Source organism: Solanum dulcamara, chromosome 6 (assembly GCF_947179165.1).
Source record: "Solanum dulcamara chromosome 6, daSolDulc1.2, whole genome shotgun sequence".
Taxonomy (NCBI): Eukaryota; Viridiplantae; Streptophyta; class Magnoliopsida; order Solanales; family Solanaceae; genus Solanum; species Solanum dulcamara.
The window spans coordinates 23280289-23352377 of NC_077242.1; the positions used below are offsets into that span (position 1 = coordinate 23280289).

The 72089-nt window shown below is 38.5% G+C and overlaps 2 protein-coding genes across 2 annotated transcripts; one reads left to right on the plus strand and one right to left on the minus strand.

The window, feature by feature from the left end:
- The first annotated feature begins 11178 nt into the window (after nucleotides 1-11178).
- On the plus strand, nucleotides 11179-11688 carry LOC129892784 (uncharacterized). The gene has a single exon (XM_055968334.1). The coding sequence runs from the start codon at nucleotides 11179-11181 to the stop codon at nucleotides 11686-11688; it is 510 nt and encodes a 169-aa protein (XP_055824309.1).
- A 9507-nt stretch (nucleotides 11689-21195) lies between these two features.
- LOC129893307 (uncharacterized) lies at nucleotides 21196-55081 on the minus strand. Its single transcript, XM_055968819.1, has 8 exons — nucleotides 54844-55081; nucleotides 54288-54419; nucleotides 54061-54215; nucleotides 53873-53966; nucleotides 44281-44369; nucleotides 43696-43755; nucleotides 42385-42489; nucleotides 21196-21379 (listed from the first exon to the last, which is right to left on the minus strand). The coding sequence occupies exons 1-8, from the start codon at nucleotides 55001-55003 to the stop codon at nucleotides 21260-21262; spliced, it is 915 nt and encodes a 304-aa protein (XP_055824794.1). The 5' UTR covers nucleotides 55004-55081; the 3' UTR covers nucleotides 21196-21259.
- Nucleotides 55082-72089: the final 17008 nt, after the last annotated feature.

The window sequence follows — 72089 nt, forward strand, 5'->3', positions numbered from 1 at the left end:
TTGTATGGTATATGATTGGTCTTTGTCAAAAAATGTATTCTTACTTTAGACTTATGACACTTTGATTGAGTCTCTCTTATCTTTCTGAGTTGAGATATTTGAATCAACGTTACTCTTCCTTGAGGTATGTTTCATTCTGCCATATTACATACTCGTACATTCCATGTACTGGCATCCATTTGGACCTGCATTATTTCATGATGCAGAGACAGGTTTAAAAGATCGTCAATAGGAGTACCATTGAGGATCTATACACACTCAGTATATTGGTGAGTTCTTCCCTACATTCGGAGGACACCGCTTATGTTATTCTTGCGTCGAGTTAGCCCTTTTCATTTTGATTTGAGGTAGCCATGAACATGTCATTGGCACTAATTAGATAGTAGTGATAGAGGCTTCATAGACTAGATAGTGATGGGTCGATTGAGTATTTTTTTTCCTTGAATTATTCTTGTCAAACTATTTTTAACGACATAGATTGGAGTTTGATTTGTTGGCCCATGACCTTTCTTTCTTGAGTTAGAATAGTTGATTTGGATTGCCCATTAAATTATTTATTTATTTTAAACTTTCCGCTGATTGATTGATATGAACGGATGTGTGATTGGACCAAGTAGTTCGCTTGGGGACCAGCAATGGTCTTCGAGTGCCGGTCACGTCTAGGGTACCCTCTCGGGGCATGACATATGGTCCCTATCTTGGGAAACTTTTGTCACACCCCGATCTCAACAGGGTGTGATGGGCACCCGACCCCATGCTTGGAGCCGAGCGAACCCGCTGCTTCATAGTACATACTTAATCTCTTAGACTTTTACATCAACAAGAAATGAAAAACATAACTAAGCTTCGTGAATTATTTTTTCCAAAATCTATCATCCCATAAAACTTATAACATACGACATAATAACATATCGGCTGGTGACGTCGCTTACAAAGATGACACTCTATACCCACAACTCTGTCTGCAAAGTCTCTAACTTCGAACGAAATATCATAGCGCATAAACTCTGACTCGGCAGCACTCCAGAACAAGTGGAGTTGCCAACCCCGCTGAAACATCTTCTATAGTAGCTTTTACTTGTCTGGGTGTACCTGCGTGGCACGAAATGCAGCCCCCAAAGAAAAGGGGGTCAGTACGAGTAATGTACTGAGTATGTAAGGCATGAAAATCAGCATAATAAAGAACATAAGATATGAACAACCATATCGTAGAATCATAGACATATAGTGAGATAAGAGAGTAACCTGTACATATGAGTGTCCTTTTAGGCCGGATGCCATGCATGCTTGTCTTATCATATAAAACATATCTTTTTCATATGCATAGAAAATAGAAGTCATATCACCGAACAACGTCGGCGTGCCCACATATTTCCCGCGTCCGGGCATCCCGCGTCCAGGATGAAAATTACTCCAACTGATCAGGTGGGAATGCGTCTATAGCGCCACATATACACCTCCCCATATCCCCCATATACATATACATATACATATACATATAGACAGCATGCAGGAGAGCTCAACGAAAGTCATGTATCTATCGGAGTGACGGAAGGTCGGTAACCTCCGATTATATTATGAATTAATCACGGTCGCTTTGTCTCACCTTGAAGGAATAATTATTATAGGATGAGACTATCAACGAAAGATAATATTAAGAGAACGTAGAATAAGGTCACAATCTTATAAGGCGCCAAATCGTATACATATCCATATAGGACCAATTTCCAAGACTCGTAGAATAATCGGAATGAGCTATGATTCAAAATCAAGATAAGAGTCATGTCAAGTACCTTTCGAAAATTACCATGGATTATATCAAAATAAAACTTTTTGGAATCATATACACGTATCTAAGCACGAGAAAATATCCTTTGGAAACTCAAGAAAATTGTCCATCCTAGTGGCTCTACGAATAAGACTTCCTTGAAATTGTATAAAATGTCATATACTTATTTCATATAAACCATGCCCAAAAGAAAGAGTAGCTCTATATACATATGTCAAAACATGTCAAAAGAAAGAAGGGTAAACCTTACATACATGAAGCCGTTCTTATCATAGCCGTCATAGACATATTCTCATCCTCGACATCATCAATGTCGTTATAAAACATATCCATCGTCATTGTCATAAAAGCTTGTAATATTGTAAACCTTTGTTTTGGAAAACTATAGACATTTTGGAAACATTCACGGGTTATAGAAAAGGTAGTCATTCCCTTGGGACCATTGACACCTAACTTTTGGAAACAAAAAAAATATGGAAGAACTTATGAAACCATAACATCGGGATCATGCCTTGAAAGAAAAGGGTAAGCCTCACATACTTATGCTAAAGACATGCCAAAAGGAATTCTGGACTTTACATACTTATGTCAAAACATGAAAATCAAAAGAATATGCTTTACATACTTATGTCAAAAACATACCAAAAGAAAGAAAGGTTTTACATACTTATAACAAATACATGCCAAAAGAAGAGAAAGTATAAGCTTTACGTACTTATGACAAAGACATGCCAAAAGAAAGAAAGGTTTGCTTTACGTACTTGTGCCGCGCCTTACTAGCTACGCTTATGTCCAACTTGTTTTTCTACATTCAAGAGAGTTGACATAACCATTAGATTCATCACCATATACTTGTCTCAATCCTTCAAACAAATTAATTTCCAATCTGCCGAAATTTCGGCAGCATCTCCCCTATAAATACACCATCCCCGAGATCTCAACTCGGCCACCATGTAAACAACCATATAAACAACAACAACCAGCAGTATATATAAAATCAAATCACCTCAACGTTACACAACACAAGCTCCAAACAACTAGCATAAAACTACGATACCAAAATAGAGTTTTTAACTTTTATTTCGTAAAATCTTTAACCATACCAAACGGGGGGTCGTATGGCTGCAACCAGCAGCAACCACACCATTTTTAAAATACTTTAAAGCCCTGCAACATACAATCCAACCAGCTGCACCCGCAGCGCCTCAACGACCATACACTACGCGACTTCGATTTAGCTACTACAACTTTAATTTAGTAGTTTCCAACATCATGCCTCCTTATACATTTTCTCTGATTCCAGCCATATTTAGGATACGTAATACACCTCATAAAAACATCATAAACTCCAATTTGAAAGGAGAGACCTTACCTTTACCGAAACTCTCCAAAACTTGCCTCGGAAGCTCTCCTAGCGCGGCTAAAACTTTGGGGCTGTTTGGTAACGTTTTTGGGATGCTACAAACCATAAATTTACGTTACCAATACCTTTATAACATCTTGGTACACCTTAGATAATTAATTCACGAAGCAAAATCGGAGACTTACCTTTTTTTTTCCTTTGGCCGAACCCATTCTTCCTCTAGCTTCAAGTTTCTTCTCTTCCTTTCTCTCTAGAACTCTCTTGAATCCTCTTGTTGATAAAGAAAACTTAATGGATAAATATGACTTAAAAGTCATCAACATATATATATATATATATATATAAGCCACTTAATTAATGGGCTAAGTTCCAAGACTTGGGCCCTTTCCTTGTGTTGGGCCTCTCTTGTTTTCCTTTTTGTTTTCCAAGCCCAATCACTTAGTTCCTATTATTATTATCATTATTTGAGCCCAACAAAACCATAAGTCGTATTAGTAATTCACCAACTAGTTTCCAAAATTTCCAATTTTGCCCTCGGCCTTCCTCCGTATTTTCACACCAATTTTTCCATGAACATCACACCGGTACTAATTAAAATGAATAAAATAATTCACAACTCTACTCCTTGCAAGCCAAAAATATTTGTTTCCTCTTTCTGCATGCCCAAAAGTGCGGGATATAACATCCTTCCCCCCTTTAGAACATTCGTCCTCGAATGTTAAACCGACTTTATGGGATGTCGTAATACTTCGGAAGGGTTCCTCTTATTGTTGTCCTTTTCTTCATGCACATTCCTTATCCCTCACTTCATTCTCCTTATACTCGAACTCCTAGGTCTTACACGAGTCCTCATTCCATGTTATGGGTTTCCTTTTTTGGTACTTGAGAATATTGTGATCCCTCTTTGGCCTAATATAATATGGTCTCGCGCATTGTCGGTAATTTCTCTCGGGAGTTTCACTTATTGAGGTTTCTTTACTTTTTGCCTCCTTCTAATACTTTGATCTCTTTTCTTTCCATCTACTCACTCTCTTTATTTTCCAAATATCGTTTTACAAGAATTTCCAATCCTAACCTATGGTCAAATAATAGCAGCGTACGTTGCAACAGTTGTACCCTTTATTTTTACTGTCGCTCGATCTTCGGTACCCTTGTATGATTAATGCCCTCCTTACCATGACACCAGTTGCTGGAACTCACATGTCCACCAATACAATCATACGTGGGACATCCTACACATTCATATGTACATGTATATATTTACCATCGACTAGCCCACAAAATACTTCCAAACGCTGTTTAAGCATATCCTTATTCCAGAGCTGTGATGCACTTTTTGTCTCTTCACTAGCCTAGTCTACCTCGTCTTACGCGACCTCTTAAGGTTTCCAGCCATTCCATAAACTCTAGTTTTTCCTTAGGTTACTCTAACCTCTCATTTGTCTCTTACGTCTGGATATATAGAATTCTTGCATACTTCCCAGGGGGCCACCCATTCTAGTACCACTCTTGCCCAAGCACGCTTAACCTCATAAGTTTGATGGAATCGGGTGCATTAATGCCGATTTAATCGTGTCCACTTCCTCGCATGACCTTTATTACATCATCGGGAGCGAGTCAAGGTCTTACAGGTTCCGAGATACTTTCATAACACGTCCTTCTTTTACAATTATTGTTTTGCCCTTTTTGATTCTCAATCTTCCCCTTTTGCTTTCGTGCATGACTATCTTTCGTTCTTGACTCCCAGATTCCCGAGGGTAGTGATCGCATTTTCATCGCCATAACCTCTGTGAAACAACGCATCTCACTTATTGTTTATTTACTGTATTTCCTTCCCACGCTTCTTCCTGTTAGACGTACCCAGTCTGGCAGGATCTCCTTACCATGCCCACTATTCAAAATCTGTGAGTAGAAAATATCAACAGTACTTCACAGAACATACGACTATATGACACATTCCAGCCATCCAGTATTTCCAGTTTCAGGTAGCAACGCAGATATATCCAGACTCACCTCTATAACTCGTCATATCGTCACTCACCTCCTTCAGTCGCGTATAAAGCTCATATAGGGAATCTCTTTTCCTATGACTTGGCTCTATCGCACGAAGTAGGACGGAAAGAAGGTCGACAATTCCTAGATGCCCCGCAGCCTCCTGCTTATAAATGTGGCCGGCTTCACATCCATAAACAAGACTCTACTAGACACGACTTTGCAGACAACCCTTAGACCGACCTGCTCTGATACCACTTTGTCACACCCCGATCTCAACAGGGTGTGATGAGCACCCGACCCCATGCTTGGAGCCGAGCGAACCCGCTGCTTCATAGTACATACTTAATCTCTTAGACTTTTACATCAACAAGAAATGAAAAACATAACTAAGCTTCGTGAATTATTTTTTCCAAAATCTATCATCCCATAAAACTTATAACATACGACATAATAACATATCGGCTGGTGACGTCGCTTACAAAGATGACACTCTATACCCACAACTCTGTCTGCAAAGTCTCTAACTTCGAACGAAATATCATAGCGCATAAACTCTGACTCGGCAGCACTCCAGAACAAGTGGAGTTGCCAACCCCGCTGAAACATCTTCTATAGTAGCTTTTACTTGTCTGGGTGTACCTGCGTGGCACGAAATGCAGCCCCCAAAGAAAAGGGGGTCAGTACGAGTAATGTACTGAGTATGTAAGGCATGAAAATCAGCATAATAAAGAACATAAGGTATGAACAACCATATCGTAGAATCATAGACATATAGTGAGATAAGAGAGTAACCTGTACATATGAGTGCCCTTTTAGGCCGGATGCCATGCATGCTTGTCTTATCATATAAAACATATCTTTTTCATATGCATAGAAAATAGAAGTCATATCACCGAACAACGTCAGCGTGCCCACATATTTCCCGCGTCCGGGCATCCCGCGTCCAGGATGAAAATTACTCCAACTGATCAGGTGGGAATGCGTCTATAGCGCCACATATACACCTCCCCATATCCCCCATATACATATACATATACATATACATATAGACAGCATGCAGGAGAGCTCAACGAAAGTCATGTATCTATCGGAGTGACGGAAGGTCGGTAACCTCCGATTATATTATGAATTAATCACGGTCGCTTTGTCTCACCTTGAAGGAACAATTATTATAGGATGAGACTATCAACGAAAGATAATATTAAGAGAACGTAGAATAAGGTCACAATCTTATAAGGCGCCAAATCGTATACATATCCACATAGGACCAATTTCCAAGACTCGTAGAATAATCGGAATGAGCTATGATTCAAAATCAAGATAAGAGTCATGTCAAGTACCTTTCGAAAATTACCATGGATTATATCAAAATAAAACTTTTTGGAATCATATACACGTATCTAAGCACGAGAAAATATCCTTTGGAAACTCAAGAAAATTGTCCATCCTAGTGGCTCTACGAATAAGACTTCCTTGAAATTGTATAAAATGTCATATACTTATTTCATATAAACCATGCCAAAAAGAAAGAGTAGCTCTATATACATATGTCAAAACATGTCAAAAGAAAGAAGGGTAAACCTTACATACATGAAGCCGTTCTTATCATAGCCGTCATAGACATATTCTCATCCTCGACATCATCAATGTCGTTATAAAACATATCCATCGTCATTGTCATAAAAGCTTGTAATATTGTAAACTTTTGTTTTGGAAAACTATAGACATTTTGGAAACATTCACGGGTTATAGAAAAGGTAGTCATTCCCTTGGGACCATTGACACCTAACTTTTGGAAACAAAAAAAATATGGAAGAACTTATGAAACCATAACATCGGGATCATGCCTTGAAAGAAAAGGGTAAGCCTCACATACTTATGCTAAAGACATGCCAAAAGGAATTCTGGACTTTACATACTTATGTCAAAACATGAAAATCAAAAGAATATGCTTTACATACTTATGTCAAAAACATACCAAAAGAAAGAAAGGTTTTACATACTTATAACAAATACATGCCAAAAGAAGAGAAAGTATAAGCTTTACGTACTTATGACAAAACATGCCAAAAGAAAGAAAGGTTTGCTTTACGTACCTGTGCCGCGCCTTACTAGCTACGCTTATGTCCAACTTGTTTTTCTACATTCAAGAGAGTTGACATAACCATTAGATTCATCACCATATACTTGTCTCAATCCTTCAAACAAATTAATTTCCAATCTGCCGAAATTTCGGCAGCATCTCCCCTATAAATACACCATCCCCGAGATCTCAACTCGGCCACCATGTCAACAACCATATAAACAACAACAACCAGCAGTATATATAAAATCAAATCACCTCAACTTTACACAACACAAGCTCCAAACAACTAGCATAAAACTACGATACCAAAATAGAGTTTTTAACTTTTATTTCGTAAAATCTTTAACCATACCAAACGGGGGGTCGTATGGCTGCAACCAGAAGCAACCACACCCTTTTTAAAATACTTTAAAGCCCTGCAACATACAATCCAACCAGCTGCACCCGCAGCGCCTCAACGACCATACACTACGCGACTTCGATTTAGCTACTACAACTTTAATTTAGTAGTTTCCAACATCATGCCTCCTTATACATTTTCTCTGATTCCAGCCATATTTAGGACACGTAATACACCTCATAAAAACATCATAAACTCCAATTTGAAAGGAGAGACCTTACCTTTACCGAAACTCTCCAAAACTTGCCTCGGAAGCTCTCCTAGCGCGGCTAAAACTTTGGGGCTGTTTGGTAACGTTTTTGGGATGCTACAAACCATAAATTTACGTTACCAATACCTTCATAACATCTTGGTACACCTTAGATAATTAATTCACGAAGCAAAATCGGAGACTTACCTTTTTTTTTTCCTTTGGCCGAACCCATTCTTCCTCTAGCTTCAAGTTTCTTCTCTTCCTTTCTCTCTAGAACTCTCTTGAATCCTCTTGTTGATAAAGAAAACTTAATGGATAAATATGACTTAAAAGTCATCAACATATATATATATATATAAGCCACTTAATTAATGGGCTAAGTTCCAAGACTTGGGCCCTTTCCTTGTGTTGGGCCTCTCTTGTTATCCTTTTTGTTTTCCAAGCCCAATCACTTAGTTCCTATTATTATTATCATTATTTGATCCCAACAAAACCATAAGTCGTATTAGTAATTCACCAACTAGTTTCCAAAATTTCCAATTTTGCCCTCGGCCTTCCTCCGTATTTTCACACCAATTTTTCCATGAACATCACACCGGTACTAATTAAAATGAATAAAATAATTCACAACTCTACTCCTTGCAAGCCAAAAATATTTTTTTCCTCTTTCTGCATGCCCAAAAGTGCGGGATATAACAACTTTTCTAAGGGTTTTAGGGGAGGGGTCACCACGGAGGGTACCATGGCTCGTGGTGCTCACCATGGCCCATCATTCCTGTCGTGGACCCTTCCCTAAGGTTTTGGGTTTCAAAAGTTCTACCACGGTGGCACACCATGGATCGTGGTGCTCAATACGGCCCGTGATGGCCTTTGTGGTCATCACCTGGTACCAAAAGCACCATTTTCCTAGAATTTCATCTTTTATTCCTCATTTTTCGTCTTTTCAACTTTCGGGGTCTTACAAAATTAAACTCTTTTATTCGTGCTATAGATGCCAAAACATCATACAACTTGTTTCTCAGACGTCCTTGGGTTCATGAAAATGAAGTGGTGCCATCTACTTGGCATCAATGCATGAAGTATATGAAAGATGGTGAAGTAGTCAAAATTGATGCAGACATCAATCCTTTCACCAAGATGGAGTCATACTTTGTATATGCAAAATTATATTTAAATTCTAGAAGATCAAATATAGAGAAACCCACACAACTCGACTCAACTAATATCGAAGAGAGTGAAGTTCAAGGGGCAGCTATCAAGATGTTTGACAAGAGAACAGAAGAGGTCTCTATTAAGCTTTCACCATCTAAAGGAGACATGCAGACGAATATTGATAGAGAGCAACCATTTTTTGCTACATTCCATGTGAGCGTCGAAAAAGGGGGACAATCCCTGCTAGAGGAATGTACTCAACAAGTTCACCCTCTAAGGAAAAATTGAGTCGCACAACTTTCCAAGATTTGAAAGAGAAAATGATTGTCCCATTTGCACAAGTCCTGTTTATCAGTTTTGAGTCTTCTAAGGACGATACCCAAGTTGGTAAGATAAAAGGGAAATTTTGATCAAAAGGCCTTCACACTACTTGAAAAATCAGGTTATGACTTCTCAAATCCAATAGGACTGGGAGAGCTCCAACATGAAGTCACTGGTGAAAAGATACATGTGCTTATGAAGTCTCAAATGATATTGAGAAAGCAAGGGTATTATGTCGCCACTCCTAGGTTTGGGTTAGGATTCAACTTGCCGGAGTCTCTTCGAAATTCATACAAGAAGCAAAAGGAATCAGCTTCATCCCACCATACATCGATAGAAAAAAACTAAGGAGTCTGAGGATGGTAAAACACCACGACGAAATTCTTTTGAATGCGTAGGAAGATTGACACCCTATGTCTCTGTATTTGAAAGATTGGGCCTCAAAGATGAAAGTAACTCCTCTAAAAAAGTGGGAGGAGATACCACCAGCTCAAAAACCTTCGTATTTCGTCGCTTAGGAAAAAAAATCATTATCAGGAAAGAGCTTGTTGGAGCATGAAGAGCAAGATCTTTTTGAAATAATCGATGACAAAGAGATCCATAGTGTCTTCCCATCACGTATGAAGAGAAAGGTTGCATAATCAATTACTATAGATGGTTCATTGAAGGTAAAAAGAAGCACCATTGTTGTCACCAATCAGTTTTGTGGAGAAACAAAGAAGGAGCGGGATGAAGCCATCACAACCTTCTAAGGAAGTCAGAGGGAAGATTCAAACTTGGAACAAGAATCCTATCACATAACAGCGGAAGAAGATGTGTTTTGACTTATACACCCATTGGGAAGATGTGATTAGCATTGTTTTATGCAATAAAAAAGCAAAGGCATTATTTTGAGGCATACACCATCAAGCTAATTTCCCGAGCTAATCCCGTGAAGTTTGTAATGACTCGACCAATTCTCTCAAGACGTCTAGCAAGATGGTTTATATTGTTTAATCAATATGAGATCATATACACACCTCAAAAGGCTGTGAAGGTGAAAGCACCTACCAATTTCCTTGCTGATCACCCTCTTCCAGGAGAATGGGAAACTTCAAATGAATTTCCTGATGAAGATGCATTATTTATTAAAGAATTATCGCCATGGATGATATTATTTGATGGATTTGCACGATGAGATGTTGTAGGGGAAGGAGTTATGTTGTTATCCCCAGAAAGACTAATCTTTCCATTTTCATTTGTTCTAGGTGAAACATGTTCCAACAACGCCATAGAGTAGCAAGCTTTGATTATGTTGAAATGGCATCAGATATGAAGATTCCGCAATTGGATATCTACAATGGAAGTTGCAAGGTAAAGAAGGAAGATCTTTTGCCATATCACCAATATGTGACATTCTTTCTTAATAGATTTGATCAAGTATTCTTAAACAATGTCTTTAGAGAAGAAAATCGCATGGCGGATTCTTTGGCTAACTTGGCTACAACAATGGCACTCGGAGAAAATAAGACAACAAAGGTGCATGTATGTTATCGATGGGTTATTTCTGTTTGTCTTGATCTTTAAATCAATGAAAGCCACCATACATCCATTCGAGTGGTTGAAGAATTGAAGAAAACTATTAATTGAGTCTCTCGAACATAGAAGGCTTCCTGAGGATCTTCGAAAAAGAGCAGACATTAAGAGAAGGGCACCACGATTTATATTTTACCAGGGAACATTGTTTCGTCATTCTCATGAGGGGCTATTCTTGCGGTGTCTTAACAAAGAAGAAGCTCAACAAACAATGGAGTAAGTGCATTCTGGCATATGCGGAGCATACCAATCAGGACCTAAACTTCATTTTCGCATCAAGAGGATGGGCTAATATTGGCCAACAATGGTGATGGACTGTCTAGACCATGTCAAAAGGTGTCAAGCATGTCAATTCCATGCTAATTACATCCATCAATATCTAGAGACCCTCTATCCAACTATAGCCTCATGGCCTTTCGACGTGTGGGGACTTGATGTTGTTAGACCTCTTCTAAAGTCGTCAAAAGGGCAAATGTATATCTTGGCTGCTATTGATAATTTCTCACGATGGGCTGAAGTCATTCCATTAAAAGAAGTGAAGAAGGAAAATGTTGTTAATTTTATCAAGTCAAGCATAATTTTTAGATATGGCATACCAAGATGCATAGTTACTAATAATGGAACACCTTTCAATAATAAGCTCATGAGGAGTTTGCGCGATAAGTTCCGTTTTAAGCAACATAAATCTTCAATGTGTAATGCACCTACCAATGGTCTTACTAAAGCTTTTAACAAGACACTTGGTAACCTGTTGAAGAAAGTAGTTGCGAAGAATAAAAGGGACTGGCACGAGAGGACTGGTGAAGCTTTGTGATCATATCGTACAACCTTTAGAACTTCTACTCAAGCGACTCCGTATATTCATTGGTGTATGGCGTAGAAGCAGTCCTTCCATTGGAGAAGCAAATTCCATCATTGTGAATAGCAATCCAAGAGGGACTTACAACTGAAAATAATGCACAACTTCATCTAGCAGAGTTGGAGGCATTAGACGAGAACAGATTGGAAGCACAACAAAAGTTGGAGTGTTATCAAGATCTACAAGCTAGAGCTTTCAACAAGAAGGTGAGACCGCAGTCATTTCAACTAGGAGACTTGGTCTTAGCAGTTCGAAGACCCATAATCCTCAACAGACACATAGGTGACAAGTTTACATCAAAATGGGATGTGTCATATGTTGTGAGAGATGCATATTCAAGTGGCGGCTTATAAAATTGTCGGCCAAGACAGTGTAAGAGTTAGTCCAATCAACGGCAAGTTTCTAAAGAAATACAATCCACATCTTCTTGAACTACGATATAGCCCGATCCTCTTCACCGAGGTACGTAGATGCTTGGAGTAGTTACTCTAAGCTCAGTCACATGAGTAAAAAGAACAAAAAGCTTGTGGCATTGCTTGATCATCACAATAGCTCGTTGAAGTGACATAGATAACACGTGAATTAGATATTCCTTCGCCAAATGTGCCATAGAAGCCAAAGAGAAGAATCAAGCAAAGGGCAAAGTTTGAGCTAACTTCAAATGCATATTTTTTTTAAACCATAAAGGTTTTATCCATTATTTTTTACATGTATTGAAATCTTGGGGTTCTCTTCGCAACGAAAAAAAATGGTTCGTGATTCGGAAACTCCTAAGCCGAGTTATGAATTTTCTACCACAGCCGCTCAAAGTTGCGAAACTGACCCGAAATTTTGGAATTAATCCAAGCTGACTTCAAATACTTATCTGTACAAGTCCATGAACGTTTTGACCAAGATTTTTGTATATGTTGTAGTTCTTGAAGTCCTCTTCGCAAAAAAAGAAGCAGCTCGTGATTCAGAAACTCCTACATCGAGTTGTGAATTTCCCACTACGGCAGTTCAAAGTTACGAAGCAAACATGTCACACTTGGAAATCAACATCAAATGTTAATTTGAAAGAAATTTTGATTTGAAAGCTTGATATACAACAGGCTGTCGAATTCCATTGTTGCTGGATAAGTGACTTACAATTCAGCTTGTGTTTTGGCTTGTGGTAGAGTGAAAATTTTGTTTAATTCATTGAAGCTTCAAGGAATTACTCAAAATTAGGGTCATCTTTACCCACAACGTCAAACTGGGATATCCGTCTGATCAAAGCTTTACTTGTGTGTATTGAAATGGCGTACTTGCAAAGATCGTGACTTGAACACTACAAGCTCAAGAGACACACTTTTGTTTTGACAAGGGTGCACAAAGCTGTGAAGTCGACATTCCCGGCATGTACTCAACTTTTAAAAAAAAATTATTTTCGTCAATTTGGAATGAATTTTGCTGCAATTTCTACACATATCGTTCTTGGTGCTATCTTCGCAAGGAAATAAGAAGCTCATAGTTTCAACACTCCTATGCCGAGTTGTAGATTTCACACCTTAGACACGCAAACCTGGAATAAAAAGAGTATATAAGAAAAGAAGAGCTGAGCGATGCGGAACCTGAGCCGACGTTGAATACATATCTGTACAAATACGGAGATCCTTTCGCCGTAATTTTTATGTGGATTGTATTTCTTGGCATCCTCTTTCCAATGGAATAGGATTCTCATGCTTTTGGTGCTCCTACTCCGAGTTATTGATTTTCTACCATAAATGCTCAAAGCTGAAAAAGTTTAGCTAGACAGAATTTGAGCTAAGTTTGAAAATATATTTGTAATAACCTGGAGATCTTTTGGTCATGATTTTTATGTATTTGTATTTCTGTGATTTATGATTCCAATGGAACAATAATCGTGTAATTTCTATTCTCCTACATCGAGTTATTGATTTTCTACCACAGATGCTAAAAACTGAAAAGTTGCGCGTGACAGAAATCGAGCTAACTTTGGAAGAATATCTGTACTAATTCGGAGATATTTTGGCCATGAATTTTATATATGTTGTATTTAAGTGAGTTATCCTTCCAATTCAACAAGAATCGTGTCATTTCGATGCTTCTACACCAAGTTATTGAATTTCTACCACCGATGCTAAAAGCTGAAAAGTTACGCGAGGCAGAATTCAAGCTATCTTTGAAAATATATTTGTGCTAATCCGGAGATCTTTTGACCATGATTTTTATGAATATTGTATTTATGTGAGTTATTCTTCCAATGGTACAAGAAACTCGTCATTTCGATACTCCTACATTGAGTTATTGATTTTCTACCACGGCCGCTCAAAACTGAAAAGTTGAGCAAGGCGGAATTCAAGATAAATTTGAAAAAAACATTTGTACTGATCTGGAGCTCTTTCGGTCGTGATTTGCATATATGTGAGCCATCTTTCCAGTGAAACAAGACACTCATTATTTAAATGCGCCTACCACGAGTTATTGAATTCCTAACATAGGAACTCAAAGCTCAAGGGGTGGGAAAAGTTGACTGGCATAAAGAAGCAGTAACGAGTTGCATAACAAGCATTGAAACGGAAAGTAAAAGAAGGCATTTGAGAAGAAAAAACGTAACTTTTATTTATCCAAGGAGGATTTTCACTGCATCATGATAACGTTTGAAAATAAAAACACCAAATGAAAAAGAGGAAAAGAAGAAAACATTCATAGGCAGAAATAAAATTATGGAAAAAACTTAAAGTCAAGGATATGTTGGCGACTTGTCTCAACGTTCTCCTTTAACTTAGCTAGTTCTCCTATTTCCCTTTCAGACAATGGGCTGATTTTCTCAATGGCATGAATCTCGTCCCCAATGGTCATGATACTCGCTTGGCTTTCGGATAATTTCCTTTGGTAATTCTCGACAAGTGTTGTGGTTTTCTTCTTCTTAATAGTCCAGGCCTCTAGCTCGTTTTCGGTTCTTGCAAGGATTATTTGGAGCTCTCCGAGGTGCTTGTCCACATTTATCTTTTCCTCAGTTGCAATATGAAGGCATTGTTGCACAGTAGAGAGTAGCTCTTGATAAGAATCTGTTGTCATTTTCTGAGATGTACACAACCTCACAACATCATAATCCCCATGTTTCTTAAAAAAGTCTTCAAGCAGAACCTCCAAGGGAGAAAGGTCGATGATGTTAACTTCTCGAATTCCTTTAAGAATCAAGCAACACTCGTCCTCTTTGAGGCTTTCTGAGGATTCAACAGAGAATTGTGTAATAAACTCACATAAGGTACGCCACATTCTGGAAATATAAGATAATTTGAAGCTTGAAATAGTCTCTTGTGGTTCAAAATTTGAGGCAATCCAGTTCAAAGGGTGGACCAAGTCCTTCGAAATGTTTGAACATCCAATCCGATGTGTTCCAACCTCCAGATTATTAATTGAGACGTGTTGGGAAGTTCCAACCCTTTCAGAAAAAGGAACCGTTAACTTTCTCGATGGACTCTCATTTTTAACTTGACCCTTGACTTCAGCAAGTGGGAGGTGAGGACTCTTAGCCACATTAGCGGGGTTCAAGATTGTGATACAATCTTCAAATACATCTACATCACTAGAGATATCCCCAAGACCCAACTAAAAAAAAATTTTAAAAATGGGTTTAATATGGAATAAAGAAGTTTAGTGAAATATTAAAGAAATATTGTTTACCTGATGTGCCAATTCAATCAAGCGTATTATAGAACCAGCAGCGCCATCTTCAAAGATCGCAGTATCACTACTAATAGATATAGATAATTCTCCAATGAAGGTAGAGACCGTGTTGGTGGACGGACGCCAATTCTCGCTAAAGGCCTGGAGAACATTTTCCTTATGGTCATATGTGAACATTGAAGCAAAGATAGCGTCATAAGTGTTGATGGAGTCCAAAGTCTCCTTGCAACGGGAAGCACATCTTCTACCCAATCCCAATAGCCAGACGTATATCGAACCTCACCAAACCCGGAAGGAGGAACATGCCAACTGCAAAGACTCTCATCACAGCAAGGAGGGATGGCAACAACAACATTTTGATGAGTGGAAGACTTAAAGAGGAGAACTTTTTCGGTTGTGAATTTACCTGAGAAGTTGTCCATGAAATCCTTAGTTTCTATTGTTGACCATTCTGGGAGATGCAGAGAAGTATCCATCAGCTTTCTAACAGGTGGGAAGGCGCCAATCACCGAAAGATGAACGTTTAAGGTGAGAACTTTGGCACGCGAATTTTGCTTACTGTCCACGATCTCCAGACAAGGGTATGGCACCTCTTGGTCACTAAAATCCATTTTCATTGCTGGAAATCAAGATTGCACAACTTTGTTCTGGAAAAAAAAAGAGTTACTTTGGTGAAAACACAACTGGAGAAATCGAAAGAAGAAAACAAATCTGAAACTGAGTTCAATATTAAAAATCAAAACTGTAGCAATCCAGGAGGAATTTGGCTACGAATTTTGTCTATGTTATAGCTTCATGTTTTTAGTTTCGAAAAAATCAAATGGCTTCCGATTTTGATTTTTCTACAATGAGATATGAATTTTATACTACAGCCGCACAAACCTGGACCATAAAAAACGGTCAGCTGCTAAACAAACTTTAAAAAGAAAAACTGTAGTAATTTCGGAAGAATTTGGCTGTGAACCTTTGCTACATTATAGTTCCATGTTTCTAGTTTCGAAAAAATCAAACGGCTTGCGATTTAAATTTTTCTACAATGAGATATGGATTTTATACTACATCCGTGCAAATCTTGACCATAAAAATGGCCAGCTAATGAGATATGAATTTTATACTACAGCCGTACAATGAGATATGAATTTTACATTACAGACGCATAGATCGGGCCATCAAAAACGGGTTACTGCTAAGCAAACTTAAATGTTACCTGAGAAAGTACAAAGGGTACTGTCGCTTTAAGTTTCTGAGATACGATGGAGTCTACGTCTCATGATTTGATAAAATCAAGCAGCGTCACAGCTTAATAGTTAAACACACTCAGGCAACTTGTCTTTGCAGCTTCTGGAAAAAAAAAAACTGATGAAAAATTCTGTGTGCATTGAAGAAGATTATATAGAGATTCTTGTGAATGATTTTCAATTCTTGCACAAGGAATGTTTAGGTAAAATTTGAAGAAGAAAATCTGATTTGAGTTGATTGATTCACCACCCATTTTTGAAATCACACAAATATGGAAGGATGAACCAACAACATAAGGAAAGAAGAACACCTTAATTTAGATCATGTAAAGTGTTTATGTGAGCTCTAAATTTGGTTATGAATTAAGGTGAATCTTTGAGAAGGTTTTCTTTCATCATAATTGAATAAAATCTCTGGTAAGCTATTATTTCCAAGCATCTGGTTCATAAGTTGAAAAAAAAACTACCATATTGAAGGAGATTTCTTTGTAGAGATTCAGATCCTTGGACAACAAAGGGAAGTTAATCTTCTTTGGTTCAAAACTTCAGATCAATTATTTGATTTTATTTTTCAAATCTTTTGACGTGCCTCAATGATGCTCCAGCGTGAAGTGGACTCAAGCAAAGATGAAGTTCATATTTTTCATGTTTACCTAAGAAAAAGGCCTCAAGGTTACATCCGAATTGAAAATAAATTAAATCAAAAATAATATTAGAAGTTATCTGTTGCTTTGATGAAATATTTTCTCAAGTGAAAATGTATGGGAATTGTTTTACTTATAGACAACTCTCTAGTAGCGGCCTAATGACAATGTGACGACAAGAAACAAGTACTTTTGAAGTCTCAAAAATGAAAGCACATTCACGAATACTTCAGGTCTCGTCGTCAAGTTCGGCAAGCATACACATTGACAAATTTTAAAAAAATGAAAACACATTCATGAATTCTTCAATTCTCGTTGTCAAGTTTCAACAAGTCTACACATTGACAAGTCTCGAAGCAAGGAGCATTTGTAGACTTATAAATTTTATTGGGTTAAATTCATATAAAATATTAAATTTGATTCATGTTCATTTGGGTTGACTAATTAATTTGGACTTTACAAATTAATTAGTCCATTTTTAATAAATTCAAACCCAAGGAACATTACACCTTGAAGCCCAAACTTATGTCACATGTCACCATGACTAGGCGTCCAAGACCAACAAGATGATGTCATGTGTCCAAATGAGGTGGTAGTCCCAAACAAATGCAAGAACCAAGTGTCAAAATGACACCTTGTGGCCAATCATAAACAACCTTGTCCATCCCTTGCAACTATAAATAGGGGATAGACATGACATTCAAGGGGGCATTATGCAAACACTTCAATAAGTATTGGAGAAAGCTACAACATCTACTACATAGTTCTTCTAAGGAGCGATCAATGGAGTTCTTTCCGAAGATCAACCTGAAACGACGAAGCACTAATCAACAATCCCGGCGATTGGAATACGCCTCTAGGAGATCCAAATCATCCAACAATTCAAGAAGTACGTTACTGAAGGTCCTCGAATGTTGGAGAAGTTTAAAAGAGAAGAATCAAGAGAGTAATGGAATTGTACTCACAAATTCATCAATAAAAATTTACCCTTTTCTTTTATTTATTTTTTATTGCAGTTAATTTTCGGCACTTTGAAAATTTGTTGTGAACAATCCCAAAAGAGGACTTTTATTAAATCCAGAAATGAGTTTGTGTCCTTTATCCTGACAAGATACTAGACGACTATGGCAATGACAATAGTTCGTTGTATCATCATGTAGCTCATAAGTGATTAAGTGATGGTTGTCGATTAGAGAAACTTCCCAAGAGAAAAGTATTATATATTTATATACTGAGTTGAATTTACTTATTCATATCTTTTAAAGCATTTTTTTACACATATTGCATTTTTTATTGAGTTGAGTTATTTTCAGAGTTGAGTCCTTTGAGTTGAGTTGAGTTAAGTATCTTTGAAAAAGTTTCTTTTCAGCTATTTTACATATCTTACTGACGTCATTCGATGTTGCATTGATTCATGATCTAGATTCAGGTATTCACGATCGCAGACGCTTTAGTAAGACTTCTATCTATCAACAGTTGGTGAGACCTCCTCACTTCTGGAGGGCTCTAGTTTAGTCAGATCAGTGTATCTACTTTGAGTTATGGTTAGTTAAGTAGTCAGGTAACCATGAGTTTTATCTCGCCACCTATCACGGTTTAGTAGGGACTTCATGGACAAAGTTAGTGAGTCAGTTTAACCTATTCATTCAGATGATTTAAGCATTATTTGTTATTTATATTAAGAGCTATTTTTCAATTTTTGAGTAAAGTATGATTGAGATGTTTTGAGCTATGCATAAATGTTTTAAAGGTTCACTTATTAAAGCTTATGTATGTATGTTGAGTCTTCATTTTAGTAGTAAGCCAGGCCAAGAGTTCGATTGGAACTAGCAATGATTTTCGAGTGTCGACCACGTCCCAGGTATAGGCTCAGGGCGTGACACACTTCTAGGATCTACCTTGGATCGTGACAATCCTCTTCTACTTTGACTTGACCTTGCTTCTTACAGGGGCTAAACTTTCGACGGGGTGCATTTTACCCTCCCCTTTCTTCCTAGCTTGCCTGGTGACCTCCTGACCAAATTTTGTGCTTCCTACGAGATTTTTTCATTTTTAGCTTCATACTTAGCCAAATTTGAACCCTTTCATCGACAAAGCATAAAATATCATTCATAAGCTCAAAAACATGTAATTAAGTGAAAATAAAGAGTATCAACCTATAAATTACTGAAAATAATGCTCAAATGTGAATGAAATATAACTAAAAAGAGAGTAAATTCACCCAACATTACCACCCCACACTTGAACCTTTCATCATCATCGAATAAAAAGGTTAACAATAACTCTATCGACAATATTGTAAATCAATTTTGTGAATTGAAGCAATTTAATAAATTTTCGTATTCTATAGCATGCATTATGGTTGTTGCATCTTATTTTTGAAACCAAGAATTATATTAATGAATATTTATCCTTCTTCAATTCGAAAAATATTAAGAAATAAATATATTTTCTATTTTATTTGAGAAAAATCATCATTATCTAAATGAAAATTAATGATGATTATTGTGTTTTTATATATATGAAAATTAATGATGGGCTAAAATATTTTTATTATAAAAAGAACGTGGTGTTTTAAAAAAACAATATGTTTATTAGAAAAAAGATATCTTTAACCCAAAAATAGCAGTATAAGCCATTTTAGACCAAATTATTAACACACATCTTTGTTCAATTTCATATAGCTTTATAGTATTTTTTTACCCTTTTCTGATAGGAAAACCTACATATAGCCTGAACACGCATACACTTCCATAGGATTTGATGTTAGGCTTTTTGTTGTGCATGTTGTTTTTCAAATTACTTGGTAAGTACTATAAAAAAACTTCATTAGCACAACCATATGTGACATCGGAAGCCCATCAAAGTATAAAAGCTAAGATTTTTCAGCAAATGAATTACTATTCAAAGAATGCATAATCGTATGAATATTAAGGCCCTCGTGTCGGTGCTTATTTCATTGAAATTACCTCTAATTGCTCACCAAATCATAATCTTGTTGAATTCCCCTTCATCCGAGACTTACCTTGTAGAGACGGACATGATTTATGATACAAAAAATGAGAAAAAAGAAATGGACATAAGAAGAAACTAAAGTTAGCAGTGAAGTGAGCTGTTAAACGGCTGGAGATGGAAAAGCTACTTAGGCAAATATACTTCGAGAATTTGAAAGAACATAAGTTGAACTCTGAGAGAACATTAAGGCCACTAGAGTCGGGAAGGGTAACTTGATCCTTACTCCATAGTTCAAGCCACGAACATGAGGTTACCCTGAAACGTACTAAATTACAAATATGCTACATTCATGCTAAAATACGTTCAATACTTCTTATACATGTTTAGTTTTGCTAATCCAATTTCCACAAAAAACAATAGGGAAAGCATAGAAAGATGTCTTAACATACAACACACACCTTTATATATAGCTAAAAAGTTTAGTCTACGACTCACTGTCGCGTAAAAACATACCACTGAAAATAAGTAGCTTCTATTTTATTGCAGGATATTCATGCTTTTCAAAGCAAAATAGCTACTGAACTGTGTAAAGATAAAGATATCTGAGATTTCAAAAAAAAAACTTCTGAGTACTGCTTCATGTTACCATCTCTTTCTGCAGTGTCGGGCCCATCTATATCAAAGAGCAGCTAAAATGGAAAATTAGAGGACTTTGAACTAACTGAATCCCTCCAAACATAATTCAAAACAAAACTACCAACGTCAATTAGTGAGAATGATAATTCAATGTTTCGGATTCAGAAGAAACCTCACTCAAGCTGACTAATAATGGTGAGTTTTCTGAGTCTACCTTCAAGCCACTAAAGGTTGTTTGCAGCTGCAAAGACCGACACATTTGCCGATGCTCCGGAAGGCATTAAACCAGGAAGGCATTAAACCAAGATGCTGCTTCTCTGTAACTCAAAAATATGCAGTTAAGGGATAACATGATGTTTGATGTTTATTTACCAAAATTCAAGATAAGACGACTCCTATTCTTGTCAGATCTTCCACATTTACATTCAACTTCAAGCCCATATTTGACAAGGCACTGAGCATGGTACGAATATCATGTTCTAGTGTTGCAGCCAACTCCTGGAAATGTAACCATCGAAGACAATATTCATATGCACCATTACAGTGACCCTATATCTATCTATATTGTATATATATTATTGTAAAAGTGAGAACCTCAAAAAAAATTGAAAGATCTAAAAAGCCTTCTAAATAATCAAAAAACCTTACGAGTCCTAAATTAACCTAAAGCCCAAGCCAACGCTCCATACTACTTAATTAACAGTGACAATACATCATATTCCGCACAGTCTGTTGGGTTCCGTTGGGCTTTTTTTTTTTTTTTTTTTTTTCGGGAATAGACCCTACACGAGGCTCCCACCTCTCGTGCGCGGCCAGGGGTTAAGCCGCTCACCCCCAAGCTGTATTATACATAAAACAGAAAAAAATACAAGGAGGGGGCATAGACCTAACCTCTAATCCTATGGTGGTTCATAAGCCGGCCATCCTACTAAGGTCAGCCAACTCATTCCCGATACATGCACACGAAAAGAAAACCTAGAAACTATGCACCTAAAGGAGAGGACTCCTCTCGACACAAAGAAACTAGGAAAGCATAAATAAGGGGGGGACACTGTAATTGGGTGCTCAATTCAAGGGTGCAAGATGAAATAGTAAATCATGGAGGCTTTTTAATCCGTTTGGTCTTCCTCCGTCTGAAGCTGGGCAGGCAGACTCTATCTAGCATGTAGTATCCTCGAGTACCAGGAGGTAGCTGCTGGAGGGTGGTGTAGTGGCCTGGAGTGGTAAGAATGTGACTGTGCTTGGAGAGAGCATCCGCAGTGAAGTTTGCCTCCCTGTATACATGCCTACAAGAAAAGAAAGCAAATAATTTGGAAATAACAACAAGGTCATGAGTTACCTGGTGAAGGCTCCACGGAGGTTTCGTTTGATGATTGATCCATTTAGTGAGCAACTCCGAGTCAACTTCTAGGATAACGTGCTGAAAGCCCTTTTGAATGCACCATTTAAGCCCATAAACTGCCGTCTCTAGTTCGGCTTGATTGTTGGTTCCCTCCCCTAACGGTATGGCATAGGCGAAGATGAATTTACCCATGTGATCTCTTAAGATTCCACCCCCCCAGTTGGCCCCGGATTACCCAACGCACTGCCGTCAGTGTTCAGCTTGACGAAACCTAGTTGTGGCTTAATCCACGAGACTTGGGTGATCTTCATCTCATGAGTACACTTATCTATACAGGAGATGGTGTGGATCCAGTTCGAGGGCCAATGGATATAGGGGTACGCGACTCTAAGGAGATTTGAGATGTCCTTGAAAATTGCAAATTTCACTCTCGCCAAACTAGAACTCTTCCCCCCGTATTTGCTCGCGCACCTATTCTTCCACAAATTCCAACATATAAATATTGGGGTGGAGTGAAGGATAAGTTTGTGAGCTTCTGTGCGGTACTTGCGAAGCCACCAACTCATAACAAGAGGTTTGAGGGGTGTGGCTTCATGCCTTATGCCTAGGGAATCTGAGAAGTAGCGCCAAATATTCCTAGCGAATTGGCCAGTGCTGAAAATGTGCTCTATGGTATCCGGACCTGGAATATGGCAGCAACAACATGGAGTGGAATCATAGCCGAATGCAGTTAGCTTTTCCTCCGTTGGCAGCTTGCCTCTAAAAGCCCTCCACAACAAAAAAGAGCATTTAAAGGGGATGTTTTTGTGCCAAGTGTAATAGTCGGAAAATGTCTTGGTCCGGTGTTCCCTGACAACCTGCCATGCCGAGGAACATGTGAAGTTCCCATTGGTGTTAGGCTTCCAAATGGCCTGATCGGGTGTGTTTCCTTGCATCTGAATTGTGGAAGAAGTAATGAGAGGGACGAGTTGCACTAGTGCCAACTGATTTAGCATATCGATGTTCCATTGCCCATTTATAAGAAAATCAGCCACCCTCGCGTTGCTTGCGTTTCCCAATTCCTGCCTATAGTTGGTTAAGGGGCCGATACCTAGCCAATCGTCCCACCAAAAATAACACGAACTCGAGTGAAGCCTCCATTGAATGTGAGGTTCAGCAATGTGTTTGTTGTGCATCATGTGTTTCCATACAAGCGACTGGCCAGAATGGAATTTTTTTCTGATGGGGTTGGCTCTCTGACAGTATTTGGCTCTAAGGAACTCACCCCACAACGTTGGTTTAGCTCTAAAGATCCACCATTGCTTGAGCTGGAGAGATTTACACACATCTGTAGTTCTCCTCAACCCAATACCTCCTTCGTCATATGGATAACAAAGTTTTTTCCATGAAGCCCAATGGTATTTTTTCTTGTTATCCTTCCACCCCCAGAAAAAATCAGCGGTGACTCTCTCAATCTGTTTGAGAGTAGTACGGGAGGAGTAATGGCCGAAAGAAGGTGAATGGGGAGCGACTGAAGTACGTATTTCACGAGTGTAGCTCTACCGCCGTAGCTGAGGATTTTGGAATGCCACCCTCTAATTCTGTTGACAACCTTAGAGACCATGTTCGTGTAGTACATGACTCTTTGCCTGCCAATGTACAGAGGACATCCTAAGTAGGTGATGGGACTATGCTTCTGAGTGAAACCCATAACCTGTTTCACCGTTTCCACATTGTCTTGGAGTGCATTGGGATGCATCATGAAGTGGCTCTTATTTTTGTTTATAAGCTGCCCCGATGTCTTTTCATACAGAGTCAAGGTCTTCATGATAATTTGAAGAATTTCCCTCCTTCCGGAGGAAAAGATGATAACGTCATCCGCAAAACTCAAATGGTTAATTTGTGGGCCTCTTTTCTTCATATAAAAACCATGATAGAAGTGGTAATTATGAAGACTATTCAGCATTCTGGAAAGCACCTCCGCTCCCAAAATGAATAAAGCGGGAGCAAGAGGATCACCCTGTTTGAGCCCTCTGGTAGAATGGAAAAAACCATGTCTAGATCCATTAATAATAACAGAGTACCAATTGTTAGACATGATTCGCCAAATCATATCAATAAAGGTCTCACCGAAGCCCATCCTTCTCAGTACCAGACAAGTATAAGACCAGGAGACTCTATCATATGCTTTGGCCATGTCTAACTTGATGTAATATCCCCTAAAAACGTTGTATACGATGTTTCAATTTTTGCCTAAACATGATACAGTCTCTGTATTTTGGTCATAACTTTTCATAGAAATATCCAAATTGAGTGATTCAAATTTCTGAGTAACCACAAGATCATTACCTACAACTTTTATGAAGACCATATTTTAAGATTCGGAGGTTAAGTAGGTCAAATAAATTAATCTTTGTAAGGTAGGATGCTGTTACGGAAATGAGTGTTTATAGAAGAAAAATCATATCTCACTGTAGGTTTATCCAAATTGGTTGATTCTTGAAAGATATGAAACTAGACTTCCATATCTACAATTCTTATGAAGACACCAAATCCTAATAAGGAATTTATCTTATTCAAACGCAGCTCCCAAAAAGAGTATTCTGTCAAAGATAACTCATTTCACCTACCATAGAAAGATCTAGATACATTTGACATCACTCATGACATAAATTGTCCTCCATTTAACATCATCCATGACATCAATATATTCCACTAAATTTTCAGATTTTTATTTATAATTATTTTATTTATTGTTAGGTCATCTTTCCCACCTATAAATACCCACCTTATTTCCTCATTTTATTCATCAAGCTTTCTCAAGCAAATCTTCTCTCTATACACATTCTCAAATATAGTTTTAGTTCTTAGTAGTGAAGAAATACTATTCCGGTGATTCATATATTCCGGGTAGTACACAAAACGTTCCGGCAAGGAGAGAAGCTAGGACTCAAGAGTGTTCATTAAGTCTTCCGGTACCAACTAAAGCTTCGGTTTCCAGGTATGTAAGGTTTCAATGAGAGTATTCCTTCCACTCTCATGTCTAAATTATTTTGATTATATGATAAATTATATTTATTTTCTTTAAACTCTACTCTAAGTTATGTGTGTATTTATCCATGGGTTCTTCCACCCATGTAGTCCAAAAACTCTTTCAATTAAATATCTTGATTTCAAGTAATATTTTCTTATGTTAATTCTTATATTTACTTAATAGTATGAATCATGGTTAAACTAATGATTATTACTCTATTTTGATGCAACATAATTTCATATGTACGAATTGATGATTTACAAGTAAACCCTCTAACTATCTATTTAAAGGTTCTTGAAATTCATGGTGGGTTGTTTAAAGCATGATTTTTAATTAATGGATTTCAAAGTATTTATGTATATTTATTTACATATATGTTTGCAAGTTGAAGTTATTTGAACCCACCTAGTTTTACTATATTTTCAATAAAGTTTGACTTGAAAGCTTTGACTCCAAATAAATGTTTATGAAAGCAATATCTTTGATCAAAAGGGAGTCTTATGAAATGAAAGAATGATGAAATGATATGAATGATGGATTCTTTATGCAATAAGGACAATTCTTGCATAATTGAATTACCAAATGTTTTAATGAGCTATTCTACCGAATATGATGTTTGAATTCTCAAGTTATATGCTATGAATATTTTAAAGTATTAAATTATTCCGTGGGATTAACTTAGCACCGAATGAGGCATTGAGGTGGGATTCGGTAAGGAAATCCTAGTAGCAAACCCTTGTCTCATTAACTATGTGCCAACATAGGAGCCCTTGTAGGCTTAGGCTAATGGATCCATAAATAGCCCTTAAAGTTAAAGTTAAAGAAATGAATGAAGTTGACGGAGTTCTACCTGGCAAGTAGTCTCCCCGGCCAACGTAGGGGGTTATGTTGGATTCCATGTAATAGCTCGCATGGTCTTAAATGTCGGTTATGGTTAATTTCCCACAAAATGAATGTTTTAAAGGATATCCATATGATTTATTATGCATGTATTACATTATGTTCCATATTACATAAATGTTATAATATTTTCTCAATGTTCATGCATCCTTACATACTTAGTACATTCAAAGTACTAACGCATACTCTTTTGCCTACATGATATCACCATGTAGGGATCGCTGCTCCTCCTCGTTCTCCTCCACGTGGCTAGTTGATATTCCATTGAAGACTACTTTTGGTGAGTTCCCATGTTCCGGGAACAATACTCCTTTGTCTTTCTAGCTTATGATATGTTAAGATATTTTATTATGGCATTTCTTCTATTATGATTGAGGGTGAGCTAGGAACTTGTCTTAGCCCCATTAAATCTAATAGTTAGAGGTATTGTTGGACATATGTAAGTTGAAGATTTATTATTATGATTTCCGCTTGTCTATTTATCATTATTACCTATGAAAGGCTAAAAGAATGCTAAGAGGCTTGTTTGAGGTACTTTCGGGTTCCTCATTCGCCATGTCACGTCTAGGCCCTAGGCTTGGGTCGTGACAAACTTGGTATCAGAGCCCGAGGTTTTGAATGATCCTTGGAAGTCCAACATGCCGCGTCGAATAGGTTCTTGTTCATGGTTGTGAAGCGCGCCACAATTATGAATAAGAGACTATGAGGCGTTTAGGAAAATTTTCACTTCTTTCAAATTCATGTCGTGCCTTAGAGTGTCCTAAGCTTTCCTTTAACTAACGACCCATTTTGTGTTCTCTAGATAATGACTCGTGGAAGACCACCTCGAAGAGCAAGGGTTGACGATGAGGACCAAACTCCTCCGATTCCTAATGCCCAACATCATGAGGACGGGGTAACCCATGCCGAGTTTCGCAGTGTTATTACTTTGTTAGCTCAAGTCGTAGCTAACCAAGGGAATCTAGGTGTTCCTTCTCCCCAAATGCAAAATCCAGCCTCTAGGATTCGGGATTTCCAAAGGATGAATCCACCCGAGTTCGATGGTTCTAAACTAGATGAGGACCCTATGGAGTTCATTAATGAGGTGTACCGGATTGTGGCTATCATGGGTGTGCCACCAAATGAGAAGGCCGAGCTAGTGGCCTATCAACTCAAAGGTGTGGCTCGAGTATGGTACGAACAATGGATTGTTGAGAGGGATGAAGAAATAGGGTCGATAGGATGGGAAGAGTTCAAAGGTGCCTTCCTAGACCGCTTCTTCCCATTAGAGCTAAGGGAGGCCAAAATCCAAGAGTTCATCAACCTCCGTCAAGGGAGTATGAGCGTGAGGGAGTATGCTCTCAAATTCACTAAGTTGTCAAAGTATGCTCCTTTTATGGTTTCCGACCCAAGAGCTAGGATGAGCAAGTTTATTTCCGGTGTCTCAAGCTTGGTGTCCAAGGAGTGCAAAACGGCCATGTTGATCAAGGAGATGGATATCTCTCGGTTAATGACTTACGCAGAACAAATTAAAGAAGAGAAGCTTAGAGAGAGATCAAGGGGGTTCAAAAAGGCTAGAGTGGATGGTGGAGGGTTTAACCCTCAAAGGTCCGATTATGGTAACAATGGCAAAGGTCAAGGTGGGCAACGATTTGTGGGACAAGGTTCCACCAATACTCCTCCTCCAAGGTTCAACAAGGACAAAAGTGGTAAACCAATGATTCCAAGAGAGAATGTTGCTACTCAAACAATCCCTGCTTGCAAGAAGTGTGGAAGGACTCACAAAGGGGAATGCTTAGCTGGTTCCAATGCATGCTTTAAGTGTGGCAAGCTGGGCCACCATGCTAAGGATTGTAGAGATGGTGGTGGTAGGACTCAAGGCCAAATTGCTCATGGTCAACAAGTCCAAGGAGGTGTCCAACGCACCAACCGCTTTTATGCCTTGCATGGGAGACAAGAGGTTGAGGATGCACCCAATGTCATTACCGGTATGTTAAAGGTCTTTTCTTTTGATGTGTATGCACTATTAGATCCGGGTGCAAATTTATCTTTTGTTACTCCATTCCTTGCTAATAGATTTGATGTTTTACCTGAAATGTTATTAGAGCCCTATTTGGTGTCTACCCCCGTTGGTGAGTCAGTTATTGCTAGAAAGGTCTATAGGGATTGCCTTGTGTCTATCTTGCATAAAGTTATTCCTTGTGATCTCATTGAGCTAGATATGGTAGATTTCGATGTCATTCTTGGGATGGATTGGTTACATGCATCTTATGCTTTCATAGATTGTAGGAATCGTCGAGTCAAGTTCCAATTTCCAAATGAGCCTGTTATTGAATGGCAGGGTCGTGATTCGGTGGTTAAGGGTCAGTTTATTTCTTATCTTAAGGCTCGCAAAATGATTTCTAAGGGATGTATTTACCATATTGTGAGGGTTAGGGATGTCAACTCCAAAAGTCCTTCTTTTGAGTCAGTTCCTATAGTCAATGAATTCCCCGATGTCTTTCCTGATGATCTTCCCGGTATCCCTCCCGAAAGGGAAGTTGATTTTGGTATTGATATCCTCCCCGATACCCAACCTATCTCTATTCCTCCTTACCGCATGGCCCCAGCAGAATTGAAAGAGCTGAAGGAACAATTAAAGGACTTGTTAGAGAAGGGGTTCATAAGACCAAGTATTTCGCCATGGGGTGCTCCCGTTCTATTTGTAAGAAAGAAGGATGGGTCACTTCGAATGTGCATAGACTATCGGCAATTAAATAAGATGACCATTAAGAACAAGTACCCACTCCCTAGAATAGATGACTTGTTTGATCAATTACAAGGGGCAAGTCACTTCTCCAAGATCGACCTTCGGTCCGGCTACCACCATCTACGGGTAAGGGAGTGTGACATTCCCAAAACAGCCTTCCGAACAAGGTATGGTCACTATGAGTTTGTGGTGATGAGTTTTGGGTTGACGAATGCACCAGCGGTGTTTATGGACTTGATGAATAGGGTGTTCAAACCTTACCTTGATACCTTTGTAGTAGTCTTCATTGATGATATTTTAATTTACTCTCGGGGTGAGGAAGAACATAAAAATCACTTGAGAGTTGTGCTTCAAACATTGAGGGATAAACAATTATTTGCAAAATTTAGTAAGTGTGAATTTTGGTTAAAGGAGGTAGCATTTCTTGGTCACGTAGTGTCCGGTGATGGAATCAAGGTTGATCCTAAGAAAATAGAGGCAGTCAAAAATTGGCCTAGACCATTATCTCCTTCAGACATTAGGAGCTTCTTAGGTCTAGCCGGGTACTATAGACGGTTCGTCAAAGGCTTTTCTTCCATCTCATCTCTTATGACAAAATTGACCCAAAAGAAATCCAAATTCATATGGACAGATGAGTGTGAGAAGAGTTTCCAGACCTTAAAAGATCGACTTACCTCTGCTCCTATTTTGACTCTCCCAGAAGGATTTGTAGTTTATTGTGATGCTTCAAAGATTGGTTTAGGTTGTGTCTTAATGCAAAAAGGCAAGGTAATAGCCTATGCTTCTAGGCAATTAAAGGTGCATGAGCGCAACTACCCTACCCATGACCTTGAATTGGCGGCTGTTGTTTTTGCTCTGAAGATTTGGAGGCATTACCTCTATGGGGTGCATGTGGATGTATATACTGATCATAAGAGTCTTCAATATGTGTTTACCCAAAAGGACCTTAATCTAAGGCAAAGGAGGTGGCTAGAACTCCTTAAGGACTATGACATGAGTGTGCACTATCATCCGGGTAAAGCCAATGTGGTTGCTGATGCACTTAGTAGAATATCTATGGGGAGTGTGGCCCATGTGGATGAAAGGAAGAGGGAGTTGGTGAAAGATGTTCACCGATTGGCTAGATTAGGGGTGAAGTTGGGTAGTACTAATGATGGGGGTATGGTTGTTCAAAATAGTTCTGAATCCTCTTTGGTAGTGGATGTTAAATCAAAGCAAGATCTTGACCCAAAGTTTATCGAGTTAAAGAAGTTGGTAAAGGAAAAGAAGATAGAAGTCTTTTCCCAAGGGGGAGATGGGGTTCTATACTACCAAGGTCGGATATGTGTTCCAGATGTTGATGGCCTAAGGAGTTTGATCTTGATGGAGGCTCATAATTCTAGATACTCCATTCATCCTGGTTCAACAAAAATGTACCGAGACTTAAAGGAGTTGTATTGGTGGGGTGGCATGAAGAAGGACATAGCAAGGTTTGTGTCCGAATGTACAAATTGTCAACAAGTGAAGGCCGAACATCAAAGACCGGGTGGCCTAGCCCAAGACATTAAAATCCCAACTTGGAAATGGGAAAATGTGAATATGGATTTTGTAGTGGGTTTGCCTCATACTCGGAAACGTCATGACTCGATTTGGGTAATTATTGATAGAATGACTAAGTCAGCTCACTTCTTACCGGTTAAAACTTCCTATAGTGCCGAAGACTATGCCAAGTTGTATATTCGGGAGTTGGTGAGGTTGCATGGTGTGCCATTATCCATTATTTCGGATCGTGGTACCCAATTCACTTCTCACTTCTGGAGATCATTTCAAAAAGGCCTCGGTACTAAGGTAAAGTTGAGCACAACATTCCATCCTCAAACGGATGGGCAAGCCGAAAGGACGATTCAAACACTAGAGGATATGTTAAGGGCTTGTGTGTTGGAGTTTAAAGGGAATTGGGATGATCATCTACCTCTCATCGAGTTTGCCTATAATAATAGTTACCACTCAAGTATTGAGATGGCACCGTTTGAGGCTTTGTATGGGAGACGATGTAGATCACCGGTAGGTTGGTACGAAGTAGGTGAGATGACCTTGTTGGGCCTCGATTTGGTACTTGATGCTTTAGAGAAGGTGAAGATCATTAGAGAGAGGTTCAAGACGGCTCAAAGTCGTCAAAAGTCCTATTCTGACACTAGAAGAAGGGATCTTCAGTTTAATGTGGATGATTGGGTGTATCTGAAGGTTTCACCCATGAAAGGTGTGGTTCGATTTGGTAAGAAAGGGAAATTGAGCCCTAGATATGTAGGGCCTTATAGAATTGTGAGACGTGTTGGTAAGGTTGCATATGAGTTGGAATTACCATTGGAAATGGCCATGGTTCATCCGGTGTTTCACGTGTCTATGTTGAAAAAACATGTGGGTGATTCTAGTTCCATTGTACCTATGGCAGTAGTGAATATTGAAGAAAACTTGACCTATGAAGAAGTTCCTGTGCGGTACTTGCGAAGCCACCAACTCATAACAAGAGGTTTGAGGGGTGTGGCTTCATGCCTTATGCCTAGGGAATCTGAGAAGTAGCGCCAAATATTCCTAGCGAATTGGCCAGTGCTGAAAATGTGCTCTATGGTATCCGGACCTGGAATATGGCAGCAACAACATAGAGTGGAATCATAGCCGAATGCAGTTAGCTTTTCCTCCGTTGGCAGCTTGCCTCTAAAAGCCCTCCACAACAAAAAAGAGCATTTAAAGGGGATGTTTTTGTGCCAAGTGTAATAGTCGGAAAATGTCTTGGTCCGGTGTTCCCTGACAACCTGCCATGCCGAGGAACATGTGAAGTTCCCATTGGTGTTAGGCTTCCAAATGGCCTGATCGGGTGTGTTTCCTTGCATCTGAATTGTGGAAGAAGTAATGAGAGGGACGAGTTGCACTAGTGCCAACTGATTTAGCATATCGATGTTCCATTGCCCATTTATAAGAAAATCAGCCACCCTCGCGTTGCTTGCGTTTCCCAATTCCTGCCTATAGTTGGTTAAGGGGCCGATACCTAGCCAATCGTCCCACCAAAAATAACACGAACCCGAGTGAAGCCTCCATTGAATGTGAGGTTCAGCAATGTGTTTGTTGTGCATCATGTGTTTCCATACAAGCGACTGGCCAGAATGGAATTTTTTTCTGATGGGGTTGGCTCTCTGACAGTATTTGGCTCTAAGGAACTCACCCCACAACGTTGGTTTAGCTCTAAAGATCCACCATTGCTTGAGCTGGAGAGATTTACACACATCTGTAGTTCTCCTCAACCCAATACCTCCTTCGTCATATGGATAACAAAGTTTTTTCCATGAATCCCAATGGTATTTTTTCTTGTTATCCTTCCACCCCCAGAAAAAATCAGCGGTGACTCTCTCAATCTGTTTGAGAGTAGTACGGGGGGAGTAATGGCCGAAAGAAGGTGAATGGGGAGCGACTGAAGTACGTATTTCACGAGTGTAGCTCTACCGCCGTAGCTGAGGATTTTGGAGTGCCACCCTCTAATTCTGTTGACAACCTTAGAGACCATGTTCGTGTAGTACATGACTCTTTGCCTGCCAATGTACAGAGGACATCCTAAGTAGGTGATGGGACTATGCTTCTGAGTGAAACCCATAACCTGTTTCACCGTTTCCACATTGTCTTGGAGTGCATTGGGATGCATCATGAAGTGGCTCTTATTTTTGTTTATAAGCTGCCCCGATGTCTTTTCATACAGAGTCAAGGTCTTCATGATAATTTGAAGAATTTCCCTCCTTCCGGAGGAAAAGATGATAACGTCATCCGCAAAACTCAAATGGTTAATTTGTGGGCCTCTTTTCTTCATATAAAAACCATGATAGAAGTGGTAATTATGAAGACTATTCAGCATTCTGGAAAGCACCTCCGCTCCCAAAATGAATAAAGCGGGAGCAAGAGGATCACCCTGTTTGAGCCCTCTGGTAGAATGGAAAAAACCATGTCTAGATCCATTAATAATAACAGAGTACCAATTGTTAGACATGATTCGCCAAATCATATCAATAAAGGTCTCACCGAAGCCCATCCTTCTCAGTACCAGACAAGTATAAGACCAGGAGACTCTATCATATGCTTTGGCCATGTCTAACTTGATGTAATATCCCCTAAAAACGTTGTATACGATGTTTCAATTTTTGCCTAAACATGATACAGTCTCTGTATTTTGGTCATAACTTTTCATAGAAATATCCAAATTGAGTGATTCAAATTTCTGAGTAACCACAAGATCATTACCTACAACTTTTATGAAGACCATATTTTAAGATTCGGAGGTTAAGTAGGTCAAATAAATTAATCTTTGTAAGGTAGGATGCTGTTACGGAAATGAGTGTTTATAGAAGAAAAATCATATCTCACTGTAGGTTTATCCAAATTGGTTGATTCTTGAAAGATATGAAACTAGACTTCCATATCTACAATTCTTATGAAGACACCAAATCCTAATAAGGAATTTATCTTATTCAAACGCAGCTCCCAAAAAGAATATTCTGTCAAAGATAACTCATTTCACCTACCATAGAAAGATCTAGATACATTTGACATCACTCATGACATAAATTGTCCTCCATTTAACATCATCCATGACATCAATATATTCCACTAAATTTTCAGATTTTTATTTATAATTATTTTATTTATTGTTAGGTCATCTTTCCCACCTATAAATACCCACCTTATTTCCTCATTTTATTCATCAAGCTTTCTCAAGCAAATCTTCTCTCTATACACATTCTCAAATATAGTTTTAGTTCTTAGTAGTGAAGAAATACTATTCCGGTGATTCATATATTCCGGGTAGTACACAAAACGTTCCGGCAAGGAGAGAAGCTAGGACTCAAGAGTGTTCATTAAGTCTTCCGGTACCAACTAAAGCTTCGGTTTCCAGGTATGTAAGGTTTCAATGAGAGTATTCCTTCCACTCTCATGTCTAAATTATTTTGATTATATGATAAATTATATTTATTTTCTTTAAACTCTACTCTAAGTTATGTGTGTATTTATCCATGGGTTCTTCCACCCATGTAGTCCAAAAACTCTTTCAATTAAATATCTTGATTTCAAGTAATATTTTCTTATGTTAATTCTTATATTTACTTAATAGTATGAATCATGGTTAAACTAATGATTATTACTCTATTTTGATGCAACATAATTTCATATGTACGAATTGATGATTTACAAGTAAACCCTCTAACTATCTATTTAAAGGTTCTTGAAATTCATGGTGGGTTGTTTAAAGCATGATTTTTAATTAATGGATTTCAAAGTATTTATGTATATTTATTTACATATATGTTTGCAAGTTGAAGTTATTTGAACCCACCTAGTTTTACTATATTTTCAATAAAGTTTGACTTGAAAGCTTTGACTCCAAATAAATGTTTATGAAAGCAATATCTTTGATCAAAAGGGAGTCTTATGAAATGAAAGAATGATGAAATGATATGAATGATGGATTCTTTATGCAATAAGGACAATTCTTGCATAATTGAATTACCAAATGTTTTAATGAGCTATTCTACCGAATATGATGTTTGAATTCTCAAGTTATATGCTATGAATATTTTAAAGTATTAAATTATTCCGTGGGATTAACTTAGCACCGAATGAGGCATTGAGGTGGGATTCGGTAAGGAAATCCTAGTAGCAAACCCTTGTCTCATTAACTATGTGCCAACATAGGAGCCCTTGTAGGCTTAGGCTAATGGATCCATAAATAGCCCTTAAAGTTAAAGTTAAAGAAATGAATGAAGTTGACGGAGTTCTACCTGGCAAGTAGTCTCCCCGGCCAACGTAGGGGGTTATGTTGGATTCCATGTAATAGCTCGCATGGTCTTAAATGTCGGTTATGGTTAATTTCCCACAAAATGAATGTTTTAAAGGATATCCATATGATTTATTATGCATGTATTACATTATGTTCCATATTACATAAATGTTATAATATTTTCTCAATGTTCATGCATCCTTACATACTTAGTACATTCAAAGTACTAACGCATACTCTTTTGCCTACATGATATCACCATGTAGGGATCGCTGCTCCTCCTCGTTCTCCTCCACGTGGCTAGTTGATATTCCATTGAAGACTACTTTTGGTGAGTTCCCATGTTCCGGGAACAATACTCCTTTGTCTTTCTAGCTTATGATATGTTAAGATATTTTATTATGGCATTTCTTCTATTATGATTGAGGGTGAGCTAGGAACTTGTCTTAGCCCCATTAAATCTAATAGTTAGAGGTATTGTTGGACATATGTAAGTTGAAGATTTATTATTATGATTTCCGCTTGTCTATTTATCATTATTACCTATGAAAGGCTAAAAGAATGCTAAGAGGCTTGTTTGAGGTACTTTCGGGTTCCTCATTCGCCATGTCACGTCTAGGCCCTAGGCTTGGGTCGTGACACTTGATAACCACGTTGTCACCAATAACGGGCTTTCTGATATCGTGGATAATCTCCTGTGCTAGCATGATATTTTCGGAGATGCTTCTTTCTTTTACAAATCCAGATTGATTGGGAGAAATAAGAACGGGAAGAATCGGTGCAAGCCTGAGGCTAATGAGTTTTGATATGATCTTATTGGTGAAGTTACTGAGACTAATGGGTCTATAGTCAGAGAGTGTGTTGGGGTGATCTACCTTAGGGAGCAAGACCAAACAAGCATGAGAAAAGAATTTAGGCATAGCATACCCTCCGAAGAAAGAAGTAATGACTGCTAGTAGGTCCTCCGAAATAATCTCCCAGCAAGTTTGGAAGAATTTTCCATTCATACCATCTGGACCAGCTGCAGAGTTAGGATTCATGGAGAAGACCACATGTTTCAATTCTTCAATGGTAGGCGTGGCTTGAAGGATTTCATTTTGAGCATCTGTGATTATTCTAGGAATGTAATTCAAGATGTTCTCCGGAATCGGAGATTGATCACCTGTGAATATTTGCTGAAAATGATCGCAAGATGCTCTAGCAATGTGCTCGTCGCCCTGAATCCAATCCCCTTCTTCATTAGTAACCTTGTGAATGAAAAGTCGCCTTCTCCTACCACGGATTAAAGCATGGAAATACTTAGTGTTAGCATCTCCATCCTTGAACCAATGTAGCTGAGTTTTTTGTTTGAGAATGTTTTCTTCAATTTTAAGAAATCTGATGTATTCGGAGTTGAGAGCATGCAATTGCATCCTATTCTCTTCATTATTGGATACTATCAGATTTTCTTCGGCGATTTTCACTAGTTCTTCATATTCCCTAACCTTGGCAAAAATGTCGCCGAATTCCACTCGCGACCATTTGCTAAGTGTGGAGGAAAGCCTTTTCATTTTTTGGTGAAAGGACCACATTGGGTTCCCTGTCATGGGTCTGTCCCAACAGGACTCTACAGTTTTGAGAAAAGTAGGGTTATCCACCCAACAGTTCAAGAATTTAAAATATTTAATAGTGGAATCCTGTCTTTCATTCATTTCTATAAGTAGAGGGTTATGGTCAGAACCAGTAGAGGGGAGATGGGTGACTGAAGTGTGAGGCATAGCGGCTAACCAGTTATCGGACACCATAGCTCTATCGAGTCGCTTCCATATTCTTTTATACATATCTCGTTGATTACACCAAGTGTAGTCTGAGCCATGATACCCCAAATCTGTTAGGCCACATGCTTCAATAACGCTAATGAATTCAAAGCTTTTGTTCATGTTGTAAGGGATTCCACCTAGTTTCTCATTCGTGGAGGTGATGACATTGAAGTCCCCAACTGTGCACCATGGAAGGTTAGTGGAAGCGTGATGCATAAGTCTATCCCAAAGCGGTCTTCTAAGAGTATCTTTGCATTTTCCATAAACAAATGTCATGAGAAATGCACTTTGATGCTCTACATGTTTCATCTCGCAAGTTATCTGTTGGTCGTCAACGTCGATAACTTTACAATCAACATCCTGTGTCCAGAAGATCCAAATCTTACCATTAGGATTGCACACGGACCTATCCATACCAAGGTTGATTCCAAAGCTTTGGAGATGAACATTGTTAGAGAAAGGTTCTAGGATGGAGATTATGGACGTTTGGTGGATATGTGTGAGCGACTTAAGTCTATCTATGACGCCTTTGGTATTGATTCCCCTAGCATTCCATACAATTGTGCTAATCATTGATGGGATCTAAGGTTACGGAGCCTAGTGTTTGGTCTGTTACTAGGAGCATGAATAGTAGTAATTTTAGGATTATGGTGAACCCCTGTAGGTGATAATCCTTGCTCACTAGCTAGTTGGTTCATTTCATCGTTCGTGATTTTAGTCGTGATCCTAGAAGGTGCAGCTGTACTATTTGATAGTTCAACAGTCTCTTCTTCATCCTCTAACCCAACCTCACTTTGAAAGTCTTTGTCGTATTCATCCTCCGAGTGTATAACACCATATTCATCATCACTATCAGGAGCTGAGATCTGAGCCTCCTTAAAAGTGCATAGGATGTTGATGGCATTTTCAGGTTGCATAAGAGGAGCTGCTTGAATATTCAAAGGGGTAAGGTTAAGAGGATCTTCACCACCAAAATCTAGGCTTCTAATTAGGGTGGTCTGATCTAGGAGGACATACTTAGAGCAAAAGTTTGAAACCACCTTACCAATTGTATCGTTTTCAACTCTATCAGCAGCAGTGTTTGTAGTGGTAGAGGTTGAAACTTCGTTTTGCTTTTCTAATTTCTTCTTTCTAGCTCTCTTTCTCCTTAGATTTTTAAAGTTACTAGGACTAGTTGAGAATTCTATATCATTAGTGTTGGAAATGTCTTGTTGTTTGGTGATAGAAACTTGCACTTGGTGGGAACAAGGACTAGGCACATGGTCACTTGAGGTTGTGCTGAAACTGTAGCCATTAATTGGGTCATTTTCAGCCCTCTCAATGTGACCAACCCTTTGTTTTTGGTGCTGAAAAGTTGTAAGTGTAGGTGCCATAGGCTGAACATTTTGTTCTTTCAATCTAGGAGCTGGACCACCTTCTAAAACCTGATTGGCCATATTTTGCTGCATATTCTCCTTCCAAGGAACAGCAGAATTAGCACCTACAGCCTGCCTAGTTTCATTGGAGAGGACAGCTTCAGAAACTCCCAAATCATGCCATATTTCTTGCAAATCTGAAGCTACAATCTGGCTCAAGATCTGCTGATTATGAGGCTGAGAATTGCCTGAGGAACTGCCTATTTCCTGAGTGGAAATATGGCCAATTACAGGTGCAGGTCCTTGCACTTGGTTGGGACTAGGACTAGGGGTTGGATCACTTGAGAATGTGCTGAAGTTATAGGCATGGTGTTGGTATTTTTCAGCATTTTTAATGTGACTCTCACCATGTCTATGGTGCTGGAATGGTATGGGATTAGGGGCTAGGGCTTGCACCTTTTTTTCTTTCAAGTTAGAGAGTGAAATAGCACCCAAGACCTGTAAATTTTCTTTTACAGAGACAGCAACACCCTGTCCCAGTAACTGCAGGTTTTGGGACTGAATAGGGGCATCATTCTTGGCAGTTTCCTGCGGGGGATTAGGAGTAACTGAGAACCCTAACTTTTGTGCATTGACAAAGTCCATTTTGTCCACTTGCTTGGAAGAAAAGTGTTGAATATTTGAAGTGGTAGCAGGGGCTCTAAGTTCATTCCTAGGGTCAACCATAGGGTTCTCATGCAAAACATGAGACAAATCCCCCCCACTGGACACCCCATCCTGCAGGTTAGTTGGTTTCTCCTGAATACCATCCTCTCCTCCATCAACTTCAGAATCAGCCAATACATTAAAAGTAATGTTCGGGGAGCCATGGGGGATTGGGAGCATTGAGTCAATACCTGATTGTCGCTCGCAATGTCCATGAATTGCATCAGTACCTGTATTCTTGGTTTGGGTGGGTTTATATACCTGATGAGTGTTTCCTTGTACCTTCTGGGTGTTCTGCATAGTTTGGGTCTTACCTTTGAAGTTTCTTTTCTTTTGGGTTTCCCATTGTTCATTTGAAATTTGATTCTTGTTTGTATTGGTTGATTGTTCCTTAGCCTTGCCTCTTTCTTCCTGAGATGTGGTGGTAGATATTTCTGGTGGTACCTGTTTCCTGAAACTTACAGCATTAGTTAAGACAATAGGAGTAGAGATCATACCTGTGTGTTTTGTCAACGCATCTTTGCTTAGCTCTTCTTCCTTGTCTTTGGCCTTGTTGCGTTCTGCATCTCTTCTGTTGATGGGGCATGCAAGAGGAGTATGGCCTTGGTGTTTGCAATAGGCACAATAAAGGGGGACATCTTCATATTCGATGTCCTGCCATCTACCTTCTCCATTTGGATCATCATTTTCATCGAATCCAATCCAAACACTTTGGATTCTAGGCTTTGTGATGTCCATTTGGACTTTTGCTTTTGCTACGCTCCCCCTTGTCTTTTGCATAAAGGCCATGTCCAAGTGCAACACTTGTCCCACATCCGCAAGCAAGAGCGTAACAAATTCTTTATGGAAGCAATGCCATGGGAGCTCCGAAAGTATGACCCAAACGGGAAGAATGGGGGTTTCATAATTTGGATCGAAAGTAGGGGTCCAAACTTGAAACCGCATAAAGACACCGTCAATGTACATACGCTTGCTATCTAAAATGGTGGCTCTATCATGTTCATTATCAAGGTCAATGTATATGTGTCTAGAGTTGAAGTGGGTAATCTTGACCTTGCCCCTTAGTTCAGTTTGGGTAATAAATTTCTTTCGAATAATCTCCATCTTGGGCATAGGGCTGTAAAACTTGCCTATGAGTGTATACTTACAGGATTCAGCCATCTTAATCATGTAATCATCTCTCTTAAACATGATGGCCGGACATCCCTGTTTTGTAGCTCTTTTTGGAGGTGATAGGTCTATTTTAGTTTTGGTACCGACTTGTCTAATCCTAAGTCTTGTGGCTAAGGATTGCATTATGATGGGCGGAGGGGGGTGGTTAGTAGTGGTGGGTTTATTGTTGGGAGGTTTAGTTGTTGGAGGTATAGCACTGGGGTTAGGGAAACTATAGGTACTTTAGTGATTTTAGGGTCGAATTTTTCAAAATTGGATGAAATGGTAGGGAAGTTTGAGACTGTGGGGTGTTTGGTAGTTTTGAGACCATTGGAGGTACAAGGAGTGTCCGAATTAGTGGCATGATTAACTAATACAGCGTCGGACCTTAATTCACTGTTTTCGTGTCTATTGGTAGGAGTTGCAATTTTGGAATTTGAGTTCGGGGTATCTAAAAATTGTGTTTTTTGGTTTAAAATGTTCGTATTGGTATGAGGGTCGTTCTGGTTTATAGAATTGCTTTGGGCGTTCAACGGAGTGGTGATTCCGGTGATTCTTTGAGGAATTCTAACACTAGCAGTAACGTTTGAAATGGTGGGATGGTCGTTTTCCTTAGCATTTTGTTCCTGAGGTGTATTTGGATGCTGGGGAGTACCATTGAATTGAAAAGGAATTTTTTCGGTCACCGGAGCTCCGGCGCAACCACTGTCAGCATGTATTGTCAAATTGGAAACCTCAGAATTGAAATTCGACGGGTTCGAGACCTTACCTGATGGGGCTTTTTGGATGGTTGGATTCCTGTCATCATTCTGAACAATTTGGCATTGCCAATTTCTGAATCGGATTCCCGCCGCTTCGCCGCCTCCGGCCAGTGGAAGCTTAACCCTAATTCCCAAATTCGAATCGTTAGAGAGTGAATTCAATGGGTCTTTTGGGATTTCTGTGTTCTTCGTTGCATCGTGGTCAAAACCCATTGGAAAATTTATATTTTCGTCGACATTCGCAGTGCCGCCGCCGCCGCCGGAATTCTTGCAGCCGCCTGAATCCTTTGAACTGATATTTGACAAGATTGGTAATGAATTTGATGGAGATTTTTGTATGGTTGTATTCGTGTTGAGCTCCTCTACACTTTGGCATTGGTCTTGAAGTTCGAATGTCACCGAAACTCCGGCGTCGAGGTTCAACAGTAGAGTGCCGGCGACTCCGGCATCTATTGGGGCTGGGCTTTTACTATGAGGGGCGCACTGAGGTGGGAAACCAACCCCAGGTGGTGCGCCAACTTGAATACCATCGGCGGGCGTACAAAAGACATCCCGATTGGCCGGCGACTCGCCGGAGTTTCGCTGGACAGTCGCGGCTTCATTTCTCTCAATTGCCTCGCTGAAATTGCTTGATTTTCGAATATGCTGTAGCTGAGATGTTGTTCTAACATTCTCAATTGGTGGTTTATCAAAACAATTCACAGAATTGGAGCTAGAATCGATTTCTCGTTCAATGATCGCGTCTGGTTTTTCAATATTCCCGGGGCTTTGGATGTCCGATTGAGACGATTCTTGAAGAGTTTTGCTTAGTCGAAGATTGTATAGTTCTCTGGACTGATCCGGTGGCTTGAAAAGTTCTGTCGGCGGCGATGATGCCATTCCGACAGAGTTGTTGTTGTTTGTAACGGCTATATTTTGAGAGCGTATTTGCTAATTCTAAAAGCAAAAAAATACTAAAAGTATAGGATATATTCGGGATTTTTTTTTTTTTTTTTAACCCCCATTTTGGAGGATTTATAGTGTTTCCACACTTCCCCTCCAGTGTGACTCGAACCCAGGACCTACCGATCGTGAGTGGAGGTGCTTAACCAACTGAGCAAAACGAAGTTTCAATGTCAGGTTGTTTTTTTGTGGAGAGGAATGTTCAACTAATTGACAAATCAATCAACTCGTCCAACTGTTTTCAGAATTTTAAAATTGAAGCAGTCTAGGCAATTAAAGATTGGTCCCATACAATTATAGATAGTGCTGGCAAGTGGACAATTGGATCGAACACGGGGGTTGATAACGGATTTAAAAAAAAAGTGGAAAAAAATTCCATCCACCATATTTAATATGGATAAAAAGAATTGATTGTGTGACAGATCATATGAGTACCCATGTTATCCAAGGCTTCTTGAATAATGTCACCGTTGGAAGAATTTCTAGGCTCAATATCTGTTGTCAAAATGGCTAAGTTGAAGTCCTGGGTTCTAATCTATCTGAGTAGGGAGATTGTATTTGTATAAACTTCTTCCTATGTAGGTTAGCTGTCCAACTATGTTACATTTGAAATTTGCAAGGATTTATAATATTACAACCAGTAACTTTCCCTATACATATTACTCTACTAAGAAAAAACCTAAAAAGATACAAGCACTTCTCTTATAATCTAATGCCTAGTGTAGTGTAAAGAACACAGGGTTGAGGAGACGACGTAAAAAATACAAACAATTGAACATGCACTTAACAGCACAAGATGACACCCATGCCGTGTTTTGAAGAAATCAGAACCAGTCAACTGGGATCAGAATAAAAAAAGGAAACTATATAGAGGCTAACTAAAATCCAAAGGGTAACCCATAAATAAGAACCAAACAAAAACACACCAAATAAAACTCCTAACGTTCTACATCAGCACTAAATCATAACAGAGAAACTCCCACGAAAAGGTAATAATTCTCAAAATAGCCTTCCTCCTCTCATCCTTTTGTCGCTTTATCACCTCCAAAGGCCAGTCCGCAACTAGCTTTTGAAGTTCAACCATGAATTTTTGCCTTCTCGAATCAGGTACTGTCTGCAATTACCATCAGCACTTTGAGTGTGTGGGTCAAAGGATACATATACATGAAATGCAAGAGGACCAAACATTGCAAAATATGATAACTACGAGAACATTTGAATAATAGGTAAGCTTCAATAATAATCTATGTCATTCATTGATTACTCTTGCACAAAAGTCTAACTGCAATGACCTGCTGAAGGGATGGAGCAAGTATATTTATCTTGTTCAGTTAAGCAAACGAGAATGAGCAAACATGGAAATGCATGTCTACCTTCTTCATTAGTTTTTCAAGACCGTGTAATAAATTGGATGGAGTTTATTCTACAGTTGTTCCAGGGATGCACCAAAATCAGGGACCTATAAACCTTCAACAAGGAGAACTAAAGCATACAAAACCCTCTTTCTTCCCTCTGCCTCCCCCCATTTTTTAAATGACCGAGAAATACATCTAGAACCAACCTTTGGGCCGACCGCAACCTTTGGAACTCAGAAATGACGGGTCCGCCCCTCTATCCTTCTCAACGTAAGTACTGGACTTAGTTTCCTTGGTGTTGGACTCGAACTTGTGACTAAGACACAAGTCCCTCACCCTTATCCAATTGAGCTAACCCTGGGGTTTCCCTCTCTTTCATTGAGCCAAACATTGTAAAAACAAGAGTCTTTAGTTACATATCATAATAATACCCCAATGTTTGGAAGATCAGAATAGCAAGGAAGATTGAATGAACTTTGAAGAAATTAAAATCTGGGAAACTATATAGAATTGACACATTTGCTTTCTCTGACCATCAGGTGCATGCTAGATGATTAATGTATCAGTCGGTCAATTTATGAACATTCAAGAAATCAACATTTGAATGCTGATGATAATTGAAATGGTCACCGATATTAAAAGTCTATTTAAAAGGGGAGATAAATGATCAATTATCCAAAAAAAAAAGAGATGTACATGATTATGGAGGGTCACCATGAATTTTCAGTAATTTATCAAATTGCCAATAGCGCACATTATCCATTGGGAAATACAATGGACAACATTTTGAGCACTTAAGCATCAGTCCATTCTAGTTGTTTTAGAGTTGACTATATACAGAGCTCCAATTCAAATCATAATATCCTTACTATTGCACAAGTATACCCATGCTTGATAACACCTCTCCTTAAAACAATAAAATAAAAGATTGCAAAAGGTCAGAACAAGCAAAAACTGGGAGCAACCTGATTGAGTAAATGAATGATGGCAGCAGCATCTTCAGGTTTGTGATCAACTAGGAAACCCTACAAACCAAACCAAAATTTGTTAATGTTGAGTTCAAGACCACATCTGTCCCTCTCCAGTGCGTGGATTAAATTTGCCGGTGCAGGTTCATCATGTTGCACTTGCAACTTGTAAGCAGTTAGAAAGATGAGCAGACAGGAGTTTGAACTTGATTGGCAGCCCTTATATCAGCAAGGTTTGTTACATAACTATTGCTGCCTACTTCAGTTGAATTTAAGAGGGGAAAGAGAAGGTGCAACTATTCAGATCAGACTGATCCAGACACACGTTATTTCGGCAGGTAAGTGACAATGGTGTTAAATGCAAGAAAGCACTAAAAGATGTGTCTATAAGTCTACCATCAAGACCTCGAATAATTTTTTAACCACTTCTCCAGTAGGTTATACGCCACAAACTTTTATACCCTTCAAGGTAATTCAGTTTTGTGCTGAAACAAGGGAAGCAGGTAAAGAAAATGTAAAATAAATCAGAATTAACAACAACAACAACATACCCAGTGAAGTCCCACTAAGAAAACGAATTACCTTAGCACATGAAAGTCCACTTCCAAGAGTACGTTCCTTCATGGTTTCTGATCGTATCTTCTCAATTTTCCACAAAGCATCCACATCTCCTGCGGAGAAGCAAAGATGCAGTCAACAACAGTGTGCCAAAGCCAGAGCAGTAAGCTCTGGTGTTTGATTGGAAACTATGTTCCACAACAGAAGCCACTAAGAAATTCACCCTACTACTTAGTTCTTGTTAGAATAGGAATAGGAACAAAAATAGTATATACAATCCTACTTAGAATAGGAATAGGAGTACATAAAATCCTAAATTGGGAAAGGATTAAAATGTAGTGTCCTAATTGGGAAAGGAATCTAATGTAAACAACAACAATAACAACATACCCAGTGAAATCCCACAAGTGGAGTCTGGAGAGGGTAAAGTGTACGCAGACCATACCACTACCCTCATAGAGGTAAAGAGGTTGTTTCCAAAAAATCCTCGGCTTTAAAGTACATGTCCGAAGAAAGAGAGAGCAACAATATATATATACCATATCGGCTAAAACAAAAGGCGCTACAAATTCTACAGGACAAGAACAATACTAATAGCAAGAAAAAAGTGGTCAGATGGCAGTAACAACACAACTAAACTGGCACGCCTAGGCCTAAGACCGTCACAGTGCAATACCACAATCTACCCATGCTAGTCGTCTAACCTTACTAGCCTTCTACCCTAATACGCGACCTCCACTCCTTTCTATCTAAGGTCATATCCGCAATGATATGAAGTCTATATCCTCTCTAATCACCTCTCCCCAATACTTTTTCAGTCTACCCCTACCCCTCCGCATAGCCCCCAAAATCAACCGCTCACACCTCCTAACTGGGGCGTCGACATACCTCCTCTATACATCCCCAAACCTCAGTCTCGTTTATCTCATCTTATTTGCCACAAAGGACACTCTCACCTTCTCCCAAATAGCCTCGTTCTTAATCTTATCATGCCTCATATGTCTACACATCCATCTCAACATCCTTATCTCCGCAACATGCATCTTCTGAATATGAGAGTTCTTGACTGGCCAACACTCCACACCATATAACGACGGCCTAACCGCCATTTTGTAAAACTTACCTTTAAGTTTAGGTGGTACCTTCTTATCACACAAGACTCCAGAGGCAAGTCTCTATTTCGTCCATGCCGCCCCAATGCGATGCGTGACATCCTCGTCGATGTCCCTATTACTCTGGATGATGGATCCAAGATATTTAAAGCTCTCTCTTGGGTATATGTTGAGTGGGAAGCCTCACTTCCATGCCCTCTTCATCTAAGCAATACTGCATTTGCACTTCATGTATTCTATCTTGATCCTGCTCAATTTGAACCTTTTCGACTCCAAGGTTTGTCTCTAAACCTCCAACCTATCATTGACTCTGTCCCGAGTCTCATCAATCAAAACTATGTCATCTGCAAATAGCATACACCATAGAACGTCCTCCTAAATAGATTGTGTCAACTCATCCATCACCAAGACAAAAAAAGGACTCCGCACGGATCCCTGATGTAGTCCCATCTCAACAGGAAAGTGCTCTGAGTCACATCCCATTGTCCTAACCCGAGTCTGGACTCCAGCATACATATCCTTTATCGCCCTAATATAAACCATCGAAAATATTTAGCCTCCAAACACCTCCAGAGAACCTCTTTTGGCACTTCGTCGAGCGCCTCTCACCTTTGACGATGGCAAGAGAGGCACGCCTTTCAAATTTTTTTTAAAAAAAGAACTGTCGTATTAATTAAAAGGAAATTTTAGGGTTTTCTTAGCTGCACAAGTCGCGCATCAGTTCCTCTCCTCTTACTCAAGTTATCTTTCTTCTTCAACGATTTCTCAAGTCTCAACAGGTATGTTCTTCTTTCAGTTCTTTATTTTTCTTCTTCTCTTCGCATCAGTTCGTCACCTCTGCCACTGTTTTTCTCGTCTCTGTTTTTTTTCTGGGACTGAGTTTTGGGTCACTGTTGTGACTGATGCATTCTGCCAACATTTAAAAAAAAATTAACTTTTCTCTATTTATTTCTCTCATAATTAATTTAGTTTTATACTAATTAACATAGTATTTATTTGTTCATAAATAGTTATTTCAATGGCGTCTGATGCTAACAAAAAGGACATTGGATGAAATTATGGTATCCAAGGACCAACAAAAGATTCGGTAATATGTATGTTTTGCAAAGTTACTTATAATGGTGGTATTACTCGACACAAGCAACATTTGATGGCTGGTAATAGAAATGTTAAACAATGTCCAAAATGTCTGCCAGAAGTTAGAGAAGAAATAAGAGCTTATGTAGAAAATAAAATCGCTAGTAATCCGAGATTTCAGGCAAGGCAGCAAGAAGAACAAATGGTTAATATTGATGATGATGATGATGATATGGATGAATATGGTGAAATGATGCCTCTCTCAAAAACTCAAAAGATGTCTTCTAGTGGAAGTGCATCATCCACAGGGCGGAATGTGGTGAAAGGTCCTCTCAATCTCTATTTTTTAGAAAAATAACAACAAAAGGGAGTCTTTGAAAAGGGAGCAGGATTTGATGAAACCAAGAAAGTTCTAAGGGAGCGTGCGGTAAGTGCTTTTGCATTATGGATGTATGATGTGGGGCTCCCTTTTAATTGTGTTAATTACAAAATCAAGGCAGTAGGACAACATGGCCCCGGAATGAAGCCTCTTTCCTTCCATGAAGGAAGAGTTACTCACCTAAAAAAAAGAGGTGAAGAAAGTTGACAAAATTGTTGATGAGCATAAAGTCTAATGGAGTAAGTTTGGATGTTCCATTACGTAGGGATCAGATGGATTGAAATTGAGCATACTATGATCCAATTGTGTTTGAGTTTTTTTTTGAAATTGGATTTCACAAATGAGGTGAAATCTTAGTATCCTCATTTTGTCAGTTGTTTGTTAATGTAGGCTATGTATCAATGAATTATTGTTGCGATGATATGGAAGTTTGTCGTCTATAGATATTTTACATAAAAACACCAAAAAGATTGTTTTATTTGATTAAGTGAAGGTTCCCAATGATAGATTGAGTTATGACATTCATAAGGGAAACCATTAACTTTGTAATTACATATTTATTGTGCATGGGGGAAGTCTGAGTACCCATTAGTGCCTTTGAATTACGATTCCCAATGACAGATCAAGCGACGACATGGACAGCAAGAAATGGTAAAATGATCATTAATATTTTAGTTAATTCTTCAATCGGTAGTGTATTTCTTGGTTCTATTGATGCTAGCAATGAATCTACTGATTCTACAAAAATGTACAACTTGTTCGAGAACGCTACTAAAAGAATCGAACCAAAAAATGTTGTACAAGTTGTCACCAATAATGCTAGTGAGAATGTTAAAGCAGGAAGCATGATGATAGGTGTGTACCCACATATTTATTGGACTTCATGTGCGGCTCATTGCATCAATTTGATGTTTGGTGACATATTCAAAATTAACCTATATGCTTCAGGTAATATCACTCTTCTATCCTCTAACTTTCTTTAAAGTTAATATTTAATATTTATTAGCTATTAATTACCATAATTATATTACTTTAACAGTTTTTAAGAAGGCCCTCAAGATATATTCTTATTTTAGTCAAAGGCCGTTGTTGTTGAACTTGATGAGAAAATTCACCAAAGAAAGAAATTTGGTGAAACCGGCTAAGACAAGATATGCAACGGCCTACTTGACTTTGAGAGCTATGTACGATCAAAAGAAAAATTTGAGAATGCTAATCTTCTCAACCGAATGGACTTCAAGTAGATTTGCAAAGGAGACTTTGGGAAAAAATGTGCCAACCATCTTATTTCTGTCCACTTTTGGAATGATGTTGTTCGGGCACTTAAAGTTTGTGGTCCTTTGACAACAGTGCTTCGTTTGGTGGATGGGAGAAAAAACCACCAATGGGCTATATTTACGAAGCAATGGATAGAGCGAAAGAAACTATTGAGCGGGCCTTTGGTGGTATTAAGAAGCAATATGAGAAAGTTTTTGAAATAATTGATGCAAGGTGGACTGACCAACTCCATCGGCCTTTGCATACTGCAGACCATATTTTGAACCCATGATTGTTGCAAGGTGGACTGACCAACTCCATCGGCCTTTGCATACTGCAGACCATATTTTGAACCCATGATTGTTTTATAAAGCTCATGAAGATTGCACTATACATCAAGATGTGTGGACAAGTTATCATGCATGTGTTGAGAAGATGAACCTCAATATAGCAACACAAGATTTACTAGTAGCTGAGCTTCCTAGGTACAAAAATGGCGAGGGATTATTTAGTTGTGGTCAGGCTCAAAGAGCCAAAGACACAAGGTAACCGGGTAAGTGAGTTGATTTAGTTCTTTATAGTTACTTAAGTTAGTTGACTTATTTATACTTATTATTAACCTTTAAATTTATTTTTTTTATAGTTGAATGGTGGTCACTATTTGGTAGTCAAACTCCAAACTTGCAAAAGTTTGCCATGAAAGTGTTAAGTCTAACTTGCAACTCATCCGAATGTGAGCGAAATTGAAGTGTGTTTGAACACGTAAGAATAATATTTTATATCCTAATATTCATATTATATTATTATTAGTATTTGTTAGTTAATATCTACTACTTATGCGCAGATTCATTCTAAAAAGAGAAATAGGCTTGCACTATCGCGTCTCAATGATCTAGTGTACATTAAGTACAATAGAACATTGAAACGTCGTTATGATGCTTGTGATACCATTGATGCAATCGCCTTGGATTATATTGATGAGGCAAATGAATGGTTGGTTGGATGCCCCGAAGATCAAGAAGATGAACTAGTCTATGAGGAAGGTGATCTTACTTAGAGTATTGTTGCTACGACAATTGGAGCCGACGAGAGTATCTATGGTCTTAGGGGAATTCCTTCAAGATCAACGGCACTTGACAAGGGAAAAGGAGTACAAACTACAAAATATAATCAAGAAGAAGGACATCTCGGACACTAATTGATGAAGAATCCGAGGAGGAAGATGATGAGCAATATAATCAAAATAAAGTGGATGTTGATCTTCAAGATTTTGATAATCATGAAGAAGAATAGACTTCTAGACTTTTAGCAATATAATCAAGACTTTTAGAGTTCAAGTTCTAGAGTTTTAATATCTACTATTAGTTTTTGAATTGAAATATTTGCTAATATATGTTATTGCTATTGAGATTTTGGATATTTATATATGCAATTAAATATTTTAAAAATTTGGTATTAATTGGCTCCTCAATTCAAACTGGCGAGCGCCTCGCCGCGTGGCGAGGCAGGGCCTTGTCGCCTTTCACCTTCCAAAACACTGGCCTTTTCAAGATCGATGAACACCATATGGAGATCCCTCTTTCTTTCCCTAAATTTCTCCACCAGTCTCCGCATAAGATGGATTGCTTCAGTAGTCGACTGCCCCGACACAAACCCTAACTGGTTCTCTGAAATTGACTCTTCTCCTCGCCCTCATCTCTACCACCCTCTCCCAATTTTTCATAGAGTGGCTCAACAATTTGATACCTTTGTAATTATTATAATTTTGGATATCATCTTTGTTCTTGTACAATGTAGTGTCTATAAATAAGCTCTTAGTGTAATAATGTAGAGACAACAATTCAATAATATTCTTCTCCAATATTTCTCACATGATATCAAAACCTTTTATTGGTAGAGAATTAAAAAGCTTCCGCTACCAGCGGACGATTATTACTCATATATGTCGCCCGCCTGGCCAATGATTATGTTAGTAAAAGTTGGGTCACCATGTATCTTTCCGATAACTATTTTCCCATATTTAATTTGCAAAGCACCGTGCATTTTTTCGATAACTACTTTCTCATATTTAATTTGTGTAGTACCGTGCATTTCTCTAGACTACTTTCTCATAAATGAGTTGCATAGTACCATGCCATCTTTTCGATAACTACTTTTTTATATCTTATTTGTGTAACACTGTGCCATCTTTCCATTGACAACATTCTCATATCTTATTTGTGTAGCACCGTGCCATCTTTCTGATGGCTACTTTTTCATATCCAATTTGCGCAGAACCGTGCTATCTTTCCTGTGACTATTTTCTTATTTTTATAGTCGTGCCATCATTCCGACCCCACCCATATAATTTCTCTTTTTCAGTAGGATTGTGTTGTAAATTAGACCCTACCCATATAATTTTTTTCCAATAGGGTCGTGTCATCATTTCGACGCTACCCATATAATTCTCTCTGTAGTGTCATGTCATCATTCCGACCCTACTTATATAATTTTACTTCTCAGATTCAAATCTAATACTTTGACGCATGAGCATGTTCCGATCAATTTTTAGATGACCTTATTTAATATCGACTCGTCTATTGATTCCAAGATAATTCATATATTTTATACCAGATTTTGAGCACTTTTCGATGACCGCTACACTGTAAAGAAGTCTATATAGAGCAACCACCTAGTGTTGTTACTTAGGGGGAGTTTAGAAGCCTTGTATGCCGATTACTGTAATGATCTCCAAGGTCATTTTCATGCTTTTGCGTGTTTTACCATTTTGCCCCTCCTTGTAGGTTATTTATAACCCTTGTGTGATGATGGGATGGGTGGCACACTTCTTGAGGTGGTTGGGTGAGCTTGGTGTGAGTTTTTTCCTTTTCAGAGGTTTAAAAAGTGGAAAGAGTTGACTTTAGTCAACATTCGGAGATTCAATAGTCGTATCAAAATTCTGACGGTTCCATCAGCTCCGGAAGGTCCATTTTGGTCTAGAAGGAAAGTTGGCTCAGATTTTGGAGTCTTCGTTTTGATTTTGTGCGATTTATCGTTTCAACTTTAAAGTTTTGGCCAAGTTTGACTTCGATCAATATTTCAAGTAAATGGGATCAGATGAAAATTATGTCAGTGCGGTTAGCTCCGCAACGCCGAGTTTGTTCTAGAACGACTTTTGGTCCGGTGCCTAAGGTGCTCAGAAGAAGCTTTTGGCCGTTTGGGCGTATGTGTTTTTCTTTGAAAGTGTTGACTTTGGTCAACATTTCGACGAGACGACCTTTGTTGGTCATTTCATCGATTTCGTTGAGTCTGGATTGTTGTTTCCGATTGGGTAGCATAGTCCATTTGTATTGACGGGGTTCCGAATGAATTTCGGACCCCCGTCGGAAGAAATCTCAATCCTTCAAAGTTCAACACCAACTGAATTGCTGGTGCAGGTCTTTTTGTTCTTCGCGTTCGCGAGCCAGCGGTCGCGATCGCGAAGGACAGGGTCCTTGGTCATCGCAATAGCTAAGGGTAATTTGGGTTAGTGTCCATGATCGTGGACCTAGGTCATGCAATCGCAAAGAGCAATTTTGCTTGCATCAGTGATCTTTAAGACCCATTTTTGGCTAACCCTTTTTCATTTCCAACACATCGAAACTCAATTTTGAGAGCTCCTCTTGATCATTTTCAATAATTCTTGTTGCATTGTGTTGGAAACTCTTGCGGGGACATTCTAGAACTCTTTATCGTCCCAAAAATCTAGAAAGTCTTGCGTGTTTTCGTTGAATTATTCCATTTTTGACCTTCTTATGGCTTGAGCTTGGTGGGACAAATTTGAGCCCTTTTGGTGCTCGAAATGTTCCCATTTTTGGGGCAGAATTTTCTTGAGCTATTTGAAACCTTGTGACAGAGTTGGTTTTTCAATTTCATGCACGGATCTCAATGTCGAATTTTGACCCGATTTTTGTTCTAATTTTAATTATGGTAATATGGGTATCATTGGCTTCGTTTTGATGTGTTCTTTGATAATTTGATAGAGTGTCATTGTTTGGAGGCGGCGCAGAAGGGAATAGCTCCGATCTAGCGGTTTGTGTGTGGTTTCAGCCTTGAGGTAGGCTATGGTTTTTCATTTTTAGACTTGCTCAGTTAGAATTTGTATATTTTGAGTAGTAATATATGTCTAGGTTGGTAAATTTAGGTGTTGATATCATTTTATGCAAAATAGGAGTTGATGGTCATCATGGGTAATTAGCTTGGATCTTAGACGTTGAAGCCTTACTTTAGGTGCTTCCTTGTCTTGTTGTACCGTTTAGTATCCTTAGAAATTGCTCCTATGTTTTTTGACTTGGTTGGTTACATTTGCCCTTTTGGTGTGTTTTCGGGTTATAATTGTGTTATGCCTTGCTTATGTTTTTAAACTATTGGGCCCGAGGTCTTGCTTTTGGTACACTGGAGTTCCAAGTTAGTAATTTGATACCTCTAGCGAGGTTTTCCCCACGGCTTTGAGTAATACATAATTTTTGATATACTACTTACCTTGGTTGCCTCGTTGATGTTTAAAATCTTTTTAATGTATGAATAAATGATGAGATTGGGACTTTGATAAATGAATAAATATAAGGATTTGGAAAATACTAGTGATATCATTGTTTATGGCATTTCATGATTTTGATGAGCTTGAAGTATGATTCCGAGCGGCCCTTTTATTGACTTTGGGCTATACTGTCATATTCACTATTGAAAAGCTCGAGATGTGAATTCTGGGCGGCCCGTCGATACATATTTCGAGTTATTATCTTATATTTGATGAGCTCGAGGGTTATTCCGGGCGCTCTGTAATATTTTTAGGATTATTATCACGTCTTTGCTTTGTTATATATACTTTCTCTCCCAATATTCTATGAGTTTGAGGCAATTATGGTGATTATCTGTTGTTGGGTTATTTGGTCGTGTATGTTCTCATACCCCGATGCACCCATAATTGTAGTTCATGGTTTGCTTTATGGTATTAGTATCATCGTGTTGCTTATATATATTTATTCCTTCTAAGCTCGGTCGGCCTATGATGCCTACTGGGTACCCCGTGTTTTGGTACTCATAGTTTGAGCCATCCTCAGTGCGTGCCTGATCATCCAAAGCTATGCCAGATCCGAATTGTGGTAAGTTCCCAACGTTCAGAGACTTGCTGCTTTCCATCTTTCGTACTGACTTACACTTGTATTTTTGGACAGTAAGTTCTGTATTGTATATATATTATCAGCTTTTGTAGTTAGTAGCTCTTGCATATGTGACACCAGGTCCGGGGTTTGGTCTAGCGTTAGTTCATCATTTTTGGTAACTATCGGACCTTTTTGTATATTTTGTATTGTATTTACATATCTATACCTTGGCCCGATCTCTTGTTATATTATTCTTGTTTCCGCCTTCATATGTTATTACCTATTTATTTAAATTTGATGTTCGACTTCCACTTTTGAGTTGGGTTGGCTTGCCTACTCAGGGGTTATGGTAGGTGCCATCATGGCCCGAATTTGAGTTGTGACAATTATGCAAGTCACACTATGGACTGAAATAGTCTTCTCGATTGTGATTTGAAAAGTTCAGCACAGTGTAGCAGAGCCAAAGCAACAAGATGAGATGCACTTCTGGTTTCAGTCCAAAAGAATACATTCTTTGTGGATATTAACAAGTTTGCACTACAAAAGATGGCAACTGGTAACTAAGCTTAAATACCGGAGAAATCGCAAAAGAGAACTCTCAAATAGGTTTGCAATTCTTGTGTACATAACAAAGGATTTGAGTAATAAAGACACATCTGATATCATACCCAAATCAATGACGCCAACACGTACACATGCCTTGGTAATTTCCTGGCAGAGAGCACAGTTGAAGTTTTCATGGATACGGAGATTAGAAAGTCTCTGCACTCAAACATACACCACGTGCTACTTACCATTAGATGTGCAAATCAACAAGGACTTCATATTCATAAGTTAACATGATAAAAAGACTAACAAATATCCGAAGTCTCTGCAATATGTCGAATAAAAGATTAGCATCTTCATGGTTTACACAACTTTGTATTAGGGACCACAACCAGGCATTGGGCGGAGCACTTCTTTGATCCACGACAGACTTCAGCATCTTGTCATACAATTCCTTCACAGACTCTGCTTTAAAACTATGATTCAGAAAGAAAGAAAAATCAAACCACTCGAAACCAAACAGAAAACAACTATCACCTGTCGCACCACTTTCAACTATCCCTGCTTCAGTAGAAAATGATGCCCTGAACAGCATAGAGCATTTCTGACACTGACATATATTTCTCTGAAGATTGCATTCTGTTTGGATATAATTTCCATAAATCGTACCTGTTTAGTCAGAATACTGATCTTAGGATACTGGTAAGTAAAATCTGTCATTTGGCTGGAAAACACAGCAACTTTACTAGCATTCTAGTGTAGACTTGTCTAAGCTCAAAATCTGGTTAGTTGGAAAATCTTTAAATAGCATTCATAATTTTTATACCAATGTCTAGATTTCCCAAAAGATTCTGGGGGTCGCCAATTTTCCAGCAAATAACAAGATACCCAATGAAAAATGAAAAAAAAAAAAGGAGAAGAAAAGACAACATAATCAACAACCAGCCAAGTTGTCTTTTTCCCTGTTTTGTGTTCTCCTCTTCCACAATAGATCAAATTGCTCATTTTCACCAAGTAAAATTCCAGAAGAAAAACACCCTTGTTTAAAAGATATAGGATTGAAGGAAAAGCTAAAGCAAAGATGGAATATTACCAGACGTAAAGTAACCACGACATAAAGAAGAGTTGCAATTAGATTGAATAGGTTCAAGGATACAAGGAGATTGAACACGCGAGACTGAATATAGTAAAATCGGAGAAGACGGACGTCTCAAAACCCTAGCAAGTTGGTGAGCCTTCAAAAACCCTTGCATTTTTATGTAAACCCTCACAATGGCTAGTGTAAAAAAACAGGTGTTAAACTACTTTTTTGGTGCTATGGAAGTGGAGCTCTTCAATTGCACACCGATTGGCTACTCCTAAATTTTTACCTTAAATTATGATAATTTTAATTTTTTTTTTGTTTCTAATTGCTAATTAATTAAAAAATTATGATTCAAAGACTCAAAATATTATTATTTATGACATAATTTCCCAAGGTATAAGTTTAGAGTTGCGTAGGAAATAGCTTTTGTCTTATAAGGCATGTAACTTATGGATTCTGGATTGAACTTATGGCTCAAACAATATAAATTATGTCGGAATTAAGCGGCATAACTTGTTATGCATATGCCTATCAGACATAACTTATATTATATTACGATATAAGAATATAAACTTATGTGTTGTAGATTATTTTGGGGGGTTTTCTTTGTTAGGGGTATTTTCGGCCACTTTTTTGTTACTTAAAGTATTAAAGGGCAAAAATCAAAAAATTGATAGAGAAAAAAATTCGACACCACCCCAAAATAGAGGTATTCATGTGAATGACTCATTTCAAATCATTTGAAATCATTGATTTAAATCAACTATTAATTTGAAGTTGAAACTTTATTAGATATGCGATTCAGATTTCTTTAAATTGTGTTTTTTCTCATAAATATGAATACTCTGTAATTTGTGAAAACTGTTAATATTTCCTCTACTCTTACACAATCTTACCAAATGAGCAAATCGTAGTTCATAAACAAGGTATGGAATAAATTAATTTTTTTTTGACAAATCTTTTTAAAAAAATAAAATTCAAAGGCCAAAAGCCATTTTATTAAAAAACAAACGAAAATCACAAAGCCACCGCCCCAAAACAACTATGGCCCAAGAAACGAACAATTCAGAAAGCAAAAAAAATAATAAAAAAAAGTAAATAAAAATGAAAAGGAAATCTAGCTAAATAAAACAAACTACACCTCCAACTTCATTTTCTCCAAAGGCTCGATCCTCAACATTCTAATTTCACATTCGATAAAGCTGCCATGGAGACTCCCAAGGTGAGCTTCTACTTATCATCACATCACTCCTCTGATCTGTCAAACTAATGGGACTTCGATCGTTCTCATTTAGGGCGTTTACAAGACTTTGAATTAATGAATCACATATTGTCATGTTCCTTTTAGGGTTAAAGCATAAGTAAAACCCTCACCCCCTTAAAATTATGACTGAAATTTCAACGACACACCTTAACTTAACTAGGATTCTATTATCCTCTCCCCCCCCAAACTCATTTTTAGAGTATTTTCATGCACCTTTTGTGTTGATGCGACACATTTAATCAGGTAAGTTAGTAGCATTGTATAACACGTGCTGCCACGCGTGTAAATATTATTTTTTTAAAAAAAAATCTTCTTATTTTTTTTATCTTATATTTAAACTAAGTTAATACACGTGATTTTTTAAAAAAAGAAATTTGTCATGTATTTAAATTTATTTTTTGTATATTACCTTCATTCATAATTATTTTTCTATTAATTTTGTTTATTCTTTTTATTTTCTTTCCTTTTTCTTTTGATTTGATTTCAAATTGAATTCAAATGTCTTGTTTTTAAAATAAGTTAATTAAGGACGGATATCAAAATAAGTGAGGAAAATCAAATAGAACATAAAACAAAATGGAAGCATGTCATGACCCAAGCTAGACCTTAGACGTGACACGGCGAATAGGATCCCGAGACTCTAAACAAGCCTCCTAGCATAAAATTCAAGAGTAGAACTTAAATGCGAAAAGTAAGTCTCAAAAGTAGAAATCTCGAAAAAAGAGAATCTAAAAATAATCATTTGAATAAAAGAGGAAAATCATATTAGTCTACTCTGACAAGCCTCTACTAACATAGACTGCGGCATATGACAAGTCTTAACTCATCCAAAACACATGAAAGTGAAATAAGTCTGAAAATAAGGGACGACATGGTGATTGCGCCCTCGAATCATGAGGACTCACCAAAGCAAGCAACACCAACTAAAACATATACTAGCCACGAGAATGGGCAGGAGTGTCAAAGCCTATATTATGAAATAATATGGGCAAAAAAGTATGCATCAGTACTATAGAATGTACTGAGTATGGAGAATATGCAATGCATGAATTAAATCATAATAATGCAATGACCAATTTAAACATAGTTAAAACCTTTGAAAACATCATTTGAATCACAATAAATAGTCAATGCAAACTCGTAAGAAATTCATCAAGTAAATATTGCATAAATGAGTCATAAAACTTTGTAGGAGATACTATTAACTAACATAAATCATGAGAGCTATGTAATGGAGTCTAGTGTCTTCCCTACACTGAAAAGAGGTTGTACCACTTGCCAAGGTAAGGACCATTTATATGAGCTATATGTGGATCCACTAGCTTAAGCTTAGACTATCCATTTGGGATATCCTATGGTGGTACGTAGTTATGGCATCTAGGTGATTGTTGATGTGGCGCAAATTTATGATACTTTTGACACTTAAAACATTGAATTAGCGTGTGTTCCAAGCATGTTTTTGTAAATTTAATGTGTATTTATGTTTATTTTGTAGGAAAATTAAGTCACGCATGACGATGGGCTGAAGTGTTGACTTTTGCTAAAGTTCACTAAAGACTGTGATTTCATGAGGTCCTCCACGAGTCATGAAGGCTTATACGGCTTGTGGAAGTTGACCATTAAAAGCAATATTGTGAAAGAGGACAATAGTTTTTTGTCTAAGTGGAGTCCCACGAAACCCTTTACGAGATGTGGAGCAGTCATACGGGTCGTGAAAGTGAGGCAGCGAAGTGATTACATGAAGCTCAAGTCAATTCCTATGAGACCCACCACGTGACACGGAAGCTAAAATGGGTCGTCGCCAATGCCTGTGAAGAAGAGGTTGAGAAGACACAGGAACAGTACAAGGCAAACTACGCGAGGCCCTGAATAGGCTGTTATGTCCTGAACTGGCTGTGAGGCTTATTCGTGGAATGATAAACTCAGAAGCTGTTGAAGCAAAGGCAAAGACCACCGAGTACCTCTACAGGGAATGTCACCACAACCCGTAAACTGTCAACGTGAACCTGGCTAACTTAGTTTTCCTACTTTATTTAGGATTTGATTTTGTTTTCTATAAATACTCTACATAGGGGTTATGTGTATGTTGCGTAATTTTTCAAGTTTTTGAGCATAGAACAATGTGTGAGACATATTTTCGAACAACTTTTGGCGATCAAATGTGATTATTGATTCTCATTCTATTCTTGATTCATTATTCGTCTATTGAATCAAGATTAACTACTTCTCAAACGTAAGTGATTGTGATATGAATACTACACAAATTTTTAATGCTTTGCTTATGAATTTGAATAGCTAAATTTCATAACTAGGGTTGTAGGAACCATGACAGAATAACGAAGTAGGCAAACATATAGGTGATTTTCGATCGATATCCAAGCATGAGTTGTTGTTATCTTCGTCTTGGTTTCCTTTTAACTAGTGCACGTGCTAAAACTCACATGTATTCATTATTTTCTAGGAAAAGGGGTAGTGATTAGGAAAATATAACTACAATGGAAATTCGAAGCTACAAATCTTCTTCTAAGAACTTAAGGCCAGGAGGAAATAATTTTCTGAGGTCAAAAGCAAGGTTAGATAGACATATATTCTGAGATCGGAAGGTAACAAGTAAAATTCATCTAATAGGGCTGAAAGACGTTTATATGTCCATAACTTGCTAGATTTTGCATGTGACGCATTGAAACGGAATCACTAATACAAGACGTCTATTGAGTTACATGTCATGGGAAACACAGTCCTAGCTATATTCTTATACTGTTCAAAACTCTAAGTTTGTTTTACTTTATTATTACAAATATTGTTACTAATTAATCAACTGAACAAACAAACCCAATTTACTTTATGCATCTTTTACTTTCAGGAAATAGTGACTACAACTAAATATAAGTGCTAGTAGACTTATTTCCTCTGCATTTCTGTGGGTTCGACCCTAACCTAGTTAGGTTCTATATTTGTCAGTGACAGTTTTATACTTCTTAATTGGAGTGTAAGTTTGAGCGTATCAAATTTTGGCATTGTTGTTAGGGAATACGTCTTCAAAATACTCCATTAGTAGTTATTTCGATTTGCAGCTTATTTCCTAATTTAATTTTTGTTTTGTGTAGGGTACAAGTTTGTGCATGCTCAATACCCAAAGTAAGGGTGAACCACTGATTCCTTACAATCTAGAGCTACAAAAGTCAATTCGAAAGATGAATTCACAAGAGCGTAAAGCGCAAAGTGTGAGAGAACTTGATGAGGCTCAAGCTGGAGCCAATAATGTAATAGTGATAATTTGTGGGACGATCAAGAAGATGTAGAAAATGGGTTGGAACTTCAGTATCGTCAGCCAATGTCATGAGGTAGGGGGCAACAACAACCCATTGACTTTGCTTTGGATGATGATGATCCAAATATGAATGGAGTCGGAGCCACTTGGCTATAGTTCTTCCACTACTGCAACCAGGCATGAAGTTCACCATAACTAGTACCATGCTTCAACTTTTGAACCTAAATTGACTATTTAAAGGAGCGGCTGAATATGATGCGAACCAATATTTAAGAACTTCATCCTATATGCAAGTGTTCTGAGATCCCTAGAGTTAGCCAAACAACGATTTGTCTGAGATTATTTCCATTGTCTCTATTTGGGGAGGCAATAAAGTGGCTAAATGTGCTCCCGCATTATTCGATCTCTAAATGGAGAGAACTAAAAGAAGCATTTCTAGAGCGGTTCATTTAAACTTCGAAAAAGTTGTAGATCAAAGATGAGATCAATAGTCACAAAAAGATGCCTCATGAAGCACTATATGACTCTTAGTTGAGATTTAGTCAGAAGTTGAAGCAATGCCCTAATCATAATCTCATAGATGATCACGTGATGGCGCTATTCTATAGATCTTGCAACTTTGTGACCAAGCCAGTTTTTGATCAAGTTTGTGGTGATTTTTTCATGTCTAAGACTTTTGTTGAAGCTTCAACTATCTTGGACAAGGTTTCAAATAATAATAAGGTGGGGCACATGAGATATTACTAGATAGGAGGTTTAGGATATACATTCAAGATGTCGATAGAGTAGAGAAAAAGAGAAGAACAATGAGACCAAGACATGGCCTACATCAAAATCCAAATGGATTTACTGACCTAGCGCTTACTATCTGGAGGTGCTGAGATGGTAAATGTGTTTGGGGGTGCAAATTGATATGATGACCTAGAGCTCGATTATGATGAGGAAGCGATGTATATGAAGAACTAAAGGTTTTCCAGACTTACAACTCTGGAAACCAAAGTCAAAATTTTCAAAAGGATAGGTACTATGACTTGACAAAAATTCGCGATCAAGGGAGGTGGCAGAATAAAGACAATTTTAAGAATGGTCAAAGTGGTGTGCATGTGCCTCTTGGGAACAGAGATCGAGTTAGGAATGGTTCTGGTAGTTCGAGGATGGAAGAGATGCTAGATAAGGTACTGCAGAAAGTGGAGTCGAATGAAACTGTTGTCAAAGATTTGAAAGGTGACATGTCCAATATAAATCAGCTAGTGGATTCACACTCCACTTCCATTAAACAGTTGGAGCATCAGATGGGGCAGTTATCAGCGATACTAAATCAGAGGAAGAATAGCACACTTTCTAGCAACACCATACAAAACCTATGGAAAGACGAATAATATATGACGATGACGACTAGGAGAAGTAAGATGCTTCAAGGACCAACACCTAGAGGTATAGAGCAGGAAAAGGATGTCAAATCCAAAACTGATTAGCATGCTAAGAGTGGTGTCAATGATACTGTTCTCCTGGATGATGATGATGAGGCTAAGAAACTAGTAGTAGAGCCAAAGTTGGCTAAGTATGGTAAGTTCTTGAAGTTCATTTCTATGCTGAAGGAACTATCCATGAATATTCCATTGGTTGAAGCATTGAAGCAAATGTTGGGTTATGCAAATTCATGAAGGACCTGGTTATAAAAAAGAGGACAAACACTTTTGAGCTAGCTAATAACTTACATCATTATAGTGCTATTGCTACAAGGTCTTTGGTTGAGAAGAAGGAGGATATAAGCGTGTTCACCATTCCGTACACAATTGGTGCATTCAACTTTGCAAGGGATTTATGCGACTTAGGAGGTGGTATAAATCTCATGCAGATAGTTAGGCTTAGAAGCCCCCAAATCGACTACAATGAGATTGTTGATGGATGACTAATCAGTAAAGAGGCCCATGAGAATTCTCTGTGATGTGTTGGTGAGAGTTGACCATTTTATATTCCCTACTAATTTTGTCATATTGGACTAGGAGGTAGACTTTGAGGTTCCCATAATTTTGGGAAGGCTATTTTTTACTACAGCCAGAGATTTAGTAGACATAAAAAGTGGCGATCTCACCTTCAGGCTGAATAACGAAGAAGTGAAGTTCTATGTGTGTAAGTCACTGAAGCAACCTAGAGACATGACTGTGATGTTCGTGATAGACGTATCTAACAAAGCGTTCATTGAGGTATCCATTAAGGAAAGGTTCACTATTAAAACCTTGACTGCTGTGGTCATGAACTTTGAGGGTGATGGCTTAGAGGAGTAAGATGCGATTTTAAACACTTTAAGAGGCATGGGATCACACCCTTATGTCCCTAAAAAGGTAGACCTTGATTTGAAGAATAGGCCAACTCCCCCCCCCACCAAGCCATCCATTGAAGAGCCGCCTTTACTTAAGCAAAAAGAATTGTCGTTTCATCTTAGGTATGTGTTTCTAGGTGAGGGCAACACTTTGTCGATCATTGTTGCTATAGATTTGAATTAGGAACAAGTTAGATCACCCGTCAAGGTATTGTAGAGGTATAAGAAAGCAATTAGTTAGACTATTGTTAACATCATATGTATACCCCTTGACATCTGCACTCATAAAATTTAGTTAGAGGAAGATTGCATTCCTATTAAGCATCAACAGAGACTGAACCCACCTATGTAAGAGGTGGAGAAAAAAAAGATTATCAAGTAGCTTGACGCAGGCGTGGTATATTCGATTTCAGACAACAGTTGGGTCAGCCCTGTATAGTGTGTCCCCAAGAAAGGAGGCATGACAGTTATTTTTAACGAGAAGAATGAGTTTGCTGAAAGCTCAACAAGTAGACCTTGAAAGACCGTTTCCCAATGTTTTTCATGGACTAGATATTAGATAGGCTAGCAGGTAGAGGTTGGTATTGCTTCCTAGATGGGTACTCTGGATACAATTAGATTTCCATAGCGCTGGAGGATCAAGAGAAAACCATATTTACATGTCCCTATGGCACCTTTGCCTTCAAGCATATGCCATTTAGACTATGTAATGCGCATGCCACATTCTAGAGGTGTATGATGTCTATCTTCTCAGACATGGTAGAAGATGCTCTAGAGGTATTCATAGATAGATTTTCTGTGGTAGGTGATACTTTTGTTGATTGTTTGTTCAATATGCAGAGATGTGAAGAGGCCAACCTAGTTCTTAACTAGGAAAAGTGCCACTTAATGGTCAAAAAAGGTATAGTACTGGGCCACAAGATTTTTGAGAAAGGCCTGGAGGTTGCCAAGGAAAAAATTGAAGTCATTGAGAAGCTGCTCCCTCCTATCTCTGTGAAGGGTATTCAAAGTTTCTTAGGACATGCAAGTTTTTATAGGCGATTTATAAAGGACTTTTCTAAAATTCCACATCCTTTGTGCAAGTTATTAGAGAAGGAGGTAAAGTTCTACTTTGATGAGACATGCATGAAGGCGTTCGAGTGTCTAAAAGAGAAGCTGATTTTAGAACCAGTGATCATTGTTCTAGACTGGTATGAACCATTTAAGGTGATGTGTTATGCTAGTGGTATTGCTTTGGGGGTTGTGCTAGGGAAGAAATGCGACAAGATATTTCACCCTATATATTATGCAAGCAAGGCACTAAACACAACCCAGAAGAACTATATTGTCATTGAGCAAGAGCTACTAGAGGTTTTTTATGCCTTTGAGAAGTTCAGAGCATACCTTTTGGGTACAAAAGAGGTAGTGCACTAATCATGGAGCTTTGAGGTACTTAATGGCAGAGAAAGATGTGAAGTCGAGGTTGATAAGATGGATTCTTTTGTTACAAGAGTTTGACTTTTAAGTCAAGGACCGAAAGAGGTGTGAAAATCAAGTAGCTGACCATTTATCTACGTTAGAAGCTGAGAAAAGAGCTGGGGACAAGCTTGAGATTGATGACTCATTCCCAGATAAGTAGGTATTAACCGCTAGCCTTGACCTTATTCCTTGGTATGCCTAACTTTCCTAACTATCTCGTTAGTGATATGATGCCCGAAGATCTGACATCCTAGCAAAGAAAGAAGTTCTTACATGATGTGAGCAGGTATTTCTGGGATGAGCCTTACTAGTTTAAAATGTATGCTAACAATCTGATTAGGTGATTGTGTCGAAAGCTGAGATGCTGAGTATACTTGAGGCTTGTCACTCATCTCTAGTGGGTGGTCATCATAGCAGAGCCTGATCTACTCAAAAGGTGCTTCAATGTGGTTATTATTGGCCACCATCTATAGAAACACATATGATCTAATAAAGAGTTGTGACAAATGCCAAAGGCAAGGTACAATATCAAGGCGCCAAGAGTTGTTTATGACTCCAATCCTAGAGGTTGAACTCCTCGATGTTTGGGGCTATTTATGAGTTCGTATAGAATGAAATATATTTTGGTTCTAATCGACTACATCTCCAAATGGGTTGAAATATTAGCCTTGGCTGACAATGAAGGTAAGAGTGTGGTTGGTTTCCTGAAGAAGAAAATTTTCTCCAAATTTGGCACACCTAGAGAAATCATCAGTGATGGGGGGTCCCATTTTTGCAAAAAGATCTTCCAGACTCTAGAAACTAAATACGGTGTAAAGCAGCAAAAAGTACCTACCCCATACCATCCTCAATCAAGAGGGAAAGTTAAAGTGTCCATGTCACGACCCTAATTTGGGTGTGATGGCACTTGCCTTAATCTACCGAGATGAGTCAGCCTATAACCCAACGAAAAGTAAATACGGAAGTAATTAAGATAAAACAAGGTTTAACTTAAACAAAATGGATAAATAAACTTAAAATTCCCCAAGTTTGGTTGTCACGTGTACAAATAGCTAATGTAATATAGAAATAAGTGGGAAAAAAAGTACAGTCACAATGTCTTTATCTCAAGAACAGGACTAAAACATAGATATAGTATGAGGTGTCCGCCGAAAAGATGCAATAACTACCTTAACACTCAAAACATAAACCTCGAATGTGGTAAGAATGCTAGAAATCACGCAGGTCCGGGCTCATAAGTAGAGTACCAACCAACACGGTACTCAACAAGCAGACTAGTAACACTAAGCAAAGATAAATAGAATACAACTACTACTGTCATTCCAAACAAACCTCCTCAATTAGAACCTGCATAGAAATCAACCCAATCTAGCAATTGCACATATCATATACTCTTAATCAGTAATAACTTAATCACAATTCAGTCAATTCATATCAAAATCAATAGTGTCAATCATAGAAATAACAAAGGGTAAACACGATCCACAAATGGGGAAAGAAATGCAATGCAATGTAATGAAATGTCACGTATAATGATGCATATTTGTCCTAATGATATACATTCACTGACTAGCTGGCTGGAATCTATGAGGGACTCACATGGTCCATGTATCCACCGGAACTATTTCCCTTCAGCATAATCATTAATCGTTGAAACCATTTCCCTTCGGCATCATCATCATTCAATCTCATCACAGTATATCAGAACCAATGCTTACGATAATATGATGTTATCAACAACAACACACAATTCATATCAAGATAATCACTTCACATGTCCGCAATATATCAAGTCATCATCATATCAATCACACTGATATAAGTAATCAAATTGCCATCTTTTTCATTATTAAGATCAATCAAAGTAAAAAACTATCCCAAACTAATTACCATTAATCTACAATACACATAACAAGAAATATGAGATTCACAAACTTTAAGGAAGGTTTTGAAGTTTATTTGACTCAATTTCAATCACCAACGATCTCAAAACTTAGGCTTTTCCTTTACGTCGGCTCTCTGAATTAACTAAATCTATTCAAATAATGATTCATGATAAGAATTCGAAACTAACAATACCATTTCATAAAATTTGGACAAAAAATTGTTAAAACGGCTAAAAGTTCTGATTTCTAAAATGAGGTGTGAAATCCCATGTTTTTTTTCTTGCATAATATATGTAGTGTGGTGTGGTTATGTAAGGTGTATATGATTGTGTATAGTACATCAGGAGAATGATACTGCAAATGTGTAGTAATATCAAGAAACTAAAGTTTTAGATCAAAGGAATCCCTTAAATAATATATCAGGTTAAAGAAATGACTTGGGTAGCACCCCACCCATTTGGATGGTTTAAAGTAACTTGCGCCTTCGGAATAAGACCAATAGTGTATAATATGCTAAAAATAATATATTATGAGATATTATAATATCACAATGGTCATATGTTAAGTTTTGGAGTCAATCTAGTTGTAAAATAAAGGTCGGGAAAAGTTAATGTAAGTTTCTCTTATAATTATTTTTAAACATTGGGTCAATGTCTCTGATAATTTTTTCCCAATATATAAAGATTTATAGGGCCCAAAATATATCAAATCAAAGTTCTATGAGTCTAGTTTACAAGTAAAAAGACACGTCAAACCGACTTTGGAGTAAGAAGTTATGAGTATTTTACCGCTGTTTGTCCGAGTTTAAATTGGCCGGGTCAAAAAGATGTTTTTTTTTGGGGGGGGGGGATAGACCCTACATGAGGCTCCCACCTCTCGTGCATGGCCAGGGGTTAAGCCGCTCACCCTCAAGCTGTATTATACATAAAACAGAAAAAATACAGGGAGGGGGCATAGACCTAACCTCCAATCCTATGGTGGTTCATAAGCCGACCATCCTACTAAGGTCAACCAACTCATCCACGATACATGCACACGAAAAAAAAACCTAAAAACTATGTACCTAAAGGAGAGGACTCCTCTTGACACAAAGAAACTAGGAAAGCATAAATAGGGGAGAATCTCCTTTTACATAAAAATAAAGGAAAAATCTAAATAAAACTGGGGATGAATCCTCATAAATGCTTTATACAACAAAATTAGCGTAAATGAGAGACATCAAATAACATGACTAAGATATAACATGGAGAATAACAAACACTGTAATTGGGTGCTCAATCCAAGGATGCAAAACGAAATAGTAGATCATGGAGGCTTTTTAATCCGTTTGGTCTTCCTCCATCTGAAGCTGGACAGGCCGACTCTATCTAGCATGTAGTATCCCCGAGTACCAGGAGGTAGCTGCTGGAGGGTGGTGTAGTGGCCTGGAGTGGTAAGAGTGTGACTGTGCTTGGAGAGAGCATCCGCAGTGAAGTTTGCCTCCTTATATACATGCCTGCAAAAAAAGAAAGCAAATAATTTGGAAATAACAACAAGGTCATGAGTTACCCGGTGAAGTCTCCACGGAGGTTTCGTTTGATGATAGATCAATTTAGTGAGCAACTTCGAGTCAACTTCTAGGATAACGTGCTGAAAGCCCTTTTGAATGCACCATTTAAGCCCATAAACTGCTGCCTCTAGTTCGGCTTGATCGTTGGTTCCCTCACCTAATGGTATGGCATAGGCGAAGATGAGTTTACCCATGTGATCTCTTAAGATTCCACCCCCCAATTGCCCTCAGATTATCCAACGCACTGCCGGATAATCCACGAGACTTGGGTGATCTTCATCTCATGAGTACACTTATCTATACAGGAGATGGTGTGGATCCAGTTCGAAGGCCAATGGATATAGGGGTACGCGACTCTAAGGAGATTTGAGATGTCCTTGAAAACTACAAATTTCACTCTCGCCAAACTAGAACTCTTCCCCCCCGTATTTGCTCGCGCACCTATTCTTCCACAAATTCCAACATATAAATATTGGGGTGGAGTGGAGCATAAGTTTGTGAGCTTCTGTGCGGTAAAGGCGAAGCCACCAGCTCATAACAAGAGGATTGAGGGGTGTGGCTTCATGCCTTATGCCTAGGGAATCTGAGAAGTAGCGCCAAATATTCCTAGCGAATTGGCCAGTGCTGAAAATGTGCTCTATGGTATCTGGACCTATAATGTGGCAGCAACAACATGGAGTGGAATCATAGCCGAATGTAGTTAGCTTTTCCTCCATTGGCAGCTTGCCTCTAAAAGCCCTCCACAACAAAAAGGAGCATTTAAAGGGGATGTTTTTATGCCAAGTGTAATAGTTGGAAAATGTCTTGGTTCGGTGTTCCCTAACAACCTGCCATGCCGAGGAACAAGTGAAGTTCCCATTGGTATTAGGCTTCCAAATGGCCTGATCGGGTGTGTTTTCTTGCAGCTGAATTGTGGAAGAAGTAATGAGAGGGACGAGTTGCGCTGGTGCCAACTGATTTAGCATATCGATGTTCCATTGCCTATTTATAAGAAAATCAGCCACCCTCGCATTGCTTGCGTTTCCCAATTCCTGCCTATAGTTGGCTAAGGGGCCGATACCTAGCTAATCGTCCCACAAAAAATAACACGAACCCGAGTGAAGCCTCCATTGAATGTGAGGTTCAGCAATGTGTTTGTTGTGCATCATGTGTTTCCACACAAGCGACTGGCCAGAATGGAATTTTTTTCTGATGGGGTTGGCTCTCTAACAGTATTTGGCTCTAAGTAACTCACCCCGCAACGTTGGTTTAGCTCTAAAGATCCACCATAACTTGAACTGGAGATATTTACACACATCTGTAGTTCTCCTCAACCCAATACCTCCTTCATCATAAGGATAACAAATGTTTTTCCATGAAGCCCAATGGTATTTTTTCTTGTTATCCTTCCACCCCCAGAAAAAATCAGCGGTGACTCTCTCAATCTATTTGAGAGTAGTACGGGGGGAGTAATAGACGAAAGAAGGTGAATGGGGAGCAACTGAAGTATGTATTTCACGAGTGTAGCTCTACCGCCGTAGCTGAGGATTTTGGAGTGCCACCCTCTAATTCTGTTGACAACCTTAGAGACCATGTTCGTGTAGTACATGAATCTTTGCCTGCCAATGTACAGAGGACATCCTAAGTAGGTGATGGGACTATGCTTCTGAGTGAAACCCATAACCTGTTTCACCGTTTCCACATTGTCTTGGAGTGCATTGGGATGCATCATGAAGTGGCTCTTATTTTTGTTTATAAGCTGCCCCGATGTCTTTTCATACAGAGTCAAGGTCTTCATGATAATTTGAAGAATTTCCCTCCTTCCGGAGGAAAAGATGATAACGTCATCCGCAAAACTCAAATGGTTAATTTGTGGGCCTCTTTTCTTCATATAAAAACCATGGTAGAAGTGGTAATTATGAAGACTATTCAGCATTTTGGAAAGTACCTCCGCTCCCAAAATGAATAAAGCGGGAGCAAGAGGATCACCCTGTTTGAGCCCTCTAGTGGAATGGAAAAAACCATGTCTAGACCCATTAATAATAACAGAGTACTAATTGTTAGACATGATTCGCCAAATCATATCAATAAAGGTCTCACCGAAGCCCATCCTTCTCAGTACCAGACAAGTATAAGACTAGGAGACTCTATCATATGCTTTGGCCATATCTAACTTGATAACCACGTTGTCACCAATAATAGGCTTTCGGATATCATGGATAATCTTCTGTGCTAGCATGATATTTTCGAAGATGCTTCTTCTTTTTACAAATCTGGACTGATTGGGAGAAATAAGAACAGAGAGAATCGGAGAAAGCCTGAGGCTAATGAGTTTTGATATGATCTTATTGGTGAAGTTACTGAGACTAATGGGTCTATAGTTAGAGAGTGTGTTGGGGTGATCTACCTTAGGGAGCAAGACTAAACAAGCATGAGAAAAGAATTTAGGCATAGCATACCCTCCGAAAAAAGAAGTAACCACTGCTAGTAGGTCCTCCGAAATAATCTCCCAGCAAGCTTGGAAGAATTTTCCATTTATACCATCTGGACCAGATGCAGAGTTAGGATTCATGGAGAAGACCATATGTTTCAATTCTTCAATGGTAGGCATGGCTTGAAGGATTTCATTCTGAGCATCTGTGATTATTCTAGGAATGTAATTCAAGATGTTCTCCAGAATCGGAGATTGATCACCTGTGAATATTTTCTGAAAATGATCGCAGGCTGCTCTAGCAATATGCTCGTCGCCTTGAATCCAATCCCCTTCTTCGTTAGTAACCTTGTGAATGAAAAGTCGCCTTCTCCTACCACAGATTAAAGCATGGAAATACTTGGTGTTAGCATCTCCATCCTTGAACCAATGTAGCTGAGTTTTTTGTTTGAGAATGTTTTCTTCAATTTTAAGAAATCTGATATATTCGGCGTTGAGAGCATGCAATTGCATCCTATTCTCTTCATTATTGGATACTATCAGATTTTCTTCGGCGATTTTCACCAATTCTTCATATTCCCTAACCTTGGCAAAAATGTCTCCGAATTCCACTCGCGACTATTTGCTAAGTGTGGAGGAAAGCCTTTTTATTTTTTGGTGAAAGGACCACATTGGGTTTCCTGTCATGGGTCTGTCCCAACAGGACTCTACAGTTTCAAGAAAAGTAGGGTTATCCACCCAACAGTTCAAGAATTTAAAATATTTAAAGGCAGAATCCTATCTTTCATTCATTTCTATAAGTAGAGGGTTATGGTCAGAACCAGTAGAGGGGAGATGGGTGAATGAAGTGTGAGGCATAATGGCTAACCAGTTATCAGACACCATAACTCTATCGAGTCGCTTCCATATTCTTTTATGCATATCTCGTTGATTACACCAAGTGTAGTCTGAGCCATGATACCCCAAATCTGTTAGGCCACATGCTTCAATAACGCTAATGAATTCAAAGCTTTTGTTCATGTTGTAAGGGATTCCACCTAGTTTCTCATTCGTAGAGGTGATGATATTGAAGTCCCCAACTGTGCACCATGGAAGGTTAGTGGCAGCATGATGCATAAGTCTATCCCAAAGTGGTCTTCTAAGAGTATATTTGCATTTTCCATAAACAAATGTCATGAGAAATGCACTTTGATGCTCTATATGTTTCATCTCGCAAGTTATCTATTGGTCGTCAACATCGATAACTTTACAATCAACATCATGTGACCAGAAGATCCAAATCTTACTATTAGGATTGCACACGGACCTATCCGTACCAAGGTTGATTCCAAAGCTTTGGAGATGAACATTATTAGAGAAAGGTTCTAGGATGGAGATTATGGACGTTTGATGGATATGTTTGAGCAACTTAAGTCTATCTATGACGCCTTTGGTATTGATACCCCTAGCATTCCATATAATTGTGCTAATCATTGATGGGATCTAAGGTTGCGGAGCCTAGTGTTTGGTCTGTTACTAGGAGCATGAATAGTAGTAATTTTAGGATTGTGGTGAAACCCTCTAGGTGATAAGCCTTACTCACTAGCTAGTTGGTTCATTTCATTGTTCGTGATTTTAGTTATGATCCTAGAAGGTGCAGCTGTACTATTGGACTGTTCAACAGTCTCTTCTTCATCCTTGAACCCAACCTCACTTTGAAAGTCTTTGTCGTATTCATCCTCCGAGTGTATAACACCATATTCATCATCACTATTAGGAGTTGAGATCTGAGCCTCCTTAAAAGTGCATAGGATGTTGGTGGCATTTTCAGGTTGCATAAAAGGAGCTAGCTGAATATTCAAAGGGGTAATAGTAAGAGGGTCTTCACAACTAAAATCTGGGCTTCTAATTGGGGTGGTCTAATCTAGGAGGACATACTTAGAGCAAAAGTTTGAAACCACCTTACCAATGGTATCGTTTTCAACTCTATCAACAGTGTTTGTAGGGGTAGAGGTTGCAACTTCTTTTTGCTTTTCTAATTTCTTCTTTCTAGCTCTCTTTCTCCTTAGATTTTTAGAGTTACTAGGACTAGATGAAAATTCTATATCATTAGTGTTGGAAATATCTTGTTGTTTGGGGATAGTAACTTGCACTTGGTGGGAACAAGGACTAGGCACATGGTCACTTAAGGTTGTGCTAAAACTGTAGCCATTAATTGGGTTATTTTTAGCCCTCTCAATATGACCAACCCTTTGTTTTTGGTGTTGAAAAGTTGTAAGTGTAGGTGCCATAGGCTGAACATTTTGTTCGTTCAACCTAGGAGCTGGACCACCTTCTAAAACCTGACTGGCCATATTTTGTTGCATATTCTCCTTTTAAGGAACAGCAGAATTAGCACCTACAGCTTGTCTAGTTTCATTGGAAAGGACAGCTTCAGAAACTCCCAAATCATGCCATATTTCTTGCAAATCTGAAGCTACAGTCTGGCTTAACATCTGCTGATTATGAGGCTGAAAATGGCCTGAGGAACTGCCTATTTCCTGAGTGGAGATATGGCCAACTGCAGGTGCAGGTCCTTGCACTTGGTTGGGACTAGGACTCATTCCTAGGGTCAACCATAGGGTTCTCATTCAAAACATGAGACAAATCCCCCCCACTGGACACCCCATCCTGCAGGTTAGTTGGTTTCTCCTGAATACTATCCTCTCCTCCATCAACTTCAGAATCAGCCAATATATTAAAAGTAATGTTCGGGGAGCCATGGGGGATTGGGAGCATTGAGTCAATACCTGATTGGCGCTCGCGATGTCCATGAATTGTATCAGTACCTGTATTCTTGGTTTGGGTGGGTTTATATACCTGATGAGTGTTTCCTTGTACCTTTTGGGTGTTTTGCATAGTTTGGGTCTTACCTTTGAAGTTTCTTTTCTTTTGGGTTTCCCATTGTTCATTTGAAATTTGATTCTTATTTGTATTGGTTGATTGTTCCTTAGCCTTGCCTCTTTCTTCCTGAGATGTGGTGGTAGATGCTTCTAGTGGTACCTGTTTCCTGAAACTTACAGCATTAGTTAAGACAATAGGAGTAGAGATCATACCTGTGTGTTTTGTCAACGCA

Coding starts and splice junctions, on each gene's coding strand:
- LOC129893307 (XM_055968819.1), bottom strand. CDS start 55,003: ATGCAAGGGTTTTTGAAGGCTCACCAACTTGCTAGGGTTTTGAGACGT. Junction 54,420..54,843: donor TCGTGGTTACTTTACGTCTG/GTAATATTCCAT, acceptor CTGACTAAACAG/GTACGATTTATGGAAATTAT. Junction 42,490..43,695: donor TCATTCATTTACTCAATCAG/GTTGCTCCCAGT, acceptor TGGTAATTGCAG/ACAGTACCTGATTCGAGAAG.
- LOC129892784 (XM_055968334.1), top strand. CDS start 11,179: ATGGTGATGGACTGTCTAGACCATGTCAAAAGGTGTCAAGCATGTCAA.